This window comes from Oncorhynchus gorbuscha, linkage group LG20, assembly GCF_021184085.1.
Source record: "Oncorhynchus gorbuscha isolate QuinsamMale2020 ecotype Even-year linkage group LG20, OgorEven_v1.0, whole genome shotgun sequence".
Taxonomy (NCBI): Eukaryota; Metazoa; Chordata; class Actinopteri; order Salmoniformes; family Salmonidae; genus Oncorhynchus; species Oncorhynchus gorbuscha.
In genome coordinates, this window is record NC_060192.1 from 27,690,251 (window position 1) to 27,754,054 (window position 63,804).

The 63,804-nt window shown below is 45.5% G+C and overlaps 3 protein-coding genes across 7 annotated transcripts in view; 2 read left to right on the forward strand and 1 right to left on the reverse strand.

Annotated features, from left to right (window-relative positions):
- Window positions 1–5,920, forward strand: part of LOC124007539 (spermine synthase-like) — a 44,246-nt gene extending 38,326 nt beyond the window's left edge. For all 5 annotated transcript variants that reach the window (XM_046318183.1, XM_046318184.1, XM_046318186.1 and 2 more), the window contains 9 exons: window positions 1,037–1,124; window positions 1,468–1,532; window positions 1,691–1,866; window positions 2,827–2,981; window positions 3,175–3,264; window positions 3,449–3,563; window positions 3,787–3,866; window positions 4,109–4,224; window positions 4,309–5,920. In XM_046318183.1, the coding sequence (XP_046174139.1) occupies window positions 1,037–1,124; window positions 1,468–1,532; window positions 1,691–1,866; window positions 2,827–2,981; window positions 3,175–3,264; window positions 3,449–3,563; window positions 3,787–3,866; window positions 4,109–4,224; window positions 4,309–4,339 (916 nt within the window). In that variant the 3' untranslated portion in view covers window positions 4,340–5,920. The remainder of the gene's footprint in view (window positions 1–1,036; window positions 1,125–1,467; window positions 1,533–1,690; window positions 1,867–2,826; window positions 2,982–3,174; window positions 3,265–3,448; window positions 3,564–3,786; window positions 3,867–4,108; window positions 4,225–4,308) is intronic.
- Window positions 5,921–16,341: 10,421 nt separating this feature from the next.
- LOC124007123 (mucin-3A-like) lies at window positions 16,342–33,881 on the forward strand. Its single transcript, XM_046317442.1, has 33 exons — window positions 16,342–16,681; window positions 19,250–19,350; window positions 20,257–20,457; window positions 20,564–20,638; window positions 20,887–20,934; window positions 21,142–21,215; window positions 21,331–21,908; window positions 22,041–22,086; window positions 22,203–22,240; window positions 22,476–22,609; window positions 22,700–22,823; window positions 22,934–23,013; window positions 23,564–23,608; window positions 24,804–24,871; window positions 25,131–25,180; window positions 25,354–25,393; window positions 25,510–25,544; window positions 25,667–25,794; window positions 25,903–26,023; window positions 26,411–26,946; window positions 27,100–27,325; window positions 27,506–27,659; window positions 27,846–28,013; window positions 28,234–28,356; window positions 28,454–28,499; window positions 28,596–28,699; window positions 28,823–28,947; window positions 29,362–29,633; window positions 29,746–29,848; window positions 30,026–30,309; window positions 30,473–30,574; window positions 32,164–32,319; window positions 33,160–33,881. Exons 1-33 carry the CDS (start codon window positions 16,593–16,595, stop codon window positions 33,255–33,257), a joined length of 4,572 nt encoding a protein of 1,523 aa, XP_046173398.1. The 5' UTR covers window positions 16,342–16,592; the 3' UTR covers window positions 33,258–33,881.
- LOC124007124 (gamma-aminobutyric acid receptor subunit rho-3-like) lies at window positions 33,734–57,285 on the reverse strand. Its single transcript, XM_046317443.1, has 9 exons — window positions 56,797–57,285; window positions 55,677–55,789; window positions 46,582–46,649; window positions 45,774–45,997; window positions 45,529–45,611; window positions 44,320–44,457; window positions 38,678–38,830; window positions 34,924–35,117; window positions 33,734–34,672 (listed from the first exon to the last, which is right to left on the reverse strand). The coding sequence occupies exons 1-9, from the start codon at window positions 56,937–56,939 to the stop codon at window positions 34,346–34,348; spliced, it is 1,443 nt and encodes a 480-aa protein (XP_046173399.1). The 5' UTR covers window positions 56,940–57,285; the 3' UTR covers window positions 33,734–34,345.
- Between the last annotated feature and the right edge of the window lie 6,519 nt (window positions 57,286–63,804).

The following is a 63,804-nucleotide window of genomic DNA, read 5'->3' on the forward strand; positions in this document are numbered from 1 at the left end:
CAGTACCAGATCAATGTGGAGCTACATACAGGGAGTACCAGTACCAGATCAATGTGGAGCTATATACAGGGAGTACCAGATCAATGTGGAGCTATATACAGGGAGTACCAGATCAAGTTGGAGCTATATACAGGGAGTACCAGTACCAGATCAATGTGGAGCTATATACAGGGAGTACCAGTACCAGATCAATGTGGAGCTATATACAGGGAGTACCAGATCAAGGTGGAGCTATATACAGGGAGTACCAGTACCAGATCAATGTGGAGCTACATACAGGGAGTACCAGATCAATGTGCAGAGGTACTTGAGGTTGATATGTACTAGAAGGCAGGGTAAAGTGACTAGGCAAATTATGTGTGTTTTGTGTTGTAAATGTGTGTGTATGTAGTGTTTGAATGTGTGAGGTTGTCAAGGTTTATGCAAAACAAATGTAGACAGAAGTTGCAAACACTGTAGCTAGCCCAAACACTAGCTTGTTCTTAACAGACTTGCCTAGTTAAATAAAGTTAAATTACATTAAAAACAATGCCCTGACTGGCTAATAAAAACCCCAGGTGTGTTCCAGTGGTCAGACACACTTTAGGAAGACCATTGTTTGGCCGGTTAAGTGTTTTATTGGTACCACAATGGCTCACGTTCAAATGAACGCTTAGCTCTTTAGTGGCTTTGTTTATCGGATGTGGATGTAAGGGCTTTGGCGCTTGTTTTGTGTGTGTGTGTGTGTGTGGTGACTAGTAAACACTGGCGGTTGGCCATTGTGTGGGCCTAAGCCTGCAGGAATATACCCGCAGCAACACCACACATTTTGGGTAGAAATGCTCAACCTTCAGCTGCCCATTGGCTCTCCACAGAGCTTTCATAAAGCTTAGGTCAATAGGCCACAACCTGTCATGCCATGGCTCTCCTCATGAGCTTTGTGTTGAAGGAGAGCGAAGTGAGAGAGAGAGAGAAGTTATAGCCTAGATTCAATTCTATGTTTCTCTCAATTGACCTCTGTGCTTCTTTCTCTGTTTCTGTCTGTGTCTCTTCTCAGGCTGGTTATTCTGCGTGTGACCGCCCAAGGCCTGCTTACCATTGATCTGCAGTGTTGTGAAGGAGATAACATTGTACAAGTAGAGAATGTAGGTGATGAGAGAAACTTGTCTTCACCATAGACCTGCTTGCATACATACATAAAACAATAACACAAATACAAAAAAAACAACAACAGATCATATTTAACAGACCTTCAGAATAACCTAAGTAAGAAATGTTTACATTAATTAGATTCAATTGGATGTGTTGCTGTGTTTCTCACATGCGCCGAATACGACTGGTGTGGACTTTACAGTGAAATGCTTGCTTACAAACCTTTCGAACATGTGGTCTCGTAGGCCTTTGGACTATTTGACATTTAGAATATGTTGCTTAATGTATCATTAGAATATGCAAAATAACAAATACAGTATTCCAATTTTCTCTCAGCTTTTGAATACACTGGAAGAGAAGCTGAGAAGTCTCCTACATGGAAACATTAAGAGGGTCAAGAGGTAAGCCTCGTGGTGGATGATCTTACAGTAGTGGCCTTGTGTGTTCACTATCTTGTGACTGGACACAAGCTGTAGTGTGAAACGATTACCCTATAACCCTCTGTCAATATCTCCATGATGGCATCATGAACATATGTACCATGTCCCACCTTCCCCAGGCTCCCAGCTCTGACACGAGGTGCAGCTGTTGATCGATACTGGCCCACAGCAGACGGCAGACTGGTGGAGTATGACATAGATCGGGTTGTATACGATGAGGACTCTGCATACCAGAACATAAAGATCATGCACTCACAGCAGTTTGGCAATATCCTGATCCTCAATGGGGATGTTAGTAAGTAAAATACAGCATTCCTACAGGCCTTCATTTTAGATAATATTGTTATGAATTATTCCTCACCTGCTGGTACTGTATATTGTAGTAATTATGTTATTTACTTTACTTATTTAGGTCACTTGTTGTTCAACTTATTTTTCACTTCTGAAAACTGAATCTAATAAGATGAACATTTGGCTGAGTTGCAGTCACGGCATGTGGCTTACTTATCCAATGATAATGTAATGTGATTATATGACAGATCTGTCAGAGTGAAGGGGCCTACTGTAATGTGATTATATAGCAGATCTGTCACAGTGAAGGGGCCTACTGTAATATGATTATATGACAGATTTGTCACAGTGAAGGGGCCTACTGTAATGTGATTATATAGCAGGTCTGTCACAGTGAAGGGGCCTATTGTAATGTGATTATATGACAGATCTGTCAGAGTGAAGGGGCCTACTGTAATGTGATTATATAGCAGATCTGTCACAGTGAAGGGGCCTACTGTAATATGATTATATGACAGATTTGTCACAGTGAAGGGGCCTACTGTAATGTGATTATATAGCAGGTCTGTCACAGTGAAGGGGCCTATTGTAATGTGATTATATGACAGATCTGTCAGAGTGAAGGGGCCTACTGTAATGTGATTATATGACAGATCTGTCAGAGTGAAGGGGCCTACTGTAATGTGATTATGACAGATCTGTCACAGTGAAGGGGCCTACTGTAATGTGATTATATGACAGATCTGTCAGAGTGAAGGGGCCTACTGTAATGTGATTATGACAGATCTGTCAGAGTGAAGGGGCCTACTGTAATGTGATTATATGACAGATCTGTCAGAGTGAAGGGGCCTACTGTAATGTGATTATATGACAGATCTGTCACAGTGAAGGGGCCTACTGTAATGTGATTATATGACAGATCTGTCAGAGTGAAGGGGCCTACTGTAATGTGATTATATGACAGATCTGGCAGAGAGTGACCTGCCCTACACCCAGGCCATCATGGGCAGAGGGCAAGAGAACTATGCAGGGAAGGAGGTGCTGATCTTAGGAGGCGGCGATGGAGGAATCCTCGCAGAGGCCGTCAAACTCAAGCCAAAGATGATCACCATGGTGGAGATATCCTTTCAGGACCCTGCTTTTCACTTCGCTCTGTGCTCAGTTAACCTATTGCTTCAGGGATTTGCACCAGCATAATATTAATACTGACCTCTTATGAGCATTTCTTTTGAGACTTTGCCGGGTAGGATTATCTGGTCTGTCATCTCTCTTCCCCTGTGCCTGGTTTGTAATGCCTTGACAAAGTGTTTACATCGACCAAATGGTGATTGATGGGTGTAGAACACACATGAGGAAGGCATGTGGAAGTGTTCTGGACAACCTGAAGGGAGAATGCTACCAGGTGAGCAGGACAGCGCTATCCACTGCACCTCTCCTTAGTTGAGATGGAAAGTTTTTCATTTGCCCACTGCTCTGAATAGATTTGCTCCGCTCTCTGTCGTCTTGTATGTTACTACATGGGGTTTCCATAACGACATTTCCCTGAACCCCCTCCGTCTGTTTCATCTGTTCTTGTCTCATTCCAGGTGTTGGTAGAGGACTGCGTTCCTGTTCTTAAAAAGTATGTTGAGGAAGGGAAGACGTTTGATTACGTCATCAATGACCTCACAGCGGTCCCCATCTCCACAGCGCCGGAGGAGGGTGAGTGACATGCTTTCTCATGGGGTCTTCTTGGACATTCTGTTCTAACGGTGTATGCAATGATGAATACTGGTAGGGCTCTTGTAAAGACGCACCGCCTTGTACCACATTGCAAAGAATCTGATTTTAGGATGTGGATAGTGTAATCTTAACCGGTTTCGTGGATCGGGGCTTGTATGAAACACTTGCATGATTGGTTGAATGATGGTTTACTCTGTCTCAGACTCTACATGGGAGTTCCTACAGCTTATCTTGGATCTCTCAATAAAAGTACTGCGTCCTACTGGGAAGTACTTCACACAGGTGAGACCCATATTCACTGAGTGCTTCATACAGTCATCCCACCCTTGTGTGGAATTCAGCTCATATTGAGATCACCATCCCTAACTTATATGAGATCACATGATTAACTTATATGTCTGTCCCGTATATCTTTGTTGTTCATGAGAGACAAGTTTGTCCTCGTGTGATGTTTTATTTTTTTTTTTTAAACATTTTTGTCCCCTAATTGCTGTCTGGTCCATGTTTTAACTCTGTGTCATCAGGGTAATAGTGCCAATCTGACTGAGACACTGGCTCTTTATGAGGAGCAGCTGGGAAGGCTCTCATGTCCTGTAGACTTCTCCAAGGAGGTGGTGTGTGTGCCCTCTTATATGGAACTGTATCCTTCAAGAAAAGAGTCTTGCACTTAAGAGTCTTGGTTACTTGTTGTTTACATGGCATTTTCCTTAATGAGCTGACTCAGGTGGGTTTTCTACACCGTTTGGAAGAAGTAAAGAGCCCCCCCCGGTCTCCTCCATACGCTGCCTGCCGGAATGTGAAAACTGTCCACCCCCCCATTGTCCGCCTTCGCACTGAGGGGAGAGATGACCCCCCCCCCCCATTTCTACTCGCACTGTTTTATTATCCTTCCCTGTCCAACTCTCTTAAACCCTTTTTACATCTTAGTTGTATCATTTTATGTCCAAACTTACAAGAGATTGTATTTCTGTTAGTTGGATATCTTGAATTGGGCTGTTGTTTTTGCGTGTGCCCCCCAGGGAGAGCTGTGGGGCTGACCGTGTAGGGCTGCTGCCACTGGTCTAGGGTTTAGACTTCTGACTGTAGCCTGGTTCCAGACCTGTCTAGGGTTTAGACTTCTCTGACTATAGCCTGGTTCCAGACCCGTCTAGGGTTTAGACTTCTCTGACTATAGCCTGGTTCCAGACCTGTCTAGGGTTTAGACTTCTCTGACTATAGCCTGGTTCCAGACCCGTCTAGGGTTTAGACTTCTCTGACTATAGCCTGGTTCCAGACCTGTCTAGGGTTTAGACTTCTCTGACTATAGCCTGGTTCCAGACCCGTCTAGGGTTTAGACTTCTCTGACTATAGCCTGGTTCCAGACCTGTCTAGGGTTTAGACTTCTCTGACTGTTGTGTAGTTGTCATGCCATACACGTTACATGTTTTATACATGGCAGGGCAACAATTCTCAGGAGTTAGCTAAATACCATATAGGTCTGGGACCAGGCTATAGTCAGAGGTCTAAAGCCTAGACAGATCTGGGACCAGTATTTAAACACTCTTGGTACACCTGCCCCTTCGGGGTGTTGTTACTTTTCAAATTTGACTTAAAACAGCACCAACATACAATAGGCTTTTGGGTTCTGATTGTGTGATAGAATATGTGCTCGCCGTAGTTTCTAATGAATGTCTGTCTGTGCATTTGACTGTTTTTCTTCTTTTGTTGTAGCTAACTGGCTTGAGTGTGATTTTGATTCCCAGTCCTTTCCAAGTGTGACCCTGGCCATTGAAGCTGAAGTGTCCAAATGTGTTTCTAAAAGGGAAAAAGGTTTCTTGCTTGTACTGCTTTAATGTGAATTGTGTTTTTCATTATTTAGCACCTTTTTAGTTTCTCCTGCTGGATCTTATTTTACATATTCAGTTTAGAATTTTTCTCTATGTTTGTTTGGTGCATGTGCTGGAAATGTAAATAATTGTATTGAATGTAGCTTCCCATATACACAGTGCAACTTCATGCCTTTGATCAATATTGTGGTGCGTTGTTAAATGTATTTATTTGATATTATTTCACCAAATGCTGTTTTATCCAAAATACCTTTTTTGTTCAGCAGTGACTACCTGCTATTAAAAATGAGTTGGAGAAGAAAATGTTTTTCTTTTGCTTGATTCAGAGGAGTATATATATCAGATATCTTAGCAAGCAGTCACAACTGACAGACAATTTGGGTGTTTCTACTGAAAGTACAGAATCATACCAATGCAAACTCAATACAGATTTTCTTGCATTTCCTTTTGTAATTCATTCTACCATGAGCAATGTTGATTTCAATAAACCTTCCCCATTGTTAACACGAACTTCAATCATTTGATTACCCTGCTCCTGATGTGCACGGACGCTGTAACAACAATGTGTCCGTAGTTCTTTATTCAAGGTGTAGAGGACCCATCAAGTAATCTACCAACCACATGATGTACTCCTATGTTGTAGCATAGACACTCTTATCCAGAATGACTTAGAGGAGCAATTAGGGTTAAGTGTATTGCTCAAGGGCACATCGGTAGATGTTTCACCTGGTCTGCTCAGGGATTCGAACCAGCAACCTTTTGTTACTGGACCAATGCTCTTAACCACTAAGCTACCTGCTGAATGTGCTGATCAAGCTGCTGAAATGACACCCGGAGCAACGCTTGTATTCTGGGATGCTGCTGTATACACCTAATAAGATTGCAATTTGAATTGGGATCATAACCCCAGCACACATACCTGTGTGTGTCGTCACTACCCTTCCCTCTCTGTTTTAACTAGTCGCCCCACCTTTCCTCCATCGATCCCCTTGATCGGTCTTCTGTGGTCCCATGAATAAAGCATTTGACATGGTTCAATTTGAATTGGGAGTTTTTAGCATGTTGTACTGTTTGTGTTTCTGTGTAGAGCCTGAATGACCAATTCTCAGGTAACATCATTTTGGAAGAGGACACCGATGGATAAGTCTTGCCATGAAAGTAAACATCACGTTGCAAAGACTTTTGGGAGAAAATCGTACATGTCCACTGTCATTCACCATCATTAGCCCTTCTGATGTGGGCTTTCTGCCGGCGATGAACTGCCTCAATACAGAACCAATCAAAAGTTTGAACACAACTACTCATTCAAGGTTTTTTATTTTTTTAAACTATTTTCTATATTGTATAATAATAGAGAAGACATCAAAATTATGAAATAACACATTTGGAATCATGTAATAACCAAAAAAGTTTTAAACAAATCAAAATATATTTTGTATTTCAGATTCTTCAAAGTAGCCACCCTTTGCCTTGACAGCTTTGCACACTCTTGGCATTCTCTCAACCAGCTTTACCTGGAATGCTTCCAACAGTCTTGAAGGAGTTTCCACATGCTGAGCACTTGTTGGCTGCTTTTCCTTCACTCTGGTCCAAATGATCTCAATTGGATTGAGGTCAGGTGATCTGATGCAGCACTCAATTGGTCTCTCCTCTCCTTGGTCAAATAGCCCTTACACAGCCTGGAGGTGTAATATTGAATATTTAAAAGAAATATGTATTTTATTTTATGGATGTGATATTTAACAAGATATATATAATTTATCACATACTTTTCATTATTGGAGATGGGATATAGAACTCCTGTGATAATGTAGTAATGTGTGTGTCAATTAACTGAAGAGGGGTGTCATAAGGGTTGAACTAACCACATCAGGGGGCCTGAACAAGAACATTTTGGAGGCCCCCCTCATGGTGGTGGAGAGTTAATTTTGTAATTTTTTTTAAAGCTAACTTCATGCAATTCTACACATTTAGCCATGGAGCAGAACGAAACATTTGCAGTTTTATAGCTTATTTCCTGCAATTCTCCACATTTTGTCTTTGGACAGAGTTTTATAGCACATTTGTTGCTATTCTAGAATTATTTTTTTTACGGGGCTGTGAGAAAATGTTGCTAATTTATTGCTATTCTATATATATGCTATCTGATCAGGGCTCTAGCCTTTGGGCCCTAAGTAAGGGCACTGCTGTCTCACTACCACCTGTTTCCACGTCCATCCACTCCATTCATCCTTTTGGACACTGATATCTGATCCACATACACGGAACAAACATATAAATGCAACATGTAAAGTGTTGGTTTCATGAGATGAAATATGAGATCTCAGAAATGTTGTGCAGAAATCTGTTTACATCTCTGTTAGTGAGCATTTCTCCTTTGCCAAGATAATCTATCCACCTGACAGGTGTGGCATAATCAATAAGCTGATTAAACTGCATGATCATTACACAGGTGCACCTTGTGCTGGGGACAATAAAAGGCCAAATGTGCAGTTTTTCACACGACACACTACCACAAATGCCTCAAGTTTTGAGGGAGAGTGCAATTGGCAGGCTGACTGCAGGAATGTCCATCAGAGTTGTTGTCAGAGAATTGAATGTTAATTTCTCCACCATAATCTGCCTCCTATGTCGTTTTAGAGAATTTGGCAGTACGTCCAACTGGCCTCATAACCACAGATTACGTGCATGGCATCGTGTGGGTGAGCGGTTTTCTGATGTCAACGTTGTGAACAGAGTGCCCCATGGTGGCGATGGGGCTGCGGTATGGACAGGCATAAGCTAAGGACAACGAACACAATTACATTTATCGATGGCAATTTGAATGTACAGAGATACCATGACAAGATCCTGAGGGTCATTGTTGTGCCATTCATCCACAATCATCACCTCATGTTTCAGCATGATAATGCACGGCCCCATGTCGCAAGGATCTGTACACAATTCCTGGAATTTGAAAATGTCCTAGTTTGTCCATGGCCTGCATACTCACCAGACATGTCAATATTTGAGCATGTTTGGGATGCTCCGGATTGACATGTACGACAGAGTGTTCCAGTTCCCGCCAAAATCCAGAAACTTCGCACAGCCATTGAAGAGGAGTGGGACAACATTCCACAGGCCACAATTAACAGCCAGATCTACTCTATGTGAAGGAGATGTGTTGCGCTGCTTGAGGCAAATGGTGGACAGACCAGATACTTCTGATCCACGCCCCTACCTTTTTATTAAGGTATCTGTGACCAACAGATCAAATCAAAGTTTAACCAATAGTGCAAAAAAGGTATTAGGTGAACAATATGTAAGTAAAGAAATAAAAACAACAGTAGCGAGGCTATAAAAGTAGTGAGGGTATATACAGACACCGGTTAGTCAGGCTGATTGAGGTAGTATGTACATGTAGATATGGTTAAAGTGACTGCATATATGATGGACAGAGAGTAGCAGTATCGTAAAAGAGGGGGTGGCGGGACACAATGCAGATAGCCTGGTTAGCCAATGTGCTGGAGCACTGGTTGGTCGGGACAATTGAGGTAGTGTGTACATGAGTGTATAGTTATAGTGACTATGCATATATGATAAACATAGAGTAGCAGCAGCGTAAAGAGGGGTTGGTGGGGGGGGGGGACACACACACAATGCAAGTAGTCCGGCAAGACATTTGATTACCTGTTCAGGAGTCTTATGGCTTGGGGGTAAAAACTGTTGAGAGGCCTTTTTTGTCCTAGACTTGGCACTCCGGTACTGCTTGCCATGCGGTAGTAGAGAGTCTGACAGTCTGTGGCTGGGGTCTTTGACAATTTTTAGGGCCTTCCTCTGACACCGCCTGGTGTAGAGGTCCTGGATGGCAGGCAGCTTAGCCCCAGTGATGTACTGGGCTGTACGCACCACACTCTGTGGTGCCTTGCGGTCAGAGGCTGAGCAATTGCCGTACCAGGCAGTGATGCTCTCGATGTTGGCAGCTGTAGAACCTTTTGAGGATCTCAGGACCCATGCCAAATGGTTTTAGTTTCCTGAGGGGGAATAGGCTTTTTCGTGCCCTCTTCATGACCATCTTGGTGTGTTTGGACCATTCTAAATTATTGGTGATGTGGACACCAAGGAACCGATGCATATCTGTATTCCCAGTCAAATCCATAGATTAGGGTCTAATGAATTTATTGATTTTATGATTTCTTTATTTGAACTGTAACTCAGCAAAATCTTTGAAATTGTTGTGTGTTGCATTTATATTTTTGCTTCAGTATAGATATACATTTTTTTTTTAAATGTTCCACAGATTCTATTCATTTCTTGCTCCCTACATTTTCATGAATGTTTTCCTCCATGAATGCGCTGCATTATATACAGGACAATGGCACCATTCGACATGTACATGACAGAGCTGTACTGCAGTGTGTTGCAGCACTTTCTAACCTGCCTGTTTGTATTATTATCACTATGGTAATGATGTGTCACTGAAGGAGTGCCCAACTGTTTCTGTTTCCCTTTTTAATACGTAAATGAATACCACTGTTCCCCTTCATTATAGGTAACAGGATACCACTGTTCCCCTTCCTTATAAGGAACAGGATACCACTGTTCCCCTTCATTATAGGTAACAGAATACAATAAACTATGTCAGGGAAGTCATACAGTACACCCACTCACATTTTATCAAATGCGCTTACCCGAAGCAACTTACAGTAGTTAGCGCATGCATTTTTCATACTTGTTCCCCGTGGGAATCAAACCCACAACCCTGGTGTTGCAAGCACCATGCTCTACCTGCCTACCTTTCATCTCTCTATTATCTTCATCCTTGACATACTGTAATCATCAAGAAAAATGTTTGTGGTCTGTCCTGGTTAAATAAAGAAGTTAAAGCCTGATAGCAGAAGTGGATAGTAGAATGCCTTTCCCAGCACCTCTGTTCTCTTTGTTTGGTCTCAATAAACAGGTGTGGTGACTTTGTGCTCTACTTGAGAGGCACAGAATTCCTGAATTCGAGGACCGGTGATAACATTAAGAAAAGTACAAAGGTGCATTCAATTGCACACGGGCACAAACACACGCAACATGGGCTATTGTTATGTCAGGGGGGGATAGGTTCAGAGTTGGGACTGGATCACATATATCACACATAATAACCCACATTACAGTTTATGATGAGTTTTACATTGCAGTTGCTGGTGCACAGTACAGTTGTGAGGTTTCCCTGCTATTCACAAAGTTGTGAGGTATCCCTGCTATTCACAAAGTTGTGAGGTATCCCTGCTATTCACAAAGTCGTAAGATATTCCTGATATTCACAAACGGGGGAAATTCTGAGGATTTTCTAGGAAATGAACATGGTCTCTGTATAATTAATGTCTGAATGTTATGCCCTGCTTGCTGCTGTTTCTGACTCGACTGTGGCTCTGACGTTTTTAACATGTCAAGTTATCTCTCTAATGACTCTCTGGTGATAGCAGTGTAGCCTAGCAGTGTAGCCTAGCAGTGTAGCCTCTCTCTCCCTCACTCGTTGTGCAATGATCACTGGACACATCCTTTATTACAGCCAGACAGTTCAACAGTCGCCATGGTGTTTGAATTTACATGCACGAGCTACAAAATACATAGACATTAATGCATTTGTTTGTTTTGGGTAAGGTTGGTTGGGTTGGATGAATCATTGGGTTATTAGTTACAGGTTTTGTTGACCTGAGTATTAAATGGATCATATTTTGGACAGCTCTCAACCGGTTGAAGAATTAGTAGAATACTGTAATATTTTAGAATTGTGCGTATACCCAAAACACAACCAGACACATGGTGATGATTTGAGACACAGTACAAACCGAATGCACAGGTGCTGCAGTTTGAAAATGAAGACATTTGAGTTGAGGGCAGGTGGGTAAAAAGTTTACCGACAGGTAGCAGCCTATGTCAGAGAACCACACAATGAAAGCCAGGACTGGAAACGGAACACAGGTGTGGCATGTGAGCAGAGAAAGACTATTGGTGAGTCAGAGGCGGGATCGCTCTCAGAACTTTGTCAAGCAGGTGCATAGTGTAACAGTAATGATGCAGGTCCAACTCAGAACATATCCTCCTCTGACGTAACCATAGCCCACTCATATGTTCAGCATCATAACTAGGACTCTTTCCAAGTCTTTATGCAACATTGGAAAGTGGAAACACACCTGACTGACTATTTGCAGCATTACCACAAAAATGGAAGAGGCAAGTGGAAGGGGGAGAAAGTAAGGAACTTGTCTGGCGGATTTGCATTAAAGAGAAGAACTGGTTAATTAAAGAAAATTGTGATAAATAAAAAAGTATATCAGTTTAGAAAGGGTAGCTGAAAGGGCAAATAGAAAGGGTAGCTGAAGGCTGGGACTGGATGGTCTTCAGAGATAGATGGGAGAGGTTGAGGGTAGCTGAAGGCTGGGACTGGATGGTCTTCAGAAATAGATGGGAGGGGTTGAGGGTAGCTGAAGGCTGGGACTGGATGGTCTTCAGAAATAGATGGGAGGGGTTGAGGGTAGCTGAAGGCTGGGACTGGATGGTCTTCAGAGATAGATGGGAGGGGTTGAGGGTATATGAAGGCTGAGACTGGATGGTCTTCAGAGATAAATGGGAGGGGTTGAGGGTAGCTGAAGGCTGGGACTGGATGGTCTTCAGAAATAGATGAGAGGGGTTGAGGGTAGCTGAAGGTTGGGACTGGATGGTCTTCAGAAATAGATGGGAGGGGTTGAGGGTAGCTGAAGGCTGGGACTGGATGGTCTTCAGAAATAGATGGGAGGGGTTGAGGGTAGCTGAAGGCTGGGACTGGATGGTCTTCAGAGATAGATGGGAGGGTTGAGGGGAACTGAAGGCTGGGACTGGATGGTCTTCAGAGATAGATGGGAGGGGTTGAGGGGAGCTGAAGGCTGGGACTGGATGGTCTTCAGAGATAGATGGGAGGGGTTGAGGGTAGCTGTTACACTATTCTCGCTATACACCAAGTCACTTGGCTCTGTCATAACCTCACATGGTCTCTCTTATCATTGCTATGCAGACGACACACAATTAATCTTCTCCTTTCCTCCTTCTGATGACCAGGTGGCGAATCGCATCTCTGCATGTCTGGCAGACATATCAGTGTGGATGACGGATCACCACCTCAAGCTGAACCTCGGCAAGACGGAGCTGCTCTTCCTCCCGGGGAAGGACTGCCCGTTCCATGATCTCGCCATCACGGTTGACAACTCCATTGTGTCCTCCTCCCAGAGCGCCAAGAACCTTGGCGTGATCCTGGACAACACCCTGTCGTTCTCAACTAACATCAAGGCGGTGGCCCGTTCCTGTAGGTTCATGCTCTACAACATCCGCAGAGTACGACCCTGCCTCACACAGGAAGCGGCGCAGGTCCTAATCCAGGCACTTGTCATCTCCCGTCTGGATTACTGCAACTCGCTGTTGGCTGGGCTCCCTGCCTGTGCCATTAAACCCCTTCAACTCATCCAGAACGCCGCAGCCCGTCTGGTGTTCAACCTTCCCAAGTTCTCTCACGTCACCCCGCTCCTCCGTTCTCTCCACTGGCTTCCAGTTGAAGCTCGCATCCGCTACAAGACCATGGTGCTTGCCTACGGAGCTGTGAGGGAACGGCACCTCAGTACCTCCAGGCTCTGATCAGGCCCTACACCCAAACAAGGGCACTGCGTTCATCCACCTCTGGCCTGCTCGCCTCCCTACCACTGAGGAAGTACAGCTCCCGCTCAGCCCAGTCAAAACTGTTCGCTGCCCTGGCCCCCCAATGGTGGAACAAACTCCCTCACGACGCCAGGACAGCGGAGTCAATCACCACCTTCCGGAGGCACCTGAAACCCCACCTCTTTAAGGAATACCTAGGATAGGTTAAGTAATCCCTCTCACCCCACCCCCCCTAAGTTTTAGATGCACTATTGTAAGTGACTGTCCCACTGGATGTCATAAGGTGATTGCACCAATTTGTAAGTCGCTCTGGATAAGAGCGTCTGCTAAATGACTTAAATGTAATGTAAATGTGAAGGCTGGGACTGGATGGTCTTTAGAGATAGATGGGAGGGGTTGAGGGGAACTGAAGGCTGGGACTGGATGGTCTTCAGAGATAGATGGGAGGGGTTGTGGGGAGCTGAAGGCTGGGACTGGATGGTCTTTAGAGATAGATGGGAGGGGTTGAGGGTAGTTGAAAGCTGGGACTGGATGGTCTTCAGAGATAGATGGGAGGGGTTGAGGGTAGCTGAAGGCTGGGACTGGATGGTCTTCAGAGATAGATGGGAGGGGTTGAGGGTAGCTGAAGGCTGGGACTGGATGGTCTTCAGAGATAGATGGGAGGGGTTGAGGGTATCTGAAGGCTGAGACTGGATGGTCTTTAGAGATAGATGGGAGGGGTTGAGGGTAGCTGAAAGCTGGGACTGGATGGTCTTTAGAGATAGATGGGAGGGGTTGAGGGTAGCTGAAGGCTGGGACTGGATGGTCTTCAGAGATAGATGGGAGGGGTTGAGGGGAGCTGAAGGCTGGGACTGGATGGTCTTCAGAGATAGATGGGAGCGGTTGAGAAATGGGAGTAAAAACAAACAAAATATAATTAATTAAAAATATACTGTGTCTGTAAAATGTGCAGTTGAAGTTGGAAGTTTACATACACTTAGGTTGGAGTACTCCACACATTTCTTGTTAACAAACTACTTTTTGCAAGTTGGTTAGGACATCTACTTTGTGCATGACACAAGTAATTTTTCCAACAATTGTTCACAGACAGATTATTTCACTTATAATTCACTGTATCACAATTCCAGTGTGTCAGAAGTTTACATACACTAAGTTGACTGTGCCTTTAAACAGCTTGGAAAATTCCAGAAAATTATGTCATGGCTTTAGAAGCTTCTAGGCTAATTGACATAATTTGAATCCACTGGAGGTTTACCTGTGGATGTATTTCAAGGCCAACCTTCAAACTCAGTGACTCCTTGCTTAACATCATGGGACAAGCAAAAGAAATCAACCAAGACCTCAGAAAAATATTCATCCTTGGGAGCAGTTTTCAAACGTCTGAAGGTGCCACGTTCTGGAGGAAACGGGTACAAAGTATCTATATCCACAGTAAAACGAGTCCTATATCGACATAACCTGAAAGGCCACACAGCAAGGAAGAAGCCACTGCTCCAAAACCGCCATAGAAAACCCTAGACTACGGTTTGCAACTGCACATGGGGACAAAGATCGTACTTTTTGGAGAAATGTCCTCTGATCTGAGGAAACCAAAATAGAACTGTTTGGCCATAATGACCATCATTATGTTTGGAGGAAAAAGGGGGATGATTGCAAGCCAAAGAACACCATCCCAACCGTGAAGCACGGGGGTGGCAGCATCATGTTGTGGGGGTGCTTTGCTGCAGGAGGGACTGGTGCACTTCACAAAATATATGGCTTCATCAGGAAGGAAAATTACGTGGATATATTGAAGCAACATCTCAAGACATCAGTCAGGAAGTTAAAGCTTGGTCGCAAATGGGTCTTCCAGATGAACAATGACCCCAATCATATCTCCAAAGTTGTGGCAAAATGGCTAAGGACAACAAAGTCAAAGGTATTGGAGGGGCCATCACAAAGCCCTGAATTTGTGGGCAGAACTGAAAAAGTGTCTGCGAGCAAGGAGGCATATAAACCTGATTCATTTACACCAGCTCTGTCAGGAGAAATAGGCCAAAATTCACCCAACTTATTGTGGGAAGATTGTGGAAGACTACCTGAAACGTTTGACCCAAGTTCAACAATTTAAAGGCAGTGCTACCAAATACTAATTGAGTGTATGTAAACTTCTGACCCACTGGGAATGTGATGAAAGAAATAAAAGCTGAAATAAATAATTCTCTCTTCTATTATTCCAACATTTCATATTCTTAAAATAAAGTGGTGATCCTAACTGACCTAAGACAGGGAATTTTTACTAGGATTAAATGTCAGGAATTGTGAAAATCTGAGTTTAAATGTATTTGGCTAAGGTGTATGTAAACTTCCGACTTCAACTGTATATATTATGTATAAACTGTAAGTAGAAACCTAAGTATTGTTGTCCATTAGTTTACTCCAATTAGGGGAGGGGTGGTAGGGTTGGGGGAAAATAATAAAGGAAAATATATTTGAAATATATATATATATTTAAAATAATATATACTGTATATTTATAAAATATATATATATATATATATGGGGGATTGGAAATGATGCAGACAATTACATTGATAGAAGCCACAAGCTGAAAAGCTTCTAAATTCAACCCCCTGAAAAGAAAAGAAAAGAAGACGCCTGACCGGTTTTGAGTTAGCTCCACACAATGGCAACACACTGAGCCATGGGCCACACCTCAATCCCCGGGCACCAGGCTAGACAAGTACAGTCCTTAGAACAACAGACACAGCTATGCTCTACCTTGTGACCCTGAAACCATCTGGGCCAAACAACTGACCTCCAAACAGATTAACCCTTAAGGTCGATTGACCTTAAAAAGACAGACACTGAAGAAAGCGTCTGGCCACTCCATTGGGTCTAACTCTTCATTACTTAATCCACTTATTTTCAACTCCATTAATATAGAAATATGATTAAATATCATATAATATTCAAGATTAACAGGCTAGCTAGTAACATGTGAGAACTGGATAAACTGTAGCCTAAAGCCAGATTCACTGAGCAGTTTACACCTGTAAACTTGCACCTCTTACATTCCAGAAAAGAATTATAAAAAAGCAAAAACAAAATGATAAAAAGTTGAAAAAGGTAAGGAGAGTGACAAGTCGAATGTGTTAATAAAATAGGTTTTTAAGCCTTGTTGAATTTTCTTTCATAAAAGTGTTGTGTCTCTTGGTCAGGTGCAGTCAATGACGAGAACAGTACCTTTTTCACAACTGGCTTTGACGTCTTAGGGGTGTGTCCCACATGTCACCTAATGATGGTGGGAAAGTCACAGGTAGTGTCTTCACGTTGGTTTAGAAGCCTGGACTATTTTTACAGTAACGAAACATTTGCGCTTTTATTTGTGCCGTATATTTGCTTATTTAATAAGGACCATTGTTGGTATTACGCCGGTCTGAGAGGGGAAGAACGATCCTAAACTTGATTTATTAAATTGATCTATCAGGGGGTCAGTGCTGAAAATGGTCTGAATCTGTATTGTTGCATCGCTGATGAGAAATACATGTTTTCTCGAGATGAGGACAACCCCGACAAGGCGCCAGCTATGTGGTGTGGTGGAGTGCGCTGTGTCCGTATGCGGTGTTTCACCAGGTAAAACATATTCCTCACAGAATCTTTCTCTGTTGTTCAGGGGCATAGACCTACTGTAGCCTACCTACGTATAGGCTACAGGTCCAGGCGGCCAATGATTTGAGATTGACCGTTACCATTGACATTGAGGGTGAATAGTTTTTCTGTTGTCTGTTATGGTTGCAATTTCTATTATTAAATGTGTAGATCAAAAATAATAGTATGTTGAGATAGATGATGCAACAGTGTTATTGGTCAATATAGATTATTTTACAGTTTTGTTATTGGTCAATGTCTATTATTTTACAGTGTTGTTATTGGTCAATATAGATTATTTTACAGTGTTGTTATTGGTCAATATAGATTATTTCACAGTGTTGTTATTGGTCAATATATATTATTTCACAGTGTTGTTATTGGTCAATATATATTATTTTACAGTGTTGTTATTGGTCAATATAGATTATTTTACAGTGTTGTTATTGGTCAATATAGATTATTTCACAGTGTTATTATTGGTCAATATAGATTATTTTACAGTGTTGTTATTGGTCTATATAGATTATTTTACAGTGTTGTTATTGGTCAATGTATGTTCTTGTAGCTAGGTCTATATGGTGTCCATGTTCTGATTTCACATTTGCACCACAGAAAATAGGAAGACAACAAGAACTAATCACATCTATACAATCTAATATGTACAAATAATAAACTATAGTAGCATTGTTGATTTGAACATACATCTCTGCCAGACTGTCAATATTATCCCACATAGGAATGATCAAACAGTGTCAGAATGTGTGTGTGTGTGTGGTTTCCAATTGATGTTTAAAAAAATCATCCAGTAGACATATTCTGCAGCTCTCCAGGTGAATGGACCAGAGTAATTGTGATATCGTTTCAGGACACAACTGATAGTGTAAGTTGAAGTGTGTCGGAACAGGCACTCAGTATTGTGTTTACTTTAGAGTCATGTACTCCATATTAGTGTTATGTAAGACAATAGCATAAACACATGGATGCTTCCCCTATTGTATCAAATTCCCATTTGTAACTGACACGCAGAAATAACATCAAAGATATCAACACAGGTATTTAAAACAACATTTGTTTCTGAGAGATCAGAAGACACACCCAAAATATTTTATTCAGAGAAAAACATGTAGATTTTAATATTGATGTATATATTTTATCAATCAGACATCCGAGATGAGATCTTGACTGTTCTAATCGAGATTATGTATGGTGTCTGTGTGTTCCTCATACTGTAGAGAGGATGTATGGTGTCTGTGTGTTCCTTATACTGTAGAGAGGATGTATGGTGTCTGTGTGTTCCTTATACTGTAGAGAGGATGTATGGTGTCTGTGTGTTCCTCATACTGTAGAGAGGATGTATGGTGTCTGTGTGTTCCTCATACTGTAGAGAGGATGTATGGTGTCTGTGTGTTCTTTATACTGTAGAGAGGATGTATGGTGTCTGTGTGTTCCTTATACTGTAGAGAGGATGTATGGTGTCTGTGTGTTCTTTATACTGTAGAGAGGATGTATGGTGTCTGTGTGTTCCTTATACTGTAGAGAGGATGTATGGTGACTGTGTGTTCCTTATACTGTAGAGAGGATGTATGGTGTCTGTGTGTTCCTTATACTGTAGATAGGATGTATGGTGTCTGTGTGTTCCTTATACTGTAGAGAGGATGTATGGTGTCTGTGTGTTCCTTATACTGTAGAGAGGATGTATGGTGTCTGTGTGTTCTTTATACTGTAGAGAGGATGTATGGTGTCTGTGTGTTTCTTATACTGTAGAGAGGATGTATGGTGTCTGTGTGTTCCTTATACTGTAGAGAGGATGTATGGTGTCTGTGTGTTCCTTATACTGTAGAGAGGATGTATGGTGTCTGTGTGTTCCTTATACTGTAGAGAGGATGTATGGTGTCTGTGTGTTCCTTATACTGTAGAGAGGATGTATGGTGTCTGTGTGTTCCTTATACTGTAGAGAGGATGTATGGTGTCTGTGTGTTCCTTATACTGTAGATAGGATGTATGGTGTCTGTGTGTTCCTTATACTGTAGAGAGGATGTATGGTGTCTGTGTGTTCCTTATACTGTAGAGAGGATGTATGGTGTCTGTGTGTTCCTTATACTGTAGAGAGGATGTATGGTGTCTGTGTGTTCCTTATACTGTAGAGAGGATGTATGGTGTCTGTGTGTTCCTTATACTGTAGAGAGGATGTATGGTGTCTGTGTGTTCCTTATACTGTGAGAGGATGTATGGTGTCTGTGTGTTCTTTATACTGTAGAGAGGATGTATGGTGTCTGTGTGTTCCTCATATGTGTATCATCAGTAAAATCTTATCTCTTGGTCTTTCAGTTAAACCTTGGCTAAATCTAGACAGTATCATCTATTTTTTTAGACATGGGTTCGTTGGGTCTCACCACACCTTCACTCTCTCAGTAGTGCAATCAAAGTATTTTCTCTCATTTGTGGTAAAGGATTCTCATCAGACTTGATACAGAGTTGCTTTAACAATGAAATGTGTTGGGATTGATTTCTGAGTTGTTAACGTTGATGCTGTGAACTGTTGTTTTACAGAACGATGGCCAGAGCCTCTGATCTCCAACACATGGGAACTAGGAGACATCCAACCCTGCTCCGGATATCCCTGCTGGTCCTTCTTCTCCATGTAGCCAGAGGTGAGGCGTTACAACCAGTAAACAACACAGACCGTCAGAAACACACCTTTTCAGAACACAATCCAAAGGCTGTAGTGAGAGGCCGTTGAGGAATGTCTCATTGGTCTGTGTCGCTGTCTGCAGAGTGATTCTGAGAATCCCCATCCTACTGTAAGGCTGGAGTAGTCTGACATGCCGGTCACTCAGCATTACCTGCCGTCAACACACACACAGGCAATGCCTTATATCTCCTAAGTATAGAAAAACCTGCTGGTCTGGTTCGAGTCTCACCTGCAACTAAACATCCAGAAATGTGACAAAGATGTTTGTCAGTCAACACACAGTGGAGATGGAAACAGTCACACTAAGGCCGAGAGGTAGGGAGGAAGAGGAGGGAAACAGTCACACTAAGGCCGAGAGGTAGGGAGGAAGAGGAGGGAAACAGTCACACTAAGGCCGAGAGGTAGGGAGGAAGAGGAGGGAAACAGTCACACTAAGGCCGAGAGGTAGGGAGGAAGAGGAGGGAAACAGTCACACTAAGGCCGAGAGGTAGGGAGGAAGAGGAGGGAAACAGTCACACTAAGGCCGAGAGGTAGGGAGGAAGAGGAGGGAAACAGTCACACTAAGGCCGAGAGGTAGGGAGGAAGAGGAGGGAAAGAGGAACAGTTGAGAAAAGAGGAAGGATTGGGTAGGTTTTTGTTGTAGTGGATGGAAAAAGGCCTGTTGTCAACAGCCAGTCGACTTCTTAACAGTAGGCTTTTACTGGCCATTCTGGCTGGTGCATTAATCTGTTGAACTTTTTCGGCATTGTTCACTTATCTTGTTAACACAGACTGTCTGTCGGACTCCCTGATCTGGGGAAGTGGCCCGAGTGTCTAATGTTGTCATGACACTGACCAATGTTGACTTCTCTGTTTCTGTTCTCAGGAGATGCCTCTGTAGAAACAATCTCGGTGCTCATGTCTAATGCATCCTCGACCCCACCCCCCACATCCCTCACAACCCCTCACCCATCACCACTGCACACTGCCTCATCCAACATGACTAATGAACCAATGACATCCACCTTGCCTTCTCCATCCACTATTCTGCACTCGACTTCGCCCATCATAACGTCCACTACCAACAGTAAGTTAGATAATCCTTATACAATATGTTCAAAACTCATCATTCAATGACACTCATTGTACAGTCGGACTCAGCCAACAAATAGACTCCTGTCTCTCCATTTCAGTGACCTCTAAAAATGCCACATCTCCAGGACCCTCCACTCCTTTGCCAATAACAGTCACCTCTAATGCCACTACAGGTAGGTCAACAGCCTCATTTATAGTGGAGGGGTTTAACACAGTGAGTAATCATACTATTGGCTGTATGTGTGATAATGTCTCTGTATAATAGAGGAGTTTGTGTGGAGCAGGAAAATAATCCTGCAGCAACAGGAAATATGAATTATAATGAAGCCTTTTTAAACCTCGAACACACTACAATTTTGCATTTCCTGTTGCATTGGTTTGCACGGATCCTCACATATCTCCTCTCCCCTCTCTGTTTCAGAGTCAGCAGAGGTGCATTGTAACTTCTCACAGCTCTGTGCCAATCAGTGTACGTTTAATGAATCATGCTTATAATATGAATATATGATATTGAGGCATTAGTCTTTCATGTCCATTGTTAATTTACTTATTTATGTTAATTACTTTACGTTAAACAGCATTTTGGGGGGAGGGGGGGGGGAGAAATGTGCTTTATAAATAAAGTATGATTGATTGATTGATTTGAAATGTACGATGTAATGTGTATGTTTAACAGCTGTGTACTACTGGATGGTCCTTGCGGTGGATGTGACTGGAGATCTGAAGAATGAATCAGACATCAGTGGCTGGGTAGGCCAGAAGACAGTGAATGAAACTTGATTGACTGATGTGTGATGAATCCTGTTGAAACTGTACATTTGTTTCGTTAAACATGAAATGTGACAGCATTGTTTTCCTGTTTCAGTTCAGGGCTCTATTTCATTCTCTCTTGGACTCCTGTGAGCCCTCCAACCCTGAACAAGCAAATGGCACAAATTCGACTGACACACTGCCAACTACCTCTGTCAGTCCAACATATCCCACCCCCTACAACATGACAACATGGTTATACAACTTCACCACGACAACACTATCCCAGAACTTCAACAACTTCACCACGACAACACCATCCCAGAACTTCACCAACTTCACCACGACAACACTATCCCAGAACTTCAACAACTTCACCACGACAACACCATCCCAGAACTTCACTAACTTCACCACGACAACACCATCCCAGAACTTCACCAACTTCACCACGACAACACTATCCCAGAACTTCACCAACTTCACCACGACAACACTATCCCAGAACTTCACTAACTTCACCACGACATCACTATCCCAGAACTTCACCAACTTCAACATGACAACATTGACAACTAACATGACAACTTTGCATTACAATAGTACTCCCCCACACAACCGTAGCATGTCCACCCCACCCTACAACCATAGCATGACAACTCTGTCTTCCAGCTGGCCCCATAGCACCACAAGGTAAAGTATTCAGTCCCACGTCATTATTGCTCATTAAGATTTATACTGTAGATGTACAGAAAAGGTTGTTTGAATATCAAAAGAAATTACTCTTCTGAAGCTATCTCTGTTTATTCACGGTCTGTTCTGTAGTGAGGAGCATGAAGGTGGAAATATGACTGCTGCCAGCCTGTTTCAAGTAAGACGACATCTCTCTCCAGACAAACCTGCCTTAATGTGCATGTCAACATTAGAGGGCACTTTTTCTCTGTCTGTAAAAGTATGTGAGTTGAATCAAAACTCTTATCTTTACAGGACATTGAGGTGACGTGTGTCAATAAAACAGGGATCAGGTTAGTTGATCTCACAGGTGGCTGGTGGCCCCTGAATTGGGGAGGACGTGCTCATAGTAATGGCTGCAATGGAATTAATGGAGTGGTATCGACACATCACTTCATTCCAGTCATTATTATGAGCCGTCCTCCCCTCAAGAGCCTCCTGTGGTGGAAATACCTCTACTAATTTCAATACTACAGTTCAACATCCTCTGTCCCGCTCCATGCCTTAATACTGCCCAAAACCCTCCAGGAGGACTAACTGCACTGTGCTGCTGAGGACGAGGAAGCCAACGTTTCCCTGTTGTTTACAGCGAGCCCTGATGCTGGGACAGGAGAACAGCTCCATACAAACCCATATAGTGGGAAATAGAGTGGAGAGAGTGGGTGAGTCGCACTTGCCCTAATGTGAATCTGAAATCTCTCATAGGAATGTACATTTACTTGAGCCTAACGTCTGTTGCTTGTTACTTGTAGGTAAGGGTCTGTGTGCAGGTCAATTGCCTCCAAGTAATGGTTTTGCAAAGTGCACTGGCTTCCTGAATGGCACTCTCCCTCTTCCAAACACGTGTCACACTCCAGGGCCTGTCAATATCTCATGGTCAGTTGGAGATCACTCAGGAAAATGTAAAACTATGCTGCTGTTTCTGTGTTTGAAGTTTTTCTTTAGTATCAAATCATCCTCTGATACGAACATGTTGTATCTTACAGTGGACATGCAGGGACTGTTTACGTACCACTTGGAAATCAAACCCAAATGGACTGTGGTATGCCCCCTAAACCTCCCACCGGTAACAACTATGACATTTTTTTCACCCTTGCTCATTTACCCATGTGATAGTGTAATACTCCTTTTCCACATCTAACAGACAGACACATTCATTTGCCAGTTCAATCTTCAGTGGGTGTTTCAAACAGTTAGATGTATAGCGTGGCAGGTGTAATTACAGGGTACAATGAATATCTTAACCTCCGAGCTCCAACAATGCAGGTCAAAGTGAAATAAAAACAATAAAAGTAATAATAAAGAATAGATATAAATATAAATAAAATATATATAGTGTGCAAAGCTGTCATCAAGGCAAAGGGTGGCTACTTTGAAGAATCTAAAATCTATTTTGATTTGTTTAACACTTTTTTGGTTACCATATGATTCCATATGTGTTATTTCCTAGTTTTGATGTCTTCACTATTATTCTACAATGTAGAAAATAGTCAAGATAAAGAAAAAACCCTTGAATGAGTATGTGTGTCCAAACCTTTGACATGTACTGTACATATTAACACTGTAATGATGGTAAACCCCTCTATCTTGATAAGTACCGTATTCCTGCTTTTCAGATTCGGAGATTGTCTGCAACTGCTCCTCTTACTGCTATGGTACAGGTAAATACAATATTTACAACTACTCCTCTTACTGCTATGGTACAGGTAAATACAATATTTACAACTACTCCTCTTACTGCTATGGTACAGGTAAATACAATATATACAACTACTCCTCTTACTGCTATGGTACAGGTAAATACAATATATACAACTACTCCTCTTACTGCTATGGTACAGGTAAATACAATATTTACAACTACTCCTCTTACTGCTATGGTACAGGTAAATACAATATATACAACTACTCCTCTTACTGCTATGGTACAGGTAAATACAATATTTACAACTGCTCCTCTTACTGCTATGGTACAGGTAAATACAATATATACAACTACTCCTCTTACTGCTATGGTACAGGTAAATACAATATATACAACTACTCCTCTTACTGCTATGGTACAGGTAAATACAATATATACAACTACTCCTCTTACTGCTATGGTACAGGTAAATACAATATTTACAATGAACTGCTCCTCTTACTGCTATGGTACAGGTAAATACAATATATACAACTACTCCTCTTACTGCTATGGTACAGGTAAATACAATATTTACAACTACTCCTCTTACTGCTATGGTACAGGTAAATACAATATATACAACTACTCCTCTTACTGCTATGGTACAGGTAAATACAATATTTACAACTACTCCTCTTACTGCTATGGTACAGGTAAATACAATATTTACAACTACTCCTCTTACTGCTATGGTACAGGTAAATACAATATATACAACTACTCCTCTTACTGCTATGGTACAGGTAAATACAATATATACAACTACTCCTCTTACTGCTATGGTACAGGTAAATACAATATTTACAACTGCTCCTCTTACTGCTATGGTACAGGTAAATACAATATATACAACTACTCTTCTTACTGCTATGGTACAGGTAAATACAATATTTACAACTACTCCTCTTACTGCTATGGTACAGGTAAATACAATATATACAACTACTCCTCTTACTGCTATGGTACAGGTAAATACAATATTTACAACTACTCCTCTTACTGCTATGGTACAGGTAAATACAATATATACAACTACTCCTCTTACTGCTATGGTACAGGTAAATACAATATTTACAATGAACTGCTCATTTCACTGATACTGTGATGGACCCGCTACACTTGTTCTTTTCCCACCATGTGATAACTCTCTCCTCTTCCTCTCTCTATAGCTGCATACTATACCTTGGGCATACAGATCAAAGATCCCGCTATGAATATTTCAAAAATCTTCTATATGGTGAGTTGTTTCTGTTGTGTCACCTGTTTGTGTGCATATATATGTGTGTGTGTGTCTTTGTAACTGTATGCATATTTGTGTGTGTGTGTGTGTGTGTGTGTGTGTGTGTGTGTGTGTGTGTGTGTGTGTGTGTGTGTGTGTGTGTGTGTGTGTGTGTGTGTGTGTGTGTGTGTGTGTGTGTGTGTGTGTGTGTGTGTGTGTGTGTGTGTGTGTGTGTGTGTGTGTGTGCCTGTGTGCGTGCATGCGCTGTGTTCCCCAGATTGATCAGCTAAAAACTCCTCCACCCTGCAACAACACCTCAGAGACACAGTATGTCCTAATTTCTTCATCTGTTATACAACAGTTTTCTCTCTGCTTAGCATCGATATGCTCACACTTTCCAATTCGATCCTTTCAGCTCAAATGAACCCCAACAGTACATACAGTGCCATACCTTACTACACTAGGTTTGACATGTTTTCTGACTTCATTCTCTGTTCCAGTCCTCCCTGTCCCTTGCCCATCATATCAACTATCTACCAGGTGATTTTATTATGAGATGAAACCCCAAACCCCACAATGAGCTTTCATTGTTTTATGTTGCTCTGTAAAGACATCATTTGAAACCTTATGAGCTATTCTGTGTTGTTTTCACACAGGATGCTCATGTGGAATGCAATGGCGCAAATACCAAGTGAGTTCCTGTACTCCTTGCAGGCCTAAAACCTTTACAGTGCATTCAAGACGGCCCTTTATGTGGAGGGATTATGGTGGTGTGACTTATTAATAACTATACCATTACTGTTTTATTACCAGTCTCCAAAGCTGCAGGGTTATCGTGCGCCTCAACCGTTCGGTGCCTATATGTGCAGTCAGTACTGCATTGATGACTGTGTTCAATGACAAGCATGGTATTGGCTATAATGGAACGGTGACCCGAGCAGGTGAGTAGCCATACCATGGATGGGGGAAGCTGACAGCATCTGGGTATTTATTCATATACATTATACAGTATGTGTTTCTGACTGTTTGTGTTCATACATTTCACACAGCCATTTGTGGCTACCCAGGATCCAGTGGCGGTCTATTGAATTCAACCTTCACTTGGGAGAGTATCAACCTCAACACCACTTTGTTCTGTGAGGCTGAAAAGACCACTGTCATTGTCAGCTGGTCAGTTCAGTCTCTCTTTGTGTGCTTCAAAGACATCAAAACCTTGTTACACATTTTGTAATTGTGTAAAACACTGTGAATGAGTAAGGAAATTGCACATTGCACATTGATATTTGTACATTTAAGTTATATAGCTATTTATAAATCGAGCCCTGAATGCTAATTGGTTGAAAGCCGTAGTATATCAGACCATATAGCACAGGTATGACAAAACATTTATTTTCACTGTTCTAATTATGTTAGTAACAAGTTTATAATAGCAATAAGGCACCTCGGGGGTTGTGGTATATTGGCCATATACCACACCCCCTCGGGCTTTATTGCTTAAATATATCATTGACTATATGCACTGAAGATCTACATGTATCTGTCCCTTTCTCTGTTTAGCAAACAAGGGAAAAATATGTGTGTGCTCCTGAATGAAATGTGCGACCCCATGCCTCCTTCTACATCGCCCAGCCCAATGGCCAACACCACTTTACCTGCAACAACAATACTGCCTCCTCCACCCAATGTCACTATACACCTAAACACCCCCTACGTCCCATTGAACACAACATTAGCTCCACTAAACACCACTTCTAAAGCTCCAAATACAACCATCGCCATGACAACCCTGGGTAATACCACTACAAACTCATCAACACCCATCATTCCACCAGTGAATCCCACAACAGCTTCCCCAAAGTACACCACGACAGCTGTTACAACAACCCCCTACGTCCCATTGAACACAACATTAGCTCCACTAAACACCACTTCTAAAGCTCCAAATACTACACCACCAGCTCCAAATACAACCATCGCCATGACAACCCGGGGTAATACCACTACAAACTCATCAACACCCATCATTCCACCAGTGAATCCCACAACAGCTTCCCCAAAGTACACCACGACAGCTGTTACAACAACCACCGCAGGTAACCCTCAGGATACTGACCCAAGCTGATCTCTGACCTAGCCGGGCCATAGCTGGTACTGCCACATGAATCTACATTTAAAATGTAGACCCAAAGTCAAAGTTCCCTTTTGATAACATCCTCGTTTTTATTATGGATCCTTTTCCCCCACAGCGCCCAACACCACAGCAGCTAGTAGTGAAGAGCAGGCCAATCAGCTGCTGGATCTGACTAGTAACGTGTCCAAGCTCAACTCCTCCCAGGTGGACCAGCTGGTGTCCCAGCTAGAGGCCCTGCTGGCCGGACCCAATGTCAGCCTGGGTCTGGGGAAAACGTCTGTCAAAATCGTTAGCAACCTGCTGGGTGCCTCCTCTGACACCCTGGCCTCCTCCTCCACCAAGTGAGCTGCCTGGGTTTAAACAATCTGTTGTAAATGCTGCTTGCTGTGCTGTACCAGAAATGAGCACTTATATAAAGCCAGTAAAGAGACTGTGACAACATTTTCGTAAAAACCGGAAGAAATCGTAGCAATGACCTTGACCAGCTTGCGCATCAGAATAACAGTTGATTTTTCTACCAGGATCATTGGGATTGTTGATACGGTGGGCCTGAAGCTGGTCATTCAGCAAGAGGCTACGATTTTAACCAAGTCGGTTGCTGTCGCTATCAAAACAGTGGACGGCACTAATTTCCAGCAAACATCTTTCTCCATCCCGGACCCCAACAATGTGCAGGTAACCTTCCAGTAAGGAAACACTGAATAGTAAATACTGTAGCCTCGGTTGCCGTCAAAATACACGCAGAAGTAATGTAGGACATCCTGCGCTCTGACGTATGTCTGGTAGGGTCTGTTATGTAGATAGACACATAACTGCTGTTGGTTGCTAAGTGTTAATCATAGAGAAATGTGTCCCCTCCAGATCCGTGGAGATGGCAGAGCCAGGAGAAGTGTGAGAACAGAGGCGTCCTCCCTTCCCCAGGGCTCCGTCACGTTCCCCTCCTCCCTCACAGCGAACCTCTCCCATGAGCAGCAGCTACAAGCCTCCAGACTCCAGTTCAACTTCTACCAGAAGGCCACTGTGTTCCAGGTGCTTACCTTCTCCTCGGTATTCAGTACTGTCCCAACCTGTTGCCAAGCCTAAACATGTATTGCTACTTAAGCAGCCCTTGCTATTTATATAGATATGATGACTTTGGATAAAAGTCACATAAATCGGTCAGAAATGAAGAACTGTGAAATAATAGTAGTAGATAATGTAGTAAAATAATGTATAGACAATGCCATATTCTTTCCATGCCGTTCCTTAGGACCGAGCCCTGGGAGACAGCAGGCTGTACAGTGGGATACTGGGAGCCAGTGTGGCCAACCTGTCAATCAAATCTCTGCAGCAGGACGTGGTGATCACCCTGAGAAACACTGAGCCCGTCCCAGTGAGTCAAACAGTCAAGACGTTTTCCCTATGTCAAGGATGGGACATCTTGAGAAGGATTTAACACTCTGTCTTCTCTTCATCATTTGTCTACACAGGCAAATGTCGTGGTTTCATGTGTTTTCTGGGACTTTGGCTTGAATGGTAAGTATTTATCTTGTGTCTCCCAAAATGAAAGGAAGACTATCTCTGACAATTGACAGGTATTAAAGAATAAAAATGTTTTTTTTTCTCTCGTAGATGGCTCAGGAGGCTGGAACCGAAAAGGCTGCTCTGTCAGGAACAGCACAGAAAATGAGACTGTCTGTGCCTGTAACCATCTCACCAGCTTCGGTGTGCTACTGGTGAGTACTTCCTGAGACAGGGGTGCAATGTGATCTCTCCCATTCAGTCTTTGTCAACATTCAAGGACTTATTTTTAGAATAATTCAATGTGTACAACATGTTTTTGGTATTTCTTCTCCCAGGACATCTCCAGAACGGGCATAACCAATCATCTCCAGGCCACAATCCTCACCTACATCACCTACATCGGCTGTGGTATCTCCGCCATCTTCCTCTCCGTCACTCTGCTCACCTACCTGGCCTTTGGGTGAGTCTGAGCCCCTTGTGATCAGTGCAGGATATCCATGATATCCCCTACATGTACAAATTACCTCGACTAACCTGTACCACCACACACTGACTCGGTACTGGTACCCACTGTATATAGCCTTGTTATTGTTATTTTATTGTGTTACTTTTAATAAAAATGTTACTTTAGTTTGTTTAGTAAATATGTTCTTAACTCTGTTTTCTTAAAACTGCATTGTTGGTTAAGAGCTTGCAGGTAAACATTTCATGGTAAGGTTGTTGGTACCTGTTGTATTTGGCGCATGTGACAAATAACATTTGATTTGATTTGATTTGGATGACACCCACCTGGAGAACTGATGTAAATACAAAGACATATAAACAAGCTGTAATCAATGTAATACCATCCTAATTCCAATCCTAATTCTTTTAGGAAACTGCGTAAGGACATCCCATCTAAGATCCTGATCCAGCTGTGTGTGGCTCTGTTGTTTTTAAACCTGGTGTTCCTGGTGGATGCCTGGCTGGCCCTCTACCCCGACGCTGTGGGCCTGTGCATCTCCACCGCCTGGTTCCTGCACTACTTCCTGCTGGCTTCCTTCACCTGGATGGGCCTGGAGGCCGTCCACATGTACCTGGCCCTCGTCAAGGTCTTCAACACATACATAAAACGCTACATGCTCAAGTTCTCTCTCGTCGGCTGGGGTAAGTGAAAAAGTGATTCTGGGACTGTCATCAGAGTGAAGAACAGCCGCCACGTTCTTACAAAAGTAACAGTTACTTACAGTTCAATGTAGTCTGTTGTCTCTCGTCATAGGCATCCCACTCCTTGTGGTCATCGTCGTTATTGCTGTTGATAAGAACAATTACGGTCTCGTTAGCTACGGAAGGTATTCAGATAACTCCCCTACAGATGACTTGTAAGTCCCTTGCATTTTGTTCAATAGTCAACATGCCAATTTACAGCTAAAGCATTGGTATGGAGTGCTTGTTTGTGCATCATGACATTTATACCAGTACTCACATTTACGTAATAGGATAGCTGATCAATTCAAATATGGTCTCATGCATTTCACTCCTTTCCTCTCACCACACAGCTGCTGGCTGAAGAACAACATTGCCTTCTACGTATCTGTGGTGGCCTACTTCTGTGTCATCTTCCTGTTGAACCTCAGCATGTTTGTGATGGTGATGGTTCAGCTGTGTCGGATAAAGAGTCAGAACCCCCACAACATGAGGCACCGTAACGGGCTGCAGGACCTGCGCAGTGTGGTTGGGATCACCCTACTCCTGGGCCTCACCTGGGGCTTTGCCTTCTTTGCCTGGGGGCCTGTCAACCTGGCCTTCATGTACCTCTTCGCCATCTTCAACTCCTTTCAAGGTGAGATTTAGAACTCTCCCAGATTTCTGTGTGATTTGGAAATGAATTCACCATTAATGTTCTCAGAGAAGACACTAACACAAAGCCTGAGGAGTTTCTTGGGGAACCTGTTGCCAAGTGTGTAACAAAAGTGTAGTTGCCTGACACGTGTGTTCTTTTGCAGGGTTCTTTATCTTTGTGTTCCACTGCGCTGTGAAGGAGAACGTGAGGAGGCAGTGGAGGACTTACCTCTGCTGTGGTAGACTGAGACTGGCAGAGAACTCAGGTAAGACTTGTTGACCTACATCTTACAACATATGTGTAGTTTGAAGAAGAGAAGAACCTTCCATGCATTTGTATTGATGAGGGATCCCCAATAGTTCCTGCCAAGGCAGCAGCAACTCTTCCTGGGGTTTATTAGGGATCCCCAATAGTTCCTGCCAAGGCAGCAGCAACTCTTCCTGGGGTTTATTAGGGATCCCCATTAGTTCCTGCCAAGGCAGCAGCAACTCTTCCTGGGGTTTATTAGGGATCCCCATTAGTTCCTGCCAAAGCAGCAGCAGCTCTTCCTGGAGTCCGAACACATTAAGGTACTTACATCACATATTAAACTAAATATAAAACACTACAACATATAACATTATTACACCACTACATATCTACAATACAACATGTATAACACCACCATACAACAATATTACAATGTACGTGTGTGTAGAGTTGGCGTGATAGCGCTTGTGTCTGTATCTGTGTGTGTGTCTCTTCACAGTCCCTGCTGTTCTATACAGTGTATTTCTATCTGTTTGTGAATCTGATTCCACTGCTTGCATCAGTTACCTGATTTGGAATAGAGTTCCATATAGTCATGGCTCTATGTAGTACTGTGCGCCTCTCATAGTCTGTTGTAATTTTCCTAAGTCCCTCTTTGTGTCACCTGACCACACGACTGAACACTAGGCCAAGGGAGACAAACTAGGGCCTGTAGGACCTGCCTTGTTGATAGTGTTGTTAAAAAGGCAGAGCATCGCTTTATTATGGACAGACTTCTCCCCATCTTAGCTACTGTTGTATCAATATGTTTTGACCATGACAGTTTACAATCCAGTGTTACTCCAAGCAGTTTAGTCATCTCAACTTGCTCAATTTCCACGTTCATTACAAGATTTAGTTGAGGTTTAGGGTTTAGTGAATGATTTTTCCCAAATACAATACTTTTGACTGAAATTGACTGCAGCTCTTTATTAAGTGTTGCAGTCATTTCAGTTGCTGTAATAGCTGACGAGTGTAGTGTTGAGTCATCCGCATACCTAGACACACTCGCTTTACTCAAAGCCAGTGGCAGGTCATTAGTAATGATTTTTAAAAGTATTGGACCTAGACAGCTGCTTAGTGGAAATCCTGATTCTACCTGGATTGTGTTGGAGAGGCTTCTATATTAAAGAACACCCTCTGTGTTCTGTTAGACAGCTAAATCTTTATCCATAATATAGCAGGGGGTGTGAACCATAACACGTGTTTTTCCAGCAGCAGATTATAATCGATAATGTCAAAAGTCTAAAAAAACAACTCCTACAATCTTTTTATCGTCGATTTCTCTTAGCCAATCAATCATAAGTAATTTGTGTAAGTACTGTGCTTGTTGAATGTCCTTCCCTATAAGCGTGTTGGAAGTCTGTTTTCAATTTGTTTCCTGTAAAATAGCATTGTATTTGGTCAAAACCTATTTTTTTCCAAAGGTTTACTAAGGATTGGTAACAGGCTGATTGGTCGGCTGTTTGAGCCAGTAGAGGGGCTTTACTATTCTTGCTTCCCTGAATTGATATATTTTATGTAATTTAATGTACACTATTTTAATGAACTCTTGTTTCATCACAGACTGGAGCCGCACGGCTACACAGAAGACAGAGAAGAAGTCATTGTCAGTGACCAGAGCCACGTCCTTCCGCTCCGGCAACTCCTCCCAGTTCAACCATACCTCCAGCTCCTCCTTCTTGACCGGTGACTCCCCAGAGCGGCCCAGTGGAGCAACAGGTAGGCATGGGGACCCGGAGGGGGTCAGGGATTACTAACAACCAATATGGGTCAGACAACAATAGAGAAATACTTTTTGTATATGCTGATCTACTTTCTGCCCCTGACAAATGTGGAAGCACGTCATAATATTAAACCAGAGCAGGGGATGGCTTAGCAAGCCCTTCATCTCCATGTCACTGATGACCTATGTAACCTAGGAAACCTCTGTGACGGGCTCTGAGATGACCTTTTACCTTTAACATCGCTTTACCCAGAATTGGAGCTAGCTGTACTGTTTGAGCTCCGGGCCACGTCTACAGCGCCCCTTTCAGCCTCTTACTGATGGTGCACAGTAACTGGTGTGTGTTTGTAGACAACAGTGTGTGAGAATGTGTGTCTATGTATGACACTCTACAGTGGGATTGAGTCAGCTTAACCCATCCAATCAAATAGTGACTGTATCTAACTGTACCCCCGCCCATGTGCCTGGCTCAGCTGCTGGCTGCCAGCTGGCTCTGATTCCAACAGTCACATGTGTCTCTGCTCTCCGGTTGCTAGTTTATCTGCTCTTGGTCATGAAAAAGGCCCCTTCATCCATTCTGCTGCCAGACGGTTGGAAAGGATTTCATACGTTTAGTTATAAACAGTGGATCACCAGAATAATTTGGCCCTTGAAAATAAGATACTCGAATTTACACAACTACACGTGAAATCAAGTGGTTTTGCTGTAAGGGTATCCACCGTAATCTACTTTCCTTATGCGTGGTCCTTTAATGTAGCGTTAATCTCAGAAATACCACTCTAAATGCAGTCACTTGTGTGCAGGATAAGCTGTAACTCTGATGTGTACCATTTCAGGAAGTCTATTTGACGACAGGACCATCACAGCCCTTGAGGAGCTCAACTCAGACGTGGTCCTCAATGAGGTGAACAGCCAATTCAGGACTCAGAGTTAGAGAGCAGCCGAAGTCCTGTAAAATACTAGGCCAAGTGTAGGCCGGTAGGGGAGTGGACTTACGTGAGACAGTGTGTTTCATAGTATTTTCTATGTTTATATGAAATATTTGAATGTTAATGCTGCATTTAGTAGTTTAATGGAAGTGTGTGACAGACCACACTGAAGAGATGGGACATCACTGAAGATCCAGCATGCTCATGGATTTCGTCCAGTTGACCTACCAATACTATCATGAACTCGTCTGGGCTGGCACCTATGATTGTGAATATCAATACATGTACTGTACTGAAAAGGTATCTACAGTAGCACGGAGGAAAAACCCAACTCTTACTGTAGATCCTCACGAGCGGCATCCTATGACTGCATACTACAGGTTTTATCGGTTTTCTCAGCATTCTTCAGAGGCGTGCGCTGACACATACTAACACTGTCACTTCCTGGTTTGATTTAATTTAAGATAAAGGCAAAGCTCTTTTATACTGTACTCAGAATCAAGATATTTCCATGAGATATATTATGTGTATATATTTTAAAGAGGCATCATAACAATGGGTGTATAATTCAACGTTATTTCACCAATAACAATTGTATAAATAAAATGAAATGTTTTATTTTAAGCTAATCTGATGTTGTATTTTTCTGATATTCACTGATATAAAAGACACACGCACCTTCATTTTCATGCACATTTAAATTCATACTATATACAGTAAGTAAATGTTTAAACCAGTGGGGGGGAAGCAACTGTGCATTCCAGCAGAAGCACTTCCATGAACAGCACCAGCAACTTCACACCTGAACCCGGATTCCAACAGGTTTCCAATAAAAAGCAGATTTACTCAATAGTATCTCTTCTTCAGTAGGGCTTGACTGTCCAAAACTCCCACAATGCACTCTGGTAGACACCAATGGTTAAGCTCATAATCCAGTGGGTGGCAGAAAACAACGCCTTGACGATGATGCTGTTGTCAGTGAGAATAACCTAATAGATAATATACAGTAGTAATATAGTTCAGTAGTCATTTAGACAACATACTCCAATAACCCACTGCATGATGAACTGTTAGTAGACTGTTGATGGTTTATTCACCTACTGGAGTACAAGCTCCAGTAGATGATGTTGAACAGCAGGTAGGTCATGGGGAAGATGACTCTGGAGTAGGAGTCGATCATGTAGCTGTTACTCATGATGAAGCTGAGGTTGTGGTTGATGGATTTTTTGCGTCGTAGCCTGGTGCCCTCCGTGGGCGGGGGCTCTGCGGCAGAGTTCCTCGAGTTCCTCAACGTGGCCGTCCGACTCCGCTCTGTGTTGGGGGTGCTGGGCAGCTCTGGGAATGGCATCAGGTCAATGTCATTGTCGTGGTAACAGCCGTCAAAGGCCATCGTTTGAGTGGCATTGAAATTGGCAGGGATCTGAGGAGAGAGAGGGGAGGGAATTTAAATGTTTCAATTCAATGATCTTTATGATGGTAGAATACATTATGATCAATAGGGGGGAGACACAGTCATAGTTGTTGTTATAACCTACTTTGGCGCTTCTATTGTGGCTCTGACAGTGGTAGCATATTCCATATTTCATAATACACCCATGCACATGATCCCTCACTCTGTGACTTATCGAACCCGTGAACTTTGACCCTATAGACGCCATAAGTGTCAGTGACCTTTCCCCCCTTGAGCTTCTTCATCTCCTCCACTGTGGTGAAGTAGTTGACGGTGGCGTACTCGATGACGGACAGGAAGACAAACAGGAAGCTGGCCCACAGATAGATGTCTACCGCTTTCACATAAGAGACCTGGGGCATGGAGGCTGACACGCCTGTGATGATGGTGGACATGGTCAGAACTGTGGTGATGCCTGGAGAGGCAGAGGGAAAGGGAGAGAAAGAGAGATTATTGAGTTAAGGTATCATTCTCGATCAATTTGTTTTTTAAACCTTCTTTAACCCCTAAAAGCTCTTTGTACCAGCCTTCGATAATAAAAAGAGAGAGGCAAATGTATGGAAAAATAGTGAGGTGTATTACTGTGTGGAGGTTTTGTAACGGCGTTCTTCGTTTGTTGAAAGAGAGTCGGACCGAAATGCAGCGTGGTGGTTACTCATGTCTTTAATGAAATAACTTAATAAATACAAAAACAACAAACGGAACGTAAAAACCTAATACAGCCTGTCTGGTGAACAACTACACAGAGACAGGAACAATCACCCACGAAATACACAGTGAAACCCAGGCTACCTAAATACGGTTCCCTATCAGAGACAACAAGAATCACCTGACTCTGATTGAGAACCGCCTCAGGCAGCCAAGCCTAAACTAGACACACCCCTAATCAACCACAATCCCAATGCCTACAAAAAAAACAATACGACAACACAATAACCCCATGCCACACCCTGGCCTGAACAAATAATTAAGGAAAACACAAAATACTATGACTAAGGTGTGACAGGTTTAGCATAGATGGATGGAAAGTAAAACAGTAAATGGTGTAGGAGTCTGTACTTTGAGCTCTACTTACATGAGCAGCTAGCTGTACATGTACATTTCCTCTTTTTTCCTCTGAAGTGGGAAGATAGGTTTAATTTATAAAAATAGATATCAGTGTGTAAACACAAAGTCTCTGTGAATGGGGATGACATTTCTTTATTTTTTGTTGTTGAGCTGAAGAGGTAAATTAGGCCACAGCTTTTGTTACGGTATGAGCCTCTAAAGACCTGCGCTGCTCACAGGGTGAAGCAAACACCTCACACTGCTGCATTAGTAAAGTCCACATTATTCACATCTTTCTCCTTTTCTCTGGCTCTTCCCTCTCCCTCCCTTTCTCTTTCTTTGCAAAACAAACAACCTTTCACAGACACACACCACACTGCCTGAAGGGATCTCGCCTGGTGCAGGTGACTGTAGTCATGTGCAGAACTAAACATTCTTTGTCACTGTGTTCAGTTTCAGTTATGCTCTGGCAACTGTCTCCTCTCCTCCCTCTCTGCATCCCTTGACTCTCTATGTCCCCTATCCTCCAGGCCGGCTCGGTCCTCCCCTCCCGCTCCGTGGCTCGATGACTCATTGCGAGCTCACAGAACAGGGCTCCGGGCAGCCGAGCGGAAATGGAGGAAAACTCGCCTCCCTGCGGACCTGGCATCCTTTCACTCCCTCCTCTCTACATTTTCCTCCTCTGTCTCTGCTGCTAAAGCCACTTTCTACCACGCTAAATTCCAAGCATCTGCCTCTAACCCTAGGAAGCTCTTTGCCACCTTTTCCTCCCTCCTGAATCCTCCGCCCCCTCCCCCCCCTCCTCCCTCTCTGCAGATGACTTCGTCAACCATTTTGAAAAGAAGGTCGACGACATCCGATCCTCGTTTGCTAAGTCAAACGACACCGCTGGTTCTGCTCACACTGCCCTACCCTGTGCTCTGACCTCTTTCTCCCCTCTCTCTCCAGATGAAATCTCGCGTCTTGTGACGGCCGGCCGCCCAACAACCTGCCCGCTTGACCCTATCCCCTCCTCTCTTCTCCAGACCATTTCCGGAGACCTTCTCCCTTACCTCACCTCGCTCATCAACTCATCCCTGACCGCTGGCTACGTCCCTTCCGTCTTCAAGAGAGCGAGAGTTGCACCCCTTCTGAAAAAACCTACACTCGATCCCTCCGATGTCAACAATTACAGACCAGTATCCCTTCTTTCTTTTCTCTCCAAAACTCTTGAACGTGCCGTCCTTGGCCAGCTCTCCCGCTATCTCTCTCTGAATGACCTTCTTGATCCAAATCAGTCAGGTTTCAAGACTAGTCATTCAACTGAGACTGCTCTCCTCTGTATCACGGAGGCGCTCCGCACTGCTAAAGCTAACTCTCTCTCCTCTGCTCTCATCCTTCTAGATCTGTCGGCTGCCTTCGATACTGTGAACCATCAGATCCTCCTCTCCACCCTCTCCGAGTTGGGCATCTCCGGCGCGGCCCACGCTTGGATTGCGTCCTACCTGACAGGTCGCTCCTACCAGGTGGCGTGGCGAGAATCTGTCTCCTCACCACGCGCTCTCACCACTGGTGTCCCCCAGGGCTCTGTTCTTGGCCCTCTCCTATTCTCGCTATACACCAAGTCACTTGGCTCTGTCATAACCTCACATGGTCTCTCTTATCATTGCTATGCAGACGACACACAATTAATCTTCTCCTTTCCCCCTTCTGATGACCAGGTGGCGAATCGCATCTCTGCATGTCTGGCAGACATATCAGTGTGGATGACGGATCACCACCTCAAGCTGAACCTCGGCAAGACGGAGCTGCTCTTCCTCCCGGGGAAGGACTGCCCGTTCCATGATCTCGCCATCACGGTTGACAACTCCATTGTGTCCTCCTCCCAGAGCGCCAAGAACCTTGGCGTGATCCTGGACAACACCCTGTCGTTCTCAACCAACATCAAGGCGGTGGCCCGTTCCTGTAGGTTCATGCTCTACAACATCCGCAGAGTACGACCCTGCCTCACACAGGAAGCGGCGCAGGTCCTAATCCAGGCACTTGTCATCTCCCGTCTGGATTACTGCAACTCGCTGTTGGCTGGGCTCCCTGCCTGTGCCATTAAACCCCTTCAACTCATCCAGAACGCCGCAGCCCGTCTGGTGTTCAACCTTCCCAAGTTCTCTCACGTCACCCCGCTCCTCCGTTCCCTCCACTGGCTTCCAGTTGAAGCTCGCATCCGCTACAAGACCATGGTGCTTGCCTACGGAGCTGTGAGGGGAACGGCACCTCAGTACCTCCAGGCTCTGATCAGGCCCTACACCCAAACAAGGGCACTGCGTTCATCCACCTCTGGCCTGCTCGCCTCCCTACCACTGAGGAAGTACAGCTCCCGCTCAGCCCAGTCAAAACTGTTCGCTGCCCTGGCCCCTCAATGGTGGAACAAACTCCCTCACGACGCCAGGACAGCGGAGTCAATCACCACCTTCCGGAGACACCTGAAACCCCACCTCTTTAAGGAATACCTAGGATAGGATAAGTAATCCCTCTCACCCCCCCCCTAAGTTTTAGATGCACTATTGTTAAGTGACTGTCCCACTGGATGTCATAAGGTGAATGCACCAATTTGTAAGTCGCTCTGGATAAGAGCGTCTGCTAAATGACTTAAATGTAAATGTAAATGTAAATGTAAAAGTTGCAGACTCATATTCACCTGTCCATTCACAGCAGGAACACAATAGGAAATTGGTGCACAACCGTCCCCCCTTGCGGTAATAACAGGGGTGTGACAAGGAAGAGAAAGGTAAAGCACCCACCCACTTTAATTTATGGAGATGCATCAAGAATACTGTACAGAAAATACTGATGGCCTTGTGAGGTTTCTCTGCTCATTTTGTGAGCTTAGGTTATTTTCTGGAGATTCCTTCAAAAACCCTCATACTAGCAGTGAGAGTATCAGTACTGTACCCAGAGAGACCCGGGCGGGCACAGCCCTCCTGTCAATCCAGAAGGACACCCAGGAGAGCATCACCATCAGCATGGTGGGGAAATAGGTCTGCAGCATGAAGAAGAAGATGTGCCGCCTGAGAATGAAGTTTATGTAGAGCCTGTTATACCAACCTGGGGTGGAGAGAGAGGGGTGGTGGGGAGAGAGAGAGGGGTGGGGGGAAAGAACGAGAGAGAGAGAGAGGTGTGGGGAGAGAGAGAGGGGGGAGAGGTGGGTGGGGGAAAGATAGGTGGGGGAGAAAGAGAGAAGTGGGGGACAGAGAGAAAGAAGGATGGTAGAGAGAGAAAGAGAGGGGTGAGGGAGAGAGAGATAGAAGGATGGTAGAGAGAGAAAGAGAGGGGTGAGGGAGAGAGAGATAGATGGGGAAGAGAGAAAGATTGGGATGGAGAGAGAGAGAGAGAGAGAGAGAGAGAGAGAGAGAGAGTGAGAGAAAGTGGGGTGATGGAGAGTGAGAGAGAGAGAGGTGGGGGAAAGAGAGAGAGAGGTTGGAGTGGGTGAGAGAGAGGGGGGTGCGGGAGAAAGAGTGGGGTGGGAGAGGTGAGAGAGAGAGAGAGAGAGAGGTGGGGGGAGAGAGAGAGGTGGGGGAGAGAGAGAAGGTGGGGTGGTGGAGAGTGAGAGAGAGAGATAGAAAGGGTTGGGGGAGAGATGGGGGACAGAGAGAGAGAGAGTGGTGGAGAGAGGGGGTGGGGAGAGATAGAGATAGGTGGGGACAGAGAGAGAGAGGGGGCGGGGAGAGGGGTAGGGGAGAGAAAGAGAGGTGAGGGATAGAGAGAGAGGGGTCGGGGAAGAAAGAGAGAAGAGTGGGAGAGAGCGAGGTTGGGGAGAGACAGGTGGGGAGAGAGAGGTTGGGGGAGAGAGAGACAGAGGGGATGTGGGAGAAAGAGTTGTGTGGGGGAAGAGAGAGAAAGGTGGGGAGAAAGAGAGAGGTTGGGTTGAGAGATGTGGGGGAACAGAGAGAGGGGTGGGAGAGGTGGGGGATAGAGAGAGAGGTGGGGGAGAGAAAGAGAGAGGCGGGAACAGAGAGAGAGGGGTGAGGGGGATAGAGAGAGAGGTGGGGATAGAGAGAGAGGGGTGGGGGAGAGAGAGGGGTGGGGACAGACAGAGAGGGAGTGGGGGAGAGAGAGAGAGAGGTGGGGATAGAGAGGGGGTGGGGGAGAGAGAGAGGTGGGGATAGAGAGAGAGGGGGTGGCGAAAGAGAGAGATAGGTGGGGACAGACAGAGAGGGAGTGGGGGAGAGAGAGAGAGAGGTGGGGATAGAGAGAGAGAGAGAGGGTAGGGGAGAGAGAGGTGGGGATAGAGAGAGAGGGGTGGGGGAGAGAGAGAGGTGGGTATAGAGCGAGAGGGGGGTGGGGGAGAGAGAGAGCAGTGGGGGAGAGAGCGAGAGCGGTGGGGGAAGGAAGAGAGAGGTGGGGGAGAGCGAGAAATAATAGTGGTGGAGAGCGAGAGAGAGAGAGGATGGGAAGAGAGAGAGGGGTGGGGGATAGAGAGCATTGGGTGAGAGAGAGGTGGGGGAGAGAGAGAAAGAGAGGGGTGGGGGAAAGAGAGAAAGAGGGGTGGTGGAGAGAGAGTTGGGGGAGAGAGAGGGAGAGAGAGGGGTGATGGAGAGCGAGACAGAGAGAGAGCAGTGGGGGAAAGTAAGAGGTGGGGGAGAGGTAGAAAGAGGGGTGGTGGAGAGCGAGAGAGAGAGAGGTTGGGGAGAGACAGGTGTGGAGAGAGAGAGGTTGTGGAGAGAGAGGTGGGGGAAGAGAGAGTTAGGTGGGGAGAGAGAGAGGGTAGGGGGAGGAGAGAGAGAGAGAGAGAGAGAGAGAGAGAGAGAGAGAGAGAGAGAGAGAGAGAGAGAGAGAGAGAGAGAGAGAGAGAGAGAGAGAGAGAGAGAGAGCGAGAGAGGGGTGGTGGAGAGAGGGGGTGGATCAGAGCCAGAGAGAGGGAGAGGTGGGAGGAAAGAGAGAGAGAGGTTGGAGGGGGAAAGAGGGGCGGGGGAAGAGAGAGAGAGGTGGGGAGAGGGGGAGAGAGTGGGGTGGGAGAGAGAGAGAGAGAGAGGGGGGTGGGAGAGAGAGAGGGGGGGTGGGGGGTGGGGGTGGGAGAGGTGGGTTGAGAGAGAGAGAGAGAGAGAGAGAGAGAGAGAGAGAGAGAGAGAGAGAGAGAGAGAGAGAGAGAGAGAGAGAGAGAGAGAGAGAGAGAGAGAGAGAGAGAGAGAGAGTGGGGTGATGGAGAGTGAGAGAGAGAGAGGTGGGGGAAAGAGAGAGAGAGGTTGGAGTGGGTGAGAGAGAGAGGGGGGTGCGGGAGAAAGAGTGGGGTGGGAGAGGTGAGAGAGAGAGAGAGAGAGAGAGAGAGGTGGGGGGGAGAGAGAGAGGTGGGGGAGAGAGAAGGTGGAGTGGTGGAGAGCGAGAGAGAGAGATAGAAAGGGTTGGGGGAGAGATGGGGGACAGAGAGAGAGAGAGGTGGCGGAGAGAGGGGGTGGGGAGAGATAGAGATAGGTGGGGACAGAGAGAGAGAGGGGTGGGGAGAGGGGTAGGGGAGAGAAAGAGAGGTGAGGGATAGAGAGAGAGGGGTCGGGGAAGAAAGAGAGAAGAGTGGGAGAGAGCGAGGTTGGGGAGAGACAGGTGGGGAGAGAGAGGTTGGGGGAGAGAGAGACAGAGGGGATGTGGGAGAAAGAGTTGTGTGGGGGAAGAGAGAGAAAGGTGGGGAGAAAGAGAGAGTTGGGTTGAGAGATGTGGGGGAACAGAGAGAGGGGTGGGAGAGGTGGGGGAGAGAAAGAGAGAGGCGGGAACAGAGAGAGAGGGGTGAGGGGGATAGAGAGAGGGGTGGGGGTAGAGAGAGGGGGAGAGGTGGGGGAGAGAGAGATAGGTGGGGACAGAGAAGGAGAAAGAGAGAGAGGGGTGGGAGAGGTGGGGGATAGAGAGAGAGGTGGGGGAGAGAAAGAGAGAGGCGGGAACAGAGAGAGAGGGGTGAGGGGGATAGAGAGAGAGGTGGGGATAGAGAGAGGGGGGTGGGGGGGGAGAGAGAGGGGTGGGGACAGACAGAGAGAGGTGGGGATAGAGAGAGAGGGGGTGGGGGAGAGAGAGGGGTGGGGACAGACAGAGAGGGAGTGGGGGAGAGAGAGAGAGAGGTGGGGATAGAGAGGGGGTGGGGGAGAGAGAGAGGTGGGGATAGAGAGAGAGGGGTGGCGAAAGAGAGAGATAGGTGGGGACAGACAGAGAGGGAGTGGGGAGAGAGAGAGAGAGGTGGGGATAGAGAGAGAGAGAGGGTAGGGGAGAGAGAGAGCAGTGGGGGGAGAGAGCGAGAGAGGTGGGGGAAGGAAGAGAGAGGTGGGGAGAGCGAGAAATAATAGTGGTGGAGAGTGAGAGAGAGAGGGATGGGAGGAGAGAGAGGGGTGGGGGATAGAGAGCATTGGGTGAGAGAGGTGGGGGAGAGAGAGAAAGAGAGGGGTGGGGGAAAGAGAGAAAGAGGGGTGGTGGAGAGAGAGGTGAGGGGAGAGAGAGGGAGAGAGAGAGAGGGGTGATGGAGAGCGAGACAGAGAGATGAGATAGGGAGAAAGAGAGGGTTGGAGGAGAGAGAGCAGTGGGGGAAAGTAAGAGGTGGGGGAGAGGTAGAAAGAGGGGTGATGGAGAGCGAGAGAGAGAGAGGTTGGGGAGAGACAGGTGTGGAGAGAGAGAGGTTGTGGAGAGAGAGGTGGGGGAAGAGAGAGTTAGGTGGGGAGAGAGAGAGAGAGAGAGAGAGAGAGAGAGAGAGAGAGAGAGAGAGAGAGAGAGAGAGAGAGAGAGAGAGAGAGAGAGAGAGAGAGAGAGAGAGAGAGAGAGAGAGAAGAGAAGAGAGGAGAGAGAGAGAGAGAGGTGGGGGAAGAGAGAGTTAGGTGGGGGGAGAGAGAGAGAGAGAGAGAGAGAGAGAGAGAGAGAGAGAGAGAGAGAGAGAGAGAGAGAGAGAGAGAGAGAGAGAGGGGGGAAGAGAGAGTTGGGTGGGGAAAGAGAGAGAGAGGGAGAGGTGGGGGGGAGAGAGAGAGAGAGAGAGAGAGAGAGAGAGAGAGAGAGAGAGAGAGAGAGAGAGAGAGAGAGAGAAGAGAAAGAGAGTGGGGGGGAAGAGAGAGTTAGGTGGGGAGAGAGAGAGAGAGGGGTGGGAGAGGGAGAGGTGGCGGGAGAGAGAGAGAGAGTTGGGGGAGGGAGAAAGAGAGCAATGGTGGAGAGAGAGACAGGGGTGGGAGAGGGAGAGGTGGGGGAGAGAGAGATAGGTGGGGGAGAGAGAGAAAGAGGGGTGGTTGAGAGTGAGAGAGAGGGGTGGGGAGAGAGAGAGAGAGGTGGGGGATAGAGAAAGAGGGGTGGGGGATAGAGAAAGAGGGGTGGTTAAGAATGTGAGAGAGAGAGGGGTGGGGGAGAGAGAGAGGAGATGTAGAGAGAGAGAGAGGTGGGTACGGAGAGAGAGATGGGTGGGGGAGAGAGAGAGGGGGTGTGGCGAGAGAGGGGTGTGTGGGGAGAGAGAGAGGGGGGTGTGTGGAGAGAGAGGGGGTGTGTGGAGAGAGAGGGGGTGTGGGGAGAGAGAGAGGGGGTGGGGGATAGAGAGGGGGGTGTGGAGAGAGAGAGGAGGGTGTGGGGAGAGAGAAAGAGGGGTGGGGGAAGAGAGAAAGAGAGGGGTGGGGGAAGAGAGAGAGGTGGGGGTAGAGAGAGAAAGAGGGGGTGGGGGAAGAGAGAGAGGTGGGGGTAGAGAGAGAAAGAGGGGGTGGGGGAAGAGAGAAAGAGAGGTGTGGGGGAGAAAGAGAGGTGTGGGGGAAGAGAGAAAGAGAGGGGTGGGGGAAGAGAGAAAGAGAGGTGTGGGGGAGAAAGAGAGGTGTGGGGGAAGAGAGAAAGAGAGATGTGGGGGAAGAGAGAAAGAGGGGGTGGGGGAAGAGAGAAAGAGAGGGGTGGGGGCGATAGAGAGGTGTGAGAGAGGTGGGGGAGATAGAGAGGTGGGGGTAGAAAGGGAGTTAGGGAGAAAGAGAAGAGGTGTGGTAGAGAGCGAGAGAGAGAGAGAGAGAGAGGTGTGGGGGGTGAGACGTGGGGAGATAGAGAGAGGGGTGGAGGAATAAAGAGAGAGGTGGGGGAGAGAGAGAGGGATGACGGAGAAAGAGAGGTGTGGGGAAGAGAGAGAGACGGGTGCGTGATGAGAGAGAGGGGGTGTGTGGAGAGAGGGGGTGTGGGGAGAGAGAGAGGGGGTGGGGGATAGAGAGAGGGGTGTGGAGAGAGAGAGGAGGGTGTGGGGAGAGAGAAAGAGGGGGTGGGGGAAGAGAGAAAGAAAGATAATCACTCTTGCTGGAACAGTTCATTATGACACAGGATGGAATCTAGTCAAAATGATATTCACATGGGACATCACATGGCTATGATGCAATGGACAAGTTATTACTGAGGTTTGGGCAGGATTCCATACTGACACTCTGTGGAGGAAAATCTCCTAAACTCTCGCTCTCCTCAGACTGGCAGAGTGGAATCAGAAGCAGGAGGGTTTGGGATGTTGGCTTTGGCTCTTACAAAGCAGTTAAATTACATAACAATAAGCTGAGGAGCAGAGGAGTAGGACTGAGGAACAGCACTGTATGTCCCTATGCATCAGGGTGCAACACAACCACACATACCCGTGCTGCTGTAGAAGGCAAGCCCGAAGGAAGGGTGAAATTCTTCAATAAAAAACTGTGAGAGCACGATCTCGTCAGTCCTTAATGAATCGTTCCCGTTCTTCCAGTAGAGCATGAGGTCATTCTCATTGTATGCATCTTCAAGAGAGGAGAGAACAGGGTAGAAGGTGACTCCTTTGTGTAGCCTCTCTTAGAAGAATCATGGGCTATGTTCCTCAGAGGAGAGGAAACACTGAGATTCAGTAGTACCACCTCTTCTCTGAGACCAGGGCCATGCTTTCTGTGTGTGTCTGTATGTCGTGTGTGTGTGTGTGTGTGTGTGTGTGTGTGTGTGTGTGTGTGTGTGTGTGTGTGTGTGTGTGTGTGTGTGTGTGTGTGTGTGTGTGTGTGTGTGTGTGTGTGTGTGTGTGTGTGTGTGTGTGTGTGTGTGTGTGTGTGTGTGTGTGTGTGTGTGTTCTAATCTGGGTAAGGTACACTGCACTGTCGCCTGAGGTTAGGTTTAACACAATCATGACAATTGTAACATCAGTGTATAAAATGACTGATAAGAAATGACCAACTTCAATTTGCCTGTAGCTGGGTCGTTCCACCAATTAGGTGCCTTTTGAGTAGTGTACCTTGGTGGGAAGAAAAAGTGTTCTTTTTTTACTTTAAAATGAATCACTAATAACATTAAATAAATAAACACCTTCGTAAATTACTTTGTCAAAGCAACAAAATAACTGTGTCTTTACAATAATAGTGAACTTGTTGGGGTTAAGTGGGTTAAAAAATCTTCCTGGAAGCCACAGAGGGACATATCAAAATACAGAAGTCTTTATTCATATAAAAATATATTCATTTCATTGTCCTTGTGTGCGATGTTAAAGGACACTTTAATAAAACAAGCTTTTAAAATTAAATATCTTTGCACAATTTCTACTTAGAATATCAAAGTGGTGCAAAATGGCACTCATTTCATGGAAAGACCCAGCCTCTGTTCCTATAAAGATGAACTTGACTTTTAATCCCTGGTAAATCCTGCATCAAAAAGACATGTATTATGGACACAAACTGACCTGACCGTGGATTACAAATGTGATTTTCTCTATATAAAAAGAGGAGGGCCAACTGTTCCATATTATGTTTGAATTCCTTTCTATGAATACACGTGAGCTAATATACAATATATCGCATTACACCCATATACCCTTATTGTTTTATACTCACAGCTCTCCAGTTCCAGAGAGCAATTCTGTGTGTCCAACGGAAAACTACTGAAGTCCATGGCGCAAAGAGCAGTCACAGTGATCCTAAAACGAAGAGCACAATCAATAATATGCTCCACAATATAACAGCACCGGAAAACATATCCCCACGTCTCCTATGTGTATAAAGCAGCAATAGTATAGGATGGTACACTATCCTAAAGGCCGTACGCTTCCTGTGGTAAAGGAGGCCCGTTCTCCGTGTACCTGACACTGTAGAGAATGTTGCCGTCAGGGTACACTCTCAGCATGATGTTCTCCATGGTCGTGTCATGGATGAAGGAACGTTTGGAGTGGACAAAGAACACGTCTGGCACCCAGATCTTCTTCACCAGCCGAGCGTCAAATGTCCGACTCCTGTTGCTGCTGGAAGGGAAGGCCAGCCGGTCGTCCTGCCAGTAGTGTCTCAGGTACAGAGTCATGGTGAAGTCCTATACAAACACACCAACGCTTAGGCCCAATAGACAAACTAGCACATTATCAAGAGAGTAATTGTATGTCAACAATGGTTCATAAAAAGGATTTGTATGTACAGTAGGTCGAGAGACAGGGTAATGCAGGTTCTACGTGTTTAACATCTATATTTGAGATGACTGTTATGCCTCAACATTAATTTGGTCATAATAAAGTAGAATAGAGTTCCAACACTTAGAGTTATAGTTCCCCCAAATTACAAATGTTCACATTGGTTTCCTTACCCTGTAAGTAGTCTATGGACAAGGTATGACAGCGATCCATGCTTTGGTTTGTCTGGCACTGCTTCCAAATGCTAACATTTTAGCATTAATAGCACAAATCCCATTTAAGTCATGGTACTGATATTAGCATTTTTTTTACTTGTTCATAAACGGCTTACCGGGTAAGGAAACTAATGTGTCATTTTGTAATTTGGGTGAACTATCCCTTTAATGACGAGGGACAGAATATACGGGTTGTCTCATTTTGTGAAAGTGAGTTTCAGTGTGTTGGTCACACACAAAAACACACACTTACACACAGAGGTTTATAGACTTACCATGTTGACTTCAGATATACTGTCAATGCTCTCCACCTGCACGTCTATGCCCACAGGAATAGCTGCCCCTGCATGGGAGAAAAAACAGCTTGAGATTTCACATGTCTATCTTGACAGGGAGAGCAAGTTTAATCAGGCTTTTGGCGGTGTGCTGTCATATGGATTCATGACTCAAGGCTTTAGCATGTCCTACTCAACCTGAAAGCTGTTTCATGACCTCACTGTGTTTCACAAGACCTATCACAAATATATCACATCTGTCTGCACATGCAGCCTTAGTTATACAGTTCGTGAGAAATGTTCTCTTTAAGACCAAAATATTTGTAAATCAACCCAAACACTATACTTGAAATGCAATTTAGGGTAAACAAATTGTGAATAAGAGAGAAACCCTAACAAGGGGGTCAAAGAGCAACTTTGGGCTATGCTTGGTCTCAACAGAGATACTGTGACACTGTGGTCACGCTGAACATTTGTCAGCTAAGCCCTATTTTGTGATTATCCTGTCCATCACTCTCCCCGCTGAATACTGCTGCAGGCTAGAGGGCCCCACAAAACCCCAAAGACACACGGATGACCCCACACCTCCCCTCCCCAAAGACACAGCATCCTCATAACTCAGGGATCCCAGAGACGCTGTGTCACCAAACTAATAAATGGATTCTCTCCATATCTCCTTTCATTCAATAAGTCCTTATCATATCAAACCTACCACATCTGTCTATAATCAATATAGGTCCATCTATAATCAATATAGGTCCATCTATAATCAATATACACCCATCTATAATCAATATACATCCATCTACAGTATAATCAAGATACATCCGTTTATAATCAATATACACTACCAGTCAAAAGTTTGGACACACCTACTCATTCAAGGATTTTTGTTTATTTTTAATTTTACTAGGCAAGTCAGTTAAGAACAAATTCTTATTTTCAATGACGGCCTAGGAACAGTGGGTCAACTGCCTGTTCAGGGGCAGAACGACAGATTTGTACCTTGTCAGCTCAGGGATTTGAACTTGCGGTTTTTCGTTTACTAGTCCAATGCTCTAACCACTAGGCTACCCTGCCGCCCCAAATTGTAGAATAATAGAGAAGACATCAAAACTATGAAATAATAGATATGGAATCATGTTCTGCCCCTGAACAAGGCAGTTAACCCACTGTTCCTAGGCCGTCATTGAAAATAAGAATTTGTTCTTAACTGACTTGCCTAGTTAAACAAAGGTAAAATAATATTTTATCAAATGTAGGAACCGAAAAAGTGTTAAAAAAATCTAAATCTATTTTTAGATTTTAGATTCTTCAAAGTAGCCACTCTTTGCCTTGATGACAGCTTTGTACACTCTTGGCATTCTCTCAACCAGCTTCATCTGGAATGCTTTTTCCAACAGTCTTGAAGGAGTTCCCTTCAAGACTGTTGCACTTGTTGGCTGCTTTTCCTTCACTCTACAGTCCAACTCATCCCAAACCATCTCAATTGGGTTAAGGTCAGGTGATTGTGGAGGTCAGGTCTTCTGAATCTGCACTCCGTCACTGTCCTTCTTGATCAAATAGCCCTTACCCCGCCTGGAGGTGCGTTGGGTCATTGTCCTGTTGAAAAACAAATGATAGTCCCACTCAGCGCAAACCAGATGGGGTGGCGTATTGCTGCAGAATGCGGTGGTAGTCATGCTGGTTAAATGTGCCTTGAATTCTAAATAAATCACAGATAGTATCACCAGCAAAGCACCCCCACACCATCACACCTCCTCCTCCATGCTTCACGGTGGGAACCACACATGCGGAGATCATCTGTTCACCTACTCTACGTCTCACAATGACACAGTGGTTGGAAACAATAATCTCAAATTTGGACTCATCCGACCAAGGACAGATTTCCACCGTCTAATGTCCATTGCTCGCGTTTCTTGGCCCAAGCAAGTCTCTTCTTCTTATTGGTGTCCTTTAGTAGTGGTTTCTCTGCAGCAATTCGACCATGAAGGCCTGATTCATGCAGTATCTTCTGAACAGTTGAAGTTGAGATGTCTGTTACTTGAACTCTGTGAAGCATTTATTTGGGCTGCAATTTTCTGAGGCTGGTAAATCTACTGAACTGATCCTCTGCAGCAGCATTAACTCTGGGTCTTCCTTTCCTGTGCCAGTCCTCATAAGAGCCAGTTTCATCATAGTGCTTGATGGTTTTTGCGACTGCACTTGAAGAAACCTTTAAAGTTCTTCAAATTTTCAGGATTGACTGACTTTCATGTCTTAAAGTAATGATGGACTGTCGTTTCTCTTTGCTTATTTGAGCTGTTCTTGCCATAATATGGACTTGGTCTTTAACCAAATAGGGCTATCCATTAAGAAGGAAATAAATTCCACAGATTAACTTTTAACAACGCACACCTGTTAATTGAAATGCATTCCAGGTGACTACTTCATGAAACTGGTTGAGAGAATGCCAAGAGTATGCAAAGCTGTCTTCAAGGCAAAGGATGGCTACTTTGAAGAATCTCAAATATAAAATATATTTTGATTTGTTGAACACTTTTTTGGTTACTACGTGATTCCATATGTGTTATTTCATAGCTTTGATGTCTTCACTATTATTCTTCAACGTAGAAAATAGTACAAATAAAGAAAAACCCTTGAATGAGTAGGTGTGTCAAAACTTTTGACTGCTACTGTACCTCCGTCTACAGTATAATGATCATATTTCCATCTATAATCAATATAAATCCATCTATAATCAATGTACATCCATCTATAATCAACATACATCCATCTATAATCAAGATACATCCATCTATAATCAACATACCTCAATCTATAATCAACATACCTCAATCTATAATCAACATACCTCTGTATATAATCAATATACATCCATCTATAATCAATATACATCCATCTATAATCAACATACCTCAATCTATAATCAAGATACATCCATCTATAATCAATATACCTCTGTATATAATCAATATACCTCTGTATATAATCAACATACCTCAATCTATAATCAAGATACATCCATCTATAATCAATATACCTCTGTATATAATCAATATACCTCTGTATATAATCAACATACCTCAATCTATAATCAAGATACATCCATCTATAATCAACATATCTCAATCTATAATCAATATACCTCTGCATATAATCAATATACCTCTATCTATAATCAATATACTTCTGTATATAATCAATGTACATCCATCTATAATCAACATACCTCTATCTATAATCAAGATACATCCGTCTATAATCAATATACCTCTATCTATAATCAATATACTTCTGTATATAATCAATATACCTCTATCTATAATCAATATACCTCTGTATATAATCAATATACATCTGTATATAATCAACATACCTCAATCTATAATCAATATACCTCTGTATATAATCAACATACCTCAATCTATAATCAATAATCATCCATCTATAATCAATAATCATCCATCTATAATCAATATACCTCTGTATATAATCAACATACCTCAATCTATAATCAATATACCTCTGTATATAATCAACATACCTCAATCTATAATCAATATACCTCTGTATATAATCAATATACCTCAATCTATAATCAATATACCTCTGTATATAATCAATATACCTCAATCTATAATCAATATACCTCTGTATATAATCAATATACCTCAATCTATAATCAATATACCTCTGTATATAATCAACATACCTCAATCTATAATCAATATACCTCTGTATATAATCAACATACCTCAATCTATAATCAATATACATCCATTTATAATCAATATACTTCTGTATATAATCAATGTACACCCATCTATAATCAACATACCTCTATCTATAATCAAGATACATCCGTCTATAATCAATATACCTCTATCTATAATCAATATACTTCTGTATATCATCAATATACCTCTATCTATAATCAATATACCTCTGTATATAATCAATATACCTCTGTAAATAATCAATATAATTCTGTATATAATCAATATACCTCTGTATATAATCAATATACCTCTGTATATAATCAATATACATCCATCTATAATCAATATACACTACTGTTCAAAATTTTGGGGTCACAGAAATGTCCTTGTTTCTGAAAGAAAAGCAAAACGAGATTTAGTCCATTAAAATAACATCAAATTGATCAGAAATACAGTGTAGACATTGTTAATGTTGTAAATGACTATTGTAGCTGGAAACGGAAGATTTTTAATGGAATAGCTACATAGGCGTACAGAGGCCCATTATCAGCAACCATCACTCCTGTGTTCCAATGGTACGTTGTGTTAGCTAATACAAGTTTACTGATAATTAGAAAACCCGCAAAACACCAGTGTCAACGTCAACAGTGAAGAGGCGACTCTGGGAGGCTGGCCTTCTAGGCAGAGTTCCTCTGTCCAGTGTCAACGTCAACAGTGAAGAGGCGACTCCGGGAGGCTGGCCTTCTAGGCAGAGTTCCTCTGTCCAGTGTCAACGTCAACAGTGAAGAGGCGACTCCGGGAGGCTGGCCTTCTAGGCAGAGTTCCTCTGTCCAGTGTCAACGTCAACAGTGAAGAGGCGACTCCGGGAGGCTGGCCTTCTAGGCAGAGTTCCTCTGTCCAGTGTCAACGTCAACAGTGAAGAGGCGACTCTGGGAGGCTGGCCTTCTAGGCAGAGTTCCTCTGTCCAGTGTCAACGTCAACAGTGAAGAGGCGACTCTGGGAGGCTGGCCTTCTAGGCAGAGTTCCTCTGTCCAGTGTCAACGTCAACAGTGAAGAGGCGACTCTGGGAGGCTGGCCTTCTAGGCACAGTTCCTCTGTCCAGTGTCAACGTCAACAGTGAAGAGGCGACTCTGGGAGGCTGGCCTTCTAGGCAGAGTTCCTCTGTCCAGTGTCAACGTCAACAGTGAAGAGGCGACTCTGGGAGGCTGGCCTTCTAGGCAGAGTTCCTCTGTCCAGTGTCAACGTCAACAGTGAAGAGGCGACTCTGGGAGGCTGGCCTTCTAGGCAGAGTTCCTCTGTCCAGTGTCAACGTCAACAGTGAAGAGGCGACTCCGGGAGGCTGGCCTTCTAGGCAGAGTTCCTCTGTCCAGTGTCAACGTCAACAGTGAAGAGGCGACTCCGGGAGGCTGGCCTTCTAGGCAGAGTTCCTCTGTCCAGTGTCAACGTCAACAGTGAAGAGGCGACTCCGGGAGGCTGGCCTTCTAGGCAGAGTTCCTCTGTCCAGTGTCAACGTCAACAGTGAAGAGGCGACTCCGGGAGGCTGGCCTTCTAGGCAGAGTTCCTCTGTCCAGTGTCAACGTCAACAGTGAAGAGGCGACTCCGGGAGGCTGGCCTTCTAGGCAGAGTTCCTCTGTCCAGTATCAACGTCAACAGTGAAGAGGCGACTCCGGGAGGCTGGCCTTCTAGGCAGAGTTCCTCTGTCCAGTGTCAACGTCAACAGTGAAGAGGCGACTCCGGGAGGCTGGCCTTCTAGGCAGAGTTCCTCTGTCCAGTGTCAACGTCAACAGTGAACAGGCGACTCCGGGAGGCTGGCCTTCTAGGCAGAGTTCCTCTGTCCAGTGTCAACGTCAACAGTGAACAGGCGACTCCGGGAGGCTGGCCTTCTAGGCAGAGTTCCTCTGTCCAGTGTCAACGTCAACAGTGAAGAGGCGACTCCGGGAGGCTGGCCTTCTAGGCAGAGTTCCTCTGTCCAGTGTCAACGTCAACAGTGAAGAGGCGACTCCGGGAGGCTGGCCTTCTAGGCAGAGTTCCTCTGTCCAGTGTCAACGTCAACAGTGAAGAGGCGACTCCGGGAGGCTGGCCTTCTAGGCAGAGTTCCTCTGTCCAGTATCAACGTCAACAGTGAAGAGGCGACTCCGGGAGGCTGGCCTTCTAGGCAGAGTTCCTCTGTCCAGTATCAACGTCAACAGTGAAGAGGCGACTCCGGGAGGCTGGCCTTCTAGGCAGAGTTCCTCTGTCCAGTATCAACGTCAACAGTGAAGAGACGACTCCGGGAGGCTGGCCTTCTAGGCAGAGTTCCTCTGTCCAGTGTCAACGTCAACAGTGAAGAGGCGACTCCGGGAGGCTGGCCTTCTAGGCAGAGTTCCTCTGTCCAGTGTCAACGTCAACAGTGAAGGGGCGACTCCGGGAGGCTGGCCTTCTAGGCAGAGTTCCTCTGTCCAGTGTCAACGTCAACAGTGAAGGGGCGACTCCGGGAGGCTGGCCTTCTAGGCAGAGTTCCTCTGTCCAGTGTCAACGTCAACAGTGAAGGGGCGACTCCGGGAGGCTGGCCTTCTAGGCAGAGTTCCTCTGTCCAGTATCAACGTCAACAGTGAAGAGGCGACTCCGGGAGGCTGGCCTTCTAGGCAGAGTTCCTCTGTCCAGTATGAACGTCAACAGTGAAGAGGCGACTCCGGGAGGCTGGCCTTCTAGGCAGAGTTCCTCTGTCCAGTGTCAACGTCAACAGTGAAGAGGCGACTCCGGGAGGCTGGCTTTCTAGGCAGAGTTCCTCTGTCCAGTGTCAACGTCAACAGTGAAGAGGCGACTCTGGGAGGCTGGCCTTCTAGGCAGAGTTCCTCTGTCCAGTGTCAACGTCAACAGTGAAGAGGCGACTCTGGGAGGCTGGCCTTCTAGGCAGAGTTCCTCTGTCCAGTGTCAACGTCAACAGTGAAGAGGCGACTCCGGGAGGCTGGCCTTCTAGGCAGAGTTCCTCTGTCCAGTGTCAACGTCAACAGTGAAGAGGCGACTCCGGGAGGCTGGCCTTCTAGGCAGAGTTCCTCTGTCCAGTGTCAACGTCAACAGTGAAGAGGCGACTCCGGGAGGCTGGCCTTCTAGGCAGAGTTCCTCTGTCCAGTGTCATCGTCAACAGTGAAGAGGTGACTCTGGGAGGCTGGCCTTCTAGGCAGAGTGGCAAAGAAAAAGCCATATCTCAGACTGGCCATTAAAAGAAAAGATTAAGATGGGCAAAAGAGCACAGACACTGGACAGAGGAACTCTGCCTAGAAGGCCAGCATCCCGGAGTCGCCTCTTCACTGTTGACGTTGAAACCGGTGTTTTGCGGGTACTATTTAATGAAGCTGCCAGTTGAGGACTTGTGAGATGTCTGTTTTCAAAACTAGACACTAATGTACTTATCTTGCTCAATTGTGCACCGGGGCCTCCCACTCCTATTTCTATTCTGGTTAGAGCTAGTTTGAGCTGTTCTGTGAAGGGAGTAGTACACAGCGTTGTACGAGATCTTCAGTTTCTTGGCAATTTCTCACCCTCATTTCTTAGAACAAGAATAGACTGATGAGTTTCAGAAGAAAGTTATTTGTTTCTGGACATTTTGAGCCTGTAATCAACCCCACAAGTGCTGATGCTCTAGATACTCAACTAGTCTAAAGAAAGCTGCTTGTTTAATCAGAACAACAGTTTTCAGCTGTGCTAACATAATTGCAAAAGGGTTTTGTAATGATCAATTAGCCTTTTAAAATGATAAACCTGGATTAGCTAATACAACGTGCCATTGGAACACAGGAGTGATGGTTGCTGATAATGGGCCTCTGTAAGCCTATGTAGATATTCCATTAAAAATCAGCCGTTTCCAGCAATAGTCATTAACAACATTAACAATGTGTGCACTGTATTTCTGATCAATTTTATGTTATTTTAAAGGACAGACTTTTAAAATTTATTTCAAAAACAAGGACATTTCTAAGTGACCACAAACTTCTGAACGGTAGTGTACATCCATCTAGAATCAAGATACACCCATCTAGAATCAAGATACACCCATCTAGAATCAAGATACACCCATCTAGAATCAAGATACATCCATCTAGAATCAAGATACGTCCATCTAGAATCAAGATACATCCATCTAGAATCAAGATACATGCATCTACCGTTCTGACATACCCTATGAAGGAGGAGCAATTCCATATTCCCTCAAAATACATGACAGGGGTTTGAGTTAGACTGCCCCTGTCTCACACGTGTCAGTAGAGCTAACAGACTGAGTTACATATCTGCCTTGGTAGGATTAAAGTGCTCATGGCAGTATCAAAATGAGTTCTTTGAAAGATAAGCAATTTCAGGGAAAAATGGTTTCCTAATTTCAATTCCACCAAATGTACCCTTCTCTGTGACCTGCCCAATCTCATTTCAACATTACAGGGATTAACTTCCTCCATCTACCTCACCCCACCTCGCCTAGACAACACAGAAACAAACACAGAAACAAACACAGACAAAACACTGGGATAGTTTGGAATCGATAGGAAAACAGCCAGAAGAAAACCTAAATGCACATAATTCCATAACGTGCCATCACACCACATTTAGAAATATGTAGCTAAACTGTCATTATAGCCTTCAGTATGACTGCTATGTAAATACATGGTGCAGTGACAGTTTACAGTGGGATCCCAAACACTGACACACATGATCTGTAGTTCAATCTAACACTTTCTGAACACCTAATGACCATACTGCGGTAGTATGTATGCTCTTTGCTGCTCTGGACTGCCCAGTAAGATTTAGCATTTGGTATTGTTTCAGAAAGCATGGACTATAATCCAGATTACTATAGTTCTAACATCTGTGTTCTCAGCTGCAGGCTGTCTCTGTCTGCTAGGCTCTGCAGACAATCTGGGTCAGTGATTTTTTGGGGGATGGGGTGTTACAAAAGATGACACTGTAACCTACTTTCTGCTCCAGGAGAAAGCATACAAGCCACAGTACTAGCGTTAATGCTGCCTCTTCCTGATTTATACCTAATCTGTCACATCTGCTGTGTGGCATGTTATGGACTATCTATAAAAACAAATTACTGTAGGTAAAGCTCCATTGTCCTCTCTTTTCCCCCTCCCTCCCTCCCTCCCTCCCTCCCTCCCTCCCTCCCCCTCCCTCCCTCCCTCCCTCCCTCCCTCCCTCCCTCCCTCCCTCCCTCCCTCCCTCCCTCCCTCGAAAGACCCTTGACTTCCCCATTCACTCTTAATTAATGAGTCAAACCCAACAGCTGCTGGTAAAAGCACACACAGTCACATCCAAACTTCATGTTGTCATAGTTCAACCACATGCAAATATGTTGTATGCCCACCATGCCAAAGGAGACTGGGGGGATGGTCTTACCTCCAAAGCCAGGCCGCATTGCAAAGTCATGGTCCTCGATACGGAGCAGCTGTTCAGATTTAATTAGCAGGGACTTGGTGCTGTCAGACTTTTTCATCTTAAAGTCTATTCGTCTGAGGAGCAAAGCAGACACAGATCAGCTTATCAGATGTAATCTGTCCTAAGAAATACACACTCACACCAACTGGCACACACATACACACACACACACACGCACGCACGCACGCACGCACGCGCGCGCGCACGCACGCACGCACGCACGCACGCACGCACGCACGCACGCACACACACACACACACACACACACACACACACACACACACACACACACACACACACACACACGGAGAGACAAACACTCTCTTAGCTGTTAAGAATGATTAATTTCACTTTATGTCTTATTAAAATCACATCACAGTTAGCAGAGGGTCAAATTACATGATTGATGAATCCCTCCAATTTGAGTGACAACAGACCCTGCATCATCACTCGCAAATCCTTTAAATAGCATCATACAAAACTTCAGTCAACTGTTATTCTCATTTTACAATCAAACTATTTATACCCATACTACAGACACACAAACAACTCTATTTTTACAAATTATTCTGGCGTACACTCAAACCCCTTATCAAATCCCCTCTCCATCATTTCCCAGAAATTGCTGCTTCTCTCTTACGAGGTGTCCCCACCCAAACTCGGGACCCTGATATTACCTCTAAGTCCCTGTGGTTACCTCACCTGCCCTGGCCTTTATTCACAATGCACTGCAGTAATGACGTCTGTCCCAGCACACATTGGAGATTATTCACTCAACCATGGTAAATTCAACATCAATGTTTTTTTTTAATTCACAGAGATTGGATTGATGCATTGAATCTATGAATAGCATTCCATGTTAAACAATACAACTCCTCCCCAAAACAACCTTTTAACCATGTCAATCAGACAACAGATCAACAGAAAAGTAACATCCTGTGGTGTGTATACTAAATGAAACATTGCTTCCAGAACTATACACAAACCAGCTTCAAACCAAACAGAAAAGATACGCAAACACAACCCTTGACAAGAACATAACACAACTCCAGTGGGACCACACCCCTAGACTCTGGCTCACCCTCCATGTTGGTTCTTGGTGTTCTCCCCAAGGTACACGTCCTTGTGCCTCCTCTTGTTGGGTCGGTGGCTGCCGTTGAGCAGTGTGACAGGCCACAGCCAGGCCAGGCACATCAGCCTGAAGGCCAGGAGCAACAGGTTCATGCCTGGTGTTGGAAGAGCTGGAGCAACCAGGACGTCTTTCCAATGCGTCTGAGTCTATCTCTCAGAGATCTTCCAGGAGGTCAGTGGGACGCCCCGACTGTCCCTGTCCGGTGGCCCATCCATATCCCAGCAGCACCCATTCCACCTCACAGCGGACAAGCAGAGCTCTGAGAGATCTGTGTTATACAACCCTCTCGTCCTCTGTTACATGCTGCACGTTGATCCAGGCATCCAACTATCAGCTCCAGTGCCACAAAATGTTCCTCCAGCTTGTGTTTTCGCCTGCCCATGTCCTAGTGCCAGTCCCTCTGGCTCCTGCTACTCAGGGCACATCCTGTTTTCCCTGCTCTCCTCTCTCCCCTCCCTCTGATTAAAACCAAATATCAATTTATTCCTATAATGACAAAGGAATGATGTTAATTCCTCTCTAATCTTCTTATGTGTGGTTGCTGAAATCTTTCAGTAACCTACAAACTGGAGCCAGGGGAGGGCGGGCTGGGGATAACACAACCAACAGTTTCTAATCATGATTCTCCCTAGATAAAAAGAAAAAGCTTGTAGCCCACATTCAGAGTATGGATCCAGTGTTTTCCCTAGAATTGCTTTGTGATTGCGATGTCAGCAGGAACAGATTTCAACATATTCGTTCCACTTGCTTATTCAGATTTTTAGAAAAGCATCTGTGCATTTTGGATAGCTACCATGGATTTATTTAAACCATTGACCATAAAATAGGTTTATACTATCTGTCAATGCCAGTATGTCCAGTTATTGCTATCCTGTCAGCACAACAATCCTATCCCTTTGGTACTATACCGCTGTAAACCTATCGTTGCATACAGTTGAATGCCAGGGTCCGCCATATGCCAGTCATTCATCTAAACCTCACAGTCATGCACTCTGCTACCCCAAATCTTTTTTTTTATCATATCACTTAAATCTCCTCCTAAATCCTCCTCTTAACATCTGCAAAGCATCAACAGTCAACATCCAGCTAATCTGGAGCTATGGAGATGGATAGCCAAATGACAACCATCAAATGTTTAATGCCACTAGATTAGTTGAGCATCTGTGTGACAAAATGAGGTGAGGTAGAGCAATCAGAGTTGAGATGATAAGCAGGATATTAAGAGAGGAACAGACACCTCTGACTTGGTGGATTATTACAGGAATAGTGCTAGTAACAATACCGATGCTCTTCTACAATCGTCATCATTCATAGAATATATCCTTGAAAGGAACGAAAATGAGTATGTCTTCTTCATGTTGCTGTACTGGTTGTATTGATTTGAAGGTTGGACTAAAATGGTGGTCTCACAGCTGCTTTTCTATTATTAGGCATTGGCTGTGTAATGGCTGCAGTTTAAACCAGGCTGAGCATATTTTCCAGTCATTTAAAAGAACCATTTCCTTTTCAAGGTGTACGTTGACTAATGTAGGCCAACCATGATTGTCAGGTCAGTTAAATAAATGTTGGCTTTTAACAACCAGAATGTATGCTAATGTCACCACAAGGGGTTTGGATAACTGCTGGTAATATTCATGGATATGATCACCCGGGAATGGATGGATACAAGGTTGAATCACTGGAATATAAACAGAATTAAACCATATGACACAGAGGAAAATGCAAACAAAACAAACAGACATTATAGTGATGAGTAAAAACACATGAATAGAAAATAACAAAACCGGACAGGACGTCTACAAATTTGACAGAAAGAGACTGGTGAAGAATCAACGATAAAATGGAAGCGCCCACAGCATAATCCCAGTCCAGTGGCATTCTCCTTTAATCTGGGATTAGCGTTGACTGAGGACAGAGGGAAGCGCTGCCATCTTTAAGGCATGCACATGGAGCCAGGTTCTTCTCTCAACACGCACCTCCTAGGGACCATAAAGGAGACATGTACACGTGGATCAAATTACAGTACCATCTTGCAAACACACCCTCTAGTCTAGTGCTCACTGTTGGTAAACCATGGCAACAGAGTGAGGCATCCAGACTAAAAGATGCTTACCATGACACACATATACTTTCATATATTAAAACCATAGCCACTCATTATTGACATACATCATACAATTCTGCTGTGAAATTGTTGTGTATTTCTTCAGTGCTTCTCTCTGGTTATCATCCCCTATGGGATGACTGGTCTGTGGGACACTTCTCATCATAATGTGGTTTTGCAATTGAACGAACTCAATGCAAAAACTCAATGCATGTCATTTTCAGGCCTTACGGATATTTAGGGAATGTGATACATTGTATCAGAATGACAACAATGTTGTTAATATCAGGCATCTAATTTTACAAGATAAACTGTTACGTTTCTTATAAATCACATTCACTTATTTAAGTATATTTAAAGACTTCATCATTGGCAGTGTACAGGATTCTACAAAAGGACATTCACCAAACACTTAAACTCGAATGACACTCTCAATAATGGTTGCACAAAAACAATCTGTGTGCTCCCACAAATATTAGAATGAGCCCACGCCTCTAGCTGGGCTTGGTGTGGGCTTGGCTGTGTTGGGCTTTGCTGTGTTGGGCTTGCTGTGGGCTAGCCTGTGCTGGGCTTGCTGTGGGCTAGCCTGTGTTGGGCTTGGTGTGGGCAAGGCTGTGTTGGGCTTGGTGTGGGCTAGGTTGTGTTGGGCTTGGTGTGGGCTAGCCTATGTTGGGCTTGGTGTGGACTAGGCTATGTTGGGCTTTGTGTGGACTATGCTATGTTGTGCTTGGTGTGTGCTAGCCTGTGTTGGCTTGGTGTGTGCTAGCCTGTGTTGGGCTTGGTGTGGGCTAGCCTGTGTTGGGCTTGGTGTAGGCTAGACTATGTTGGGCTTGGTGTAGACTAGACTGTGTTGGGCTTGGTGTGGACTAGGCGTGGGCTTGGTGTGGGCTAGCCAGTGTTAGGCTTGGCGTGGGCTAGCTAGCCTGTGTTGGGCTTGGTGTGGGCTAGCATGTGTTGGGTTTGGTGTGGGTTAGGCTGTCTTGGGTTTGGTGTGGGCTAGCTTGTGTTGGGCTTGGTGTGGGCTAGGCTGTGATGAGCTTGGTGTGGGCTAGGCTGTGTTGGGCTTGGTGTGGGCTAGGCTGTGTTGGCTTGGTGTGGGCTAGCCTGTGTTGGGCTTGGTGTTAACCAGACTGTGTTGGGCTGGTGTGGGTTACTGTGTTGGGCTGGTGTGGGCTAGCCTGTGTTGGGTTTGGTGTGGGCTGGTCCTTCCTGTGCTGGTGTGAGCTGGTCCATTTGGGGTTTAGTGTGGACTAGCCTGTGTTGGGCTTGGTGTGGGCTGGTCCTTCCTGTGCTGCTGTGGGTTGGTCCGTCTTGGATTTAGTGTGGACTAGCCTGTGTTGGGCTGGTGTGGGCAAGCCTGTGTTTGGCTTAGTGTGGGAAAGCCTAAGTTGGGCTAGGTGAGGGCTGGCCTGTGTTGGGTTTGGTGTGGGCTAGCCTGTGTTGGGCTGGTGTGGGCTAGCCTGTGTTGGGCTTGGTGTGGGCTAGCTAGCCTGTGTTGGGCTTGGTGTGGGCTGGTCCTTCCTGTGCTGGTGTGAGCTGGTCCATTTGGGGTTTGGTGTGGACTAGCCTGTGTTGGGCTGGTGTGGGCTAGCCTGTGTTAGGCTTGGTGTGGGCTGGTCCTTCATTGTTAGGCTTGGTGTGGGCTGGTCCTTCCTGTGCTGCTGTGGGCTGGTCCATCTTGGATTTGGTGTGGACTAGCCTGTGTTGGGCTGGTGTGGGCAAGCCTGTGTTTGGCTTAGTGTGGGAAAGCCTACGTTGGGCTAGGTGAGGGCTGGCCTGTGTTGGGTTTGGTGTGGGCTAGCCTGTGTTGGGCTGGTGTGGGCTAGCCTGTGTTGGGCTTGGTGTGGACTAGCTAGCCTGTGTTGGGCTTGGTGTGGGCTAGCCCGTGTTGGGCTAGGTGTTGGCTGGCCTGTGTTGGGCTTGGTGTGGGCTAGCCTGTGTTGGGCTTGGTGTGGGCTAGCTAGCCCGTGTTGGGTTTGGTGTGGGCAAGCCTGTATTGGGCTTGTTGTGGGCTAGCCTGTGTTGGGCTTGGTGTGGGCTAGCCTGTGTTGGGCTTGGTGTGGGCTAGCTTTTGTGTTGGGATGGTGTGGGCTTGCCTGTGTTGGGCTTGGTGTGAGGTGGTCCTTCCTGTGTTCGTGTGTGCTGATCCATATTGGCTTTCTTGTCGACTAACCTGTTGGGCTGGTGTGGGCTAGCCTGTGTTGGGCTGTGTGTGGGCTGGTCCTTCCTGTGCTGCTGTGGGCTGGTCCATCTTGGGTTTGGTGTGGACTAGCCTGTGTTGGTCTAGGTATGGGCTGGCCTGTGTTGGGCTTGGTGTGGGCTGGCCTGTGTTGGGCTTGGTGTGGGCAGGCCTGTGTTGGGCTGTTGTGGGTAACCCTACGTTGGGCTAGGTGTGGGCTGGCCTGTGTTGGGCTGGTGTGGGCTAGCCTGTGTTGGGCTTGGTGTGGGTAAGCCTATGTTGGGCTAGGTGTGGGCTTGCCTGTGTTGGGCATGGTGTGGGCTGGCCTGTGTTGGGCTTGGTGTGGGCTAGCCTGTGTTGGGCTTGGTGTGTGCTAACCTGTGTTGGGTTTTTGGTGTGGGCTGGCCTGTGTTGGGCTGGTAATGGCTAGCCTGTGTTGGGCTGGTGTGGGCTGGCCTGTGTTGGGTTTGGCGTAGGCTAGCCTGTGTTGGGCTAGGTTTGGGCTGGCCTGTGTTGGGCTGGTGTGGGCTAGCCTGTGTTGGGCTGGTGTGGGCTAACCTGTGTTGGGTTTTTGGTGTGGGCTGGCCTGTGTTGGGCTGGTGTGGGCTAGCCTGTGTTGGGCTTGGTGTGGGTAAGCCTATGTTGGGCTAGGTGTGGGCTTGCCTGTGTTGGGCATGGTGTGGGCTGGTCTGTGTTGGGCTTGGTGTGGGCTAGCCTGTGTTGGGCTTGGTGTGTGCTAACCTGTGTTGGGTTTTTGGTGTGGGCTGGCCTGTGTTGGGCTGGTAATGGCTAGCCTGTGTTGGGCTGGTGTGGGCTGGCCTGTGTTGGGTTTGGCGTGGGCTAGCCTGTGTTGGGCTAGGTTTGGGCTGGCCTGTGTTGGGCTGGTGTGGGCTAGCCTGTGTTGGGCTGGTGTGGGCTAACCTGTGTTGGGTTTTGGTGTGGGCTGGCCTGTGTTGGGCTGGTAATGGCTAGCCTGTGTTGGGTTGGTGTAAGCTGGCCTATGTTGGGTTTGGCGTGGGCTAGCCTGTGTTGGGCAGGTGTGGGCTAGCCTGTGTTGGGCTAGGTGTTGGCCGGCCTGTGTTGGGCCTGGTGTGGGCTGGCATGAGTTGGGCTTGGTGTGGGCTGGCCTGTTGTGACGATCGTCGTAATGAGCGGACCAAGGAGTAGCGTGTGGTCAGGGCGTGACATTACCTCCTCCCAAAGGTGCGGACTGTGGCCGTAAAACCTGAAACCAAATGGGGAGGGTAGGGGGGTTGATTAGTGTCTGTGGCGGCTCCGGTGCAGGTCGTAGCCTCCGCCCAGACCTGGGCATCGTTGCCGGAAGCTCTGGACTGTCAACCGTCACCGGAAGCTCTGGACTGTGAACCGTCGCCGGAGCTCTGGACTGTGAACCGTCGCCGGAGCTCTGGACTGTGAACCGTCGCCGGAGCTCTGGACTGTGAACTGTCGCCGGAGCTCTGGACTGTGAACCGTCGCTGGAGCTCTGGACTGTGAACCGTCGCCGGAAGCTCTGGACTGTGAACCGTCACCGGAAGCTCTGGACTGTGAACCGTCGCCGGAGCTCTGGACTGTGAACCGTCACCGGAGCTCTGGACTGTGAACCGTCACCGGAAGCTCTGGACTGTGAACCGTCACCGGAAGCTCTGGACTGAACCGTCACCGGAAGCTCTGGACTGTGAACCGTCACCGGAAGCTCTGGACTATGAACCGTCACCGGAGCTCTGGACTGTGAACCGTCACCGGAGCTCTGGACTATGAACCATCACCAGAACCATCACCGGAGCTCTGGACTATGAACCGTCGCCAGAAGCTCTGGACTATGAACCATCACCGGAGCTCTGGACTATGAACCATCACCGGAGCTCTGGACTATGAACCGTCGCCAGAAGCTCTGGACTATGAACCATCACCGGAGCTCTGGACTATGAACCATCACCGGAGCTCTGGACTATGAACCATCACCGGAGCTCTGGACTATGAACCATCACCGGAGCTCTGGACTATGAACCGTCGCCAGAAGCTCTGGACTGTGAATGCTCACTGGAGGCCTAGTGCGTGGAGCCCGTACAGGTTGCACCAGACTGGTGACACACACTTCAGGGTGAGTGCGGGGAGCTGGCACAGGTGGCACCGGACTGGTGACACACACTTCATGGCGAGTGCGGGGAGCTGGCAAAGCATGTACCGGTGTAGGCTAGCCTGTGTTGGGCTTGGTGTGGGCTGGTCCTTCTTGGGCTTGGTGTGTGCTTGCTGTAGGCTAGCATGTGTTGGGCTGGTGTGGGCTTGCTGTAGGCTAGCATCTGTTGAGCTGGTGTGGGGTTGTTGTAGGCTAACATCTGTTAAGCTTGTTGTGGGCTAGCCCGCGTTGGGCTTGGTATGGGCTGGCCCATCTTGGGCTACTGTGGGCCAGCTTATGACGTGCTTGCGCAATTTGGACTGGTGTGGGTTTGGTGTGGGCTAGCCCGTGCCCACCATGACATTGAATACTCATATGGAGCCAATGGAGTCCTATTTTGCTGAGAAACTTAAAATTCATATATGCAGCCACAACAAGAAATAGACCAGGATTCAGGGTTGGTTAGTGGGGTCTGTGATCGTGGGGGTATATTACAGCGGCAGTAGCACCTACTGGGAGAAAAATGACCACTGTGACTGAATCTGTTCGACATTGAGA

Excerpts from the sequence above, each read along its gene's own strand:
- LOC124007123 (XM_046317442.1), top strand. The coding sequence starts at position 16,593 with ATGTTTTCTCGAGATGAGGACAACCCCGACAAGGCGCCAGCTATGTGG. Across the intron at positions 23,014-23,563 it reads GCCCCCTAAACCTCCCACCG|ATTCGGAGATTGTCTGCAAC; the intron begins GTAACAACTATG and ends CCTGCTTTTCAG. Across the intron at positions 26,024-26,410 it reads ACCACTGTCATTGTCAGCTG|CAAACAAGGGAAAAATATGT; the intron begins GTCAGTTCAGTC and ends TTCTCTGTTTAG.
- LOC124007124 (XM_046317443.1), bottom strand. The coding sequence starts at position 56,939 with ATGAACCTGTTGCTCCTGGCCTTCAGGCTGATGTGCCTGGCCTGGCTG. Across the intron at positions 46,650-55,676 it reads AATGCGGCCTGGCTTTGGAG|GGGCAGCTATTCCTGTGGGC; the intron begins GTAAGACCATCC and ends TCTCCCATGCAG. Across the intron at positions 44,458-45,528 it reads CTCTCTGGAACTGGAGAGCT|ATGCATACAATGAGAATGAC; the intron begins GTGAGTATAAAA and ends CCTCTCTTGAAG.